Genomic DNA, 72089 nt, shown 5'->3' with positions numbered 1-72089 from the left:
GTGTGGTCCTATGTGGCGACGCAGCCCCCACCAAGTAGGACTGATGAAAAACTGCAGCCCGTTCCTGATCTATGCGATGGTACGTGACAATCCTTTAAGAGCCTTTAATTAGCCCAAAGCTAAAATCGAAGGAGTAGTTGATTTCCTTCACACTGGCAACGGGCAAAATCATTCTACCTCCAAAATCAGCAGATAGCCTGCATTTTTCTTGTTCCCTCTCCATGTCTCCTAGTGGACTGATCTGTCTCTATGGTATCTCTTCCATCCTCCTGACACTGCACTGGAAGATGTATTCAACGATCTAGGCTACAGATACCGCCTTAAGTTACCACTAGTGGTGAGAGACGTGGGAAAACTAGCCGGGAATCAAACGTAAACGACCGCCAAGGGCAAACCCATCTTTAATCAAAGTTGTTGTTCGAATTGCATCTCCTGTGTACCTGTTGTGTGTCTCTTTAATAACCATTACTTTCATTCATAAATGTTATTGGTTCCCAAACGGACAGGATATTATCCTGAAACTGTTGGAATAAGCCTGTAGTGATTCTGGGTTGCTTATATTAACAACAAAATATTCAATCCGATTCATCCTGCATGCACTTCTCAGGTCATCAGTTTGTTCCCCATCGCCTCTTGATGGAAAGCACAGTGGGAAGAAAAGACAACAACCACCTTGGGTTAATTTAGTTGGCTAGTGAATGCCCCATTGTGATGATAGAATATATGCTAATTTGTGCTATAAAAACATAAATCTGCAGAGATATTTCTGTCGCAAATGGAGACAGAGAGGTAGTTTTCTTTCCTTATGAGCTGACCAAAGCATTCTGGACCAGAAAAGCCAATTAGAATAAAGATTGAACCATAGTCAGATAACCAGTCTAGACAGCTAAAAGCACTGCAAGGCCGCAGAATTAATAGCAACGGGATTGCTTGTTTGAATACAGTGATGTAATCTTGCTTCTCAAAAGTTTAAAAAAAAATAGAATGAGGAAAGGAGAACTTTTAAGCTCAGATGAGTCAAATCTGACAAGAAAAATGTCTTCTTATGTTCCTGTTATTTAAAAAAAAAAAAAGACAGTTTTCCTACCACGTAGAGCTGGAATGGATTACGCAGTTTAAAGCCATATGCCTACCTTACGTTCATTTTGTATAACTGCTCGTTTTAGGTTTGGATATCAGATTCAGAAATTTGTTTATGACAACAATACTCAGAAAATCATACAAAATTCAAACAGGACCGTTTTCCAGTGTCATGATCATCACTGCATTGACCCCTTGATTCACCCTTTAACCTGATAACTTGATAAACTGTCCACTGTAGTAATTTCAGTCCCTGTGACTAAATCTTTTCAAGGAAGGACCGTTATAGTATGTCAGTTTTGCACTTTTGACCAAAATCATTTTGGATGCTTCTGGGAATAAGCTGAGAGACCACACTTCTCTCTTGGACATGTTTTGTGGATCAAAACAAAACGCATGTTAGTAGAGGGGAAGAAAAAGGTAGTGATTGGTGATGGGGCTTGGGTTTGTATTCACAGAGGTTTAAATTTAAGGGGAAAATGGTTTCATGTCCCAATGCGGGTTTATACATGAAAGACGTGGTACAATGCTGTCCTGCTGTTTTGAGACTCGCTTTGAACAAGCGGTTTACCATGTACAGATGTATGTCAGGTGAAATGCGGCTTGTTGAGGGTTTGGTTTGTAAGGATTCAGTGAGGATTCATTGTATCACTAGGGGATTTTTTTTTTCTCATACTCACTTAAAGCCCCTCTGGTTTTCCGTTTGTGGGTTAATCATGGATTCGTTTGCCCTGATTGTTTTTCATCTAATAATTAGATACCTCCAGCATGAACACGGATGTTTCGACATTAAAATCTGTGGGCTTAACAACAAAGGTGATGAAATTAAAGGGCAAAGGAGAGAAAGAGAGAGAGAGGGGAGAGAGAGAGAGAGAGAGAGGAGTCTACAGGGGCTGCTCTTCTGTATACAAAGTACATATATATCATGTGCATGAGTGCATGAAGGTGATCCAGTCACATTTTAATGTGCTGAAGCCTTGGACGGAATACATTTCAAGTGGACACCTGACTAACAATTTTAATTACAAACACACACACACAAACACACACACAATACTGTCATTTTGGATTACAGCAACACCAGTATGTAATGTTCACAGACGGCACTTTGGAGAAGGGAAATATAATTGTGCTTTCAAAAGATTAAATGTGTTTTTTGAGGTCGCTCCTTCCACCCCTGGTTTTTCTGATTTCTTCTTTTCCCGCATTCTCGTCTCCTCCCGCTGCCTCCTTGCATTTGTTTCAGCACTTTTCAAGAGCTTTTCGCAGCAGGACCTGCTGATCACAGACCTCCGTGTAAAATGATTTCACTTGCATCAGGAAAATGTCATGCACACTGTGTTGTGAGAATGAAAGAGCTCAATGCAGTCGTCACGCGGCATGATTGATGACAACTGCAAATAATAGTTGTGTGATACATTAATTATTACGCGAGTACGCATCCATCCATTATCCAAACTGCTTGTTCCGCATCGGAGGCCTGCAGGTGTACAGTTTGGTGTCAGTCGTTTCTGACAAACTAAGATAAGCAATTTGCAATTACAGGCATCGGAAATGGAAACAAAGAGAGGGCAACGGGTTCTTCGAGTACAAAAAGGCAAGGCTGCGGAAACGACGACCCGTGGCCCATGAAAGGCCTTGGAAAATTAATCTTACGTCAAAGGAACTGTTGTAACAAAGCCTAAAACATTCACAGATACTCATAACATACAGGGTGTCCCTACTTTTTTCCCCACATTTAATTCAATTCAAATATGAACCCTTTCAGGGGTAGCGGTTACTACAGTGGACAGTAGGCGGGGTACACCTTGAACAAGTTGCCAGCCAATCGCTGACCACACAGAGACAAACAATTGGCGCTCACTCTTACACCTTGGGGCAATTTAGAGTGTTCAATTTCCCTACAATGCATATTTTTGGAATGTGGGAGGAGACCGAAGTACCCGGAGAAAACCCACTCAGGTACGTGGAGAACATGCAAATCCCACACAGGAAGGCCGGAGCTCGGACTCAAACCGTGGACCTGTGCAATGCGAGGCAGATGTACTAACCAAGTTGATCATCGTGCCACCCACAGAAATAATAATATGATACAAATCATTGTCTTGGAACACTGTTTGAAGTCGGGGTAAATCAATGTCGCCCAGCTCTTGTGATATGCAGGTCACACAACAATGTTGGTGACCATAAAAATGCATTCCAAGACTTTTATTTGAATTATGCAAATGTTACACATATCATCATTTAACCCAACCTGTTTCGCAGGTAAGATCTCTTTATCCTCTCAGTATTTAAAAAAAAATGGCAAAAGCTGCCAAAAGGTTGGTTGTCAGCACCACCACCTCCCCCCATTTGTCCTTGTCAACTCCAAGTTAGACAGTGGGGCTTCCTCGCAGTCCCAAATGCAGCATAAAATGTCCACCTTTTAATATTGCGTTATGCACATGGTGCATCCCTATTCTAGAAAAACAGCATAATGCACCTGTGTCTTGTAATTACCACTGTGGCAGCAGATATCCTATCTTAAATATTTTTTTCTTATATTCGCGTCTATTACTGCTTCCTACACAGCCCAATGTAAGTGAATTAATTCAATCCCGTCTCCCGAAAATGATCTGCTGTTGTCAGCTTTTTGTCACATTGTTCAGGACAAAATCATAATGTGACTTTGCGAAGACAATTACGGACGCAAAAGTTTACCGCTGGCGCAAATATGGACGACAAACATTGTGTCGTTCCAATAAGCGTTCTCCTTGTGGAATGAGGGGCTTACTTTGCATAAGCCTTATTCGCCCAATGAATGATTATTCAGGTTAGAATAGCGATTGGATAGACGGGTTGCCGTCGAACACAAATAGAGCCTTGAAGATGATCCACGTGTTGCAGGCACACCAGATTGTTCTTTTCCTACTGGCTTGGTTTGACAAAGCCACCGGTGATCTTAAAAGTCCCTTCGGCAAAGCTCCTCTTATGAGGCCTGATCCCCCAACCCCTCCCGAGCCGTCTCCCTCGCCTTTTCGCCCGCTCGCTCTCCGTGTCTTGCCTGCCTCTCGCCCACCTTTAGCGAACCATCACTGTCTTTCTTCTCCGTTTCCTCTTTGCCGCCACTCCTGCTGGCTTCCTCTTCTTTCCTCCCTTTCTCACTTTGTTCTCGGGATCAAACAAGTATCTCACTTTCCCTCTTGCCCATGCTCCATCACCTGGGAGAAAACACACATTCACCTGCTGGCCTTTACTTGAGTGTGTTGCGACGTTCATGTTTTTTGCTCGGGATTCTTGAGTTGTCCCGGTCGAAGTAGGATCTAACCTTTCAACTCGCCGATGGCTTTGGATCAGAGGAAACAGGAGGCGGAGAGGAGAGGAAAGGAAACAGGAGAAGAGCAAAGTCGAATGATGTCAGACAGGATGAAATGAAAATTGAAACGACTGAAATCAATTCCAACTCTTCAAAAATAACTTATGAACACTAAAGGAAAAAAAAGTGGTGTCATTGTTCGTGTTGTAATATTCTCTCTTGTAACTAAAGGAGGCTTTCAAATATTGAGAAAAATACAATTCAGTTTGAACATCCCCATTAATAAACATCTTGTTAAAATCTATTAGCAAGATAAATAGGTAGATACTTTAATGATTATGATTACCTGACAGTGTGAATCAAAACCGAGCATTTTCTTCTAGACCAGGGGTGCCCGAACTTTTTGGATCGAAGATCTACTTTCGATCAACTAACCTCCCGGGATCTACCCTTACCGGCGCGCGCACGCACACACACACACAAATTTGAGATTTATCTGCTTTATTTTATTTTTTAAATATTTTTTTTAGTGAAAATGAGATTGATAAGATGATTAGTGTGCAGTGTATATTAACACAAAAAATATATTACTAACTTGTACAAAGACACACAAATGGTTGTTTGTTTTTTTTCTTCTCGACACTCCTCGGATCTACTTGGGACCTGTCTTAGATCTACCGGTAGATCAGGATCTACCCAATGGGCACCCCTGTTCTAGACTATGTATTGTGGATGTAACCATAACGGCGAAATCGCGATATGAAAATTGCCTGCCACGATATCATCATCATCACCCTACGATATTAAAAGTGGCACATTGGCGTAAAAAAAAAAAAAAATTGCTCGCTTGATCCGAACACAGCGTTGAGAACTACTTTGAACACAGCCCATGATACTTTGTGCCGCTGAGCCAATTGGAAAGTACGACACTAAGATGACTGGCCAAGCTTACCGGTATTTTGTTGCCAACATTCTTATTACGTACAAAAACACAATATTGTGCTTTTCTTTTCAATATCATGAGCTTTTTTTTTAAAACAATATCCAGAAACGTGAGCCTTTCTTTCGCTTCAACCTCAACACAACAGTCTGATAGGTGTCGAATTGTGAGATTCATGTTGTGATATCGTGACGACTGGTTATCGTTACGTCCATCAAACGTTAATAGCATAATAACAAAAATGTGTTTTAAAATGACTTGCATGTGATTATTATTGTTAGTATTATTATTATTAGGGTGGCACGTTGGTCCAGTGATTAGTGCGTCGACCTCACAGTGCAGAGGTCATGGGTTCGATCCCGGCTCAGGCCTTCCTGGGCTGTGGAGTTTGCATGTTCTCCCCATGTCTGCATGGGTTTTCTCCGGGTACTCCGGTTTCCTCCCACATTCCAAAAACATGCATGGCAGGCTAATTGAACTCTCTAAATTGTCCCAGGTGTGAGATGAGCGCGGATGGTTGTTCGTTTATGTGTGCCCTGTGAATGCTTGGCAACCAGTTCAGGGTGTTCCCTGCCCAAAGAGAGCTGGAATAGGCTCCAGCACCCCCGCGACCCTTGTGAGGATAAAGCGGATCGGAAAATGGATGGATGGATATTATTATTATTCGTGATATGGTCTTCTGCAAACTAAACCACCTCCCTTGATGCTACAAAAAAGTCTCAAGGTGAACCTGAAGTTACCCCTGTGACCCAAAAATCCAGTTTATCTTCACACCAGGCACCCAAATAATCACGTCAATAAAATTTTCATCATTTTTACAGGCCCGGTCCCGCTCACTTGAGCTCTGTCCCACGTCCATTGTAGCATACTTTAATCTGGCGCTGACCGGCTGGGAAAGAAACAGGTGGTACGTGACAGCAGGTATGAGCTGACTTCAAAGCAGCCAGAGTGAGATTGGGAGAGAGCAAAAAAAAAAAAATGGCAGCGACAGATCTGTAAACAAACAGACCCAAAAAAAGGAATTAGGAGGAGAGTGAAGGGAAAAGTTGGTGACTGTTGGAGAGATGGCACAACACCAACAGCTTGTATAGCAATTTATCTGCAGGGAAAGACGACAATACTGCAATAAACTGAATCACTGCACCATATGTGTGCATCGGTGTGTGTGTCTGTTGCACTCGCTTATTATTAATCTCCCAAAGCAGTGGATAGACTGAATATTCAATCTTATACGATCCACGTGCAACTATTACCTTTATTGGCTCGTCTCTGAGGATCATGTAAGGTGAATGTGGACATTGTTAAACGAGCCCTGGGACTGGGAAGGAGAGGGCGACGAGGGAGGGAGGGAGGGAGGGTGGAGAAGTGAGCTAGAGGACACGCTGGAAAAGAGGGTTCTGATTTGAGAAAGGAGCCAGAGAAGGCAAAAAGTAGCGAGTTGCATGGAGGGCAACCGGTCATATGGAGGGGCGGGGGGCGATGATGAGAGGAAGTGTGTTTAGAGGAGAAGCAGGGTAATGTATGTGATATGTAGCCTGAGGAGGAGGAAAAATAAAAAGGGGTGGGGGGCTGGAATAAAGGCGGGAGGAGAAACGAAGCAGAAAACTGAGCGTAAACGACATCTCGCCCAGAGAAACCTTGGTCCAAGGTGGGACAAACATGAGCGCAAGGTGAAGGTCAGAGCGTGATCCTCCTCCACCTCCTCGCTGCGTAACAGGAGGCTCGATAGCAGAGCAAGAGAAAAGCTCCAAGTCAGCTCTTCTCTTTGCTCTTCTTCTCTCATCTAAGGTCGTCACAGCAGCCCTCATGGGGAAGGCAGTTGCAATGTGCAACGGCGTGCTGGGAGGTCAGGACATTGTTGCACCGGGCTTTTGACAAGCTCATGTAAATGCATCCGTGAGAGCGGCAGTGAGAATCCAATTGTTTTGATGTCTGAACCTTTTCAGACCTTGGCTCTGGTGCTGATATTTTATTTTAGCAAGCCTTGTCGCTGGTGCTCATGGTCACTCGTGTTGTGATGGTGAAAAATGGGAAGTCTTCATCCATTTCCTGTTTTTTTTTTATGGTTTGGAAAAAACAAAACATGTGAGTTAGGCTTCATACCAAGAACGTACTTGACGTACTGTCCGGTTTTATTTCCAGCCTGATGAACACTTAAGTTGCCTATATGCGGATTGTCAATCGATATCAATCTGGTCGGTGGAGCAACATAAATGAGCAAAATTAGTCCGATGTATTTATTTTTTAGCATTATGCCACTCAAGGTGCTCGGCTACAGTGCCCAAGGAAGAATTTGTTCCCAAGGAAATTGGTCTCAGGGAATAGAAAGGACAAGGAGAGGGTTATATAACAATATATTTTTCGGTATATATGTTCAATCAGCAAGCAGCTCATGCGTGACAACTTTCATTTTTCCCTGAAAGTTTGATTCCGCTTGCTGGAAAAGAATACCGGTGCTTAATGAACCTAGTTAAAACTTCACTAGTCAACGACAGGGTTTACGTTTGGTTTGTTTAGTTCTGAAAAAGGCAACATGGTGGGCTATTGTGTGTCTGACACTTCTGAGATTGCGGGTTCGAATCTCGCCTCCGTCTCTTTGTTTTGCCCATTGCTTGTGGAGGTATTCAAAAGATTTAGATCGTAGGCTAATATAGCTCAAATAGATATAGATACATGTTGCGGCTCCGAAAAAGGATTGTTGTGGTGTTGGTTTTTTAAAACGTACACTCGACAAAGAGACACATCTGCGTCCGACTCCGTGCCTTCTCTGTTCTCGTTCGACTCGAGAGGCGTTCAAAGACTGCCTCAGAAAAACGCTAATCATTTCACTGACACTAAGAAAAGCGAAAATTATACAAAAAAGTCAAGCGAGGAAATATTATAATATTAAATAATATAATATAAGCGATAAAAATATTCTATGGGGGCGTTTGTGAACACACAACAAAGGAATGAATAACAAACAATCCTGAGTACAGTCCACTTTCCTACATACACGCAGCATGTGTTTGCTTCATTGTAAGTTTTATAAAAGGCTTTTATTTATTTTTTTTGCGGCTCCATAATATTTGTTTGTTTGTTTGTTTTTTGCCCTATATGGCTCTTTCAACATTTTGGGTTGCCGACCCCTGTCCTACACACTCCAAAAGCATTCCTGTTAGGTCGCTACAGAAAATCACCCATCCATGTGAATGTGTATTCTGAATGCTTGTTTTCGCCCCTATGATTGACTTGAGAAAATAGGCGGAGGTCATGTCACTACTCTGTATTGAATATAAATTACATATTGCAACAGACAACTTTCCACCACTGTACCACCTGCTGCACTAATGCAGAAAAAATGTGGCCACTTTCCGTCCACCACACTGGTCTCCTCTCCATGTGAACTATTCTATGAATCAAATGTAATTAACTCCCTCCTTCCAAACAAAGGTCCAGTGTTACTAAAGATTGGATTAAGTGGACCACCTACTGCTGCACAAGCGAATTGAAAAAGGCTTGAGAAAAAGCATCAGTGTGGGCCCGGAATAAAAAGGCAGTGAGTTTTCTTCCTCCTCGCTCATTCAAATGATAGTGCCGTGTTCTTCATGCTCACAAACTGGAACATGTTGCAAGATCCTATTGATCTTAATTAACCGCTTTTCTGCCCCTGGTGTTCCTGATTCCATTCAAATGATTTGCTTAAAAATGAAAGTCCTGATCAAAACTACATTTGTTATTTTTCCTGCAATTTTTATTTATTTAAAGAAATGACATTCCCCAATGTAAAATGAATGCTTTTTTATCTACAACAAATCAATCCAATTCCTCGCTGTATTACAGTTGCATTGTTTTCATGGCTGTTGAGAAGCTCAATGTGTCTTTAGGGTATTCCTTTTTTATGTAAGGGGTAAACATAGTTCACCTGAAATGACCACAGCAATGTTCTTATAATCTGGTTTGCGTTGTGTTGAAGAATATCGACAACGCACAGCAGGATTTCTTGAATACTCTCAATCAAAAAACCCAGACGAAAATAGCAAAAAAAAACAATGTCCTTCTTGTCAATTATATTGGTACCCCTACACCAGGGGTGCCCAAACCTTTTGGATCGAAGATCTACTTTTCCATCAACTAACCTCATGGGATCTACCCTTACCGGCGCGCGCACACACACACACAAATTTAAGATTTACCTGCTTTATTTTATTTTTTATTTTATTTTTCTTGTGAAAATGAGACTGATTAGTGTGCAGTGTATATTAACACAAAAAATATATTACTAACATTTACAAAGACACACAAATGGTTGTTTGTTTTTTTTCTTCTCGATACTCCTCGGATCTACTTGGGACCTGTCTTAGATCTACCAGTAGATCAAGATCTACCTAATGGGCACCCCTGCCCTACACAAATTATATGGCACAAAAGTGTATTAAAATACTTGAGCTTGGAAATGAAAACAAAAATGCTTCCCTCCCTTAGGACATCAACATAAAAAGGGGAGAGCCAATGCCGTGAGTTCAATTTAAAAGAGGCAGTGCAACAATCATTATTGAAGTAGGGGAAAGCACATAAAGATTTGTGTTCCACCCTTCGATAAGGGAGGAGATGGTAAAAGAACATATCAGCTATGATCATTTCACAGATTTTTGTGTCATTATAATGCAGTCCAGTTTGTCTTTCCAAGTTTTTTACTGGCCCCGTGACATCGGTATTGGATTTTTATCCTCATTTGAAGGAGGCTGATTAGTTTTTGTTGGTGATTTTGGGGGAGTTTAGAATGGATTAATGACACGTTGACTTGTTCTGAAGAGAGATGATTTGAGATAAGACATCACAGTATCTCACATTTCGCCGAATCATAAGAAGCTAAAAGGAGGCAGCGCGTAACGAATGGCACTGGAGGTAGACTTACTTATGCAAGTATTCCCATCACGTGCGCACATATTGTGAAAACGCGAGGCGTCCAAATGAATGTCTAGCCAAAACTCATGCATGAGAATGTAGTGAGTGTTGCTTTCATGATGAATCCATAGCTTAATCCGCCGCAGCCAAAGAGACGTGTGGGTAACCGCTGCACCCCCGTTACCTCCCTTTGTTCCTTTGTTTTACGCGGCTCTCTGCCGGCAGCTCAGTCGTCGAATGCAACATTGGACACAGGCCGTCTTGTGAGCATGTGTGTCTGTGTGTGTTTGTGTGTGTGTGTGTGCGCGTGTGCTCGCGTATGCTATCTAAAGTGGACTCTTCTCCATCCTCAAGCATCAAGTGCCCGGCTCGGCCTATATCTGAAAGTAAACTGTCACTCAGTCTATTAAACACTCTACTCGCATCCCGGGTACGCAGACGGCGGCTTCATATAGTATTTCTATGTGCGTCGTCGGTGTGTGTGAAGCTGTCAATTTGTCATGCCAAGCTCCATCCAAAGAGACAGACAGCCCATTGAGGCGTTTGCTGCAGAGACAAAACAATACAAAAACAACCGCAACTGACAAACACGCTTTAGTCGACGCAACCAACACGAAAACACACAAACAGAAATATACACGCACGTACACGCGCGCGTGTGTACATCCGTGGCAGACAGATGAGGTGTTGCATTTAAATTTGAATGCGCTCGTTATACGTTGTAGACTTTGTTAAAGTGTCACCGTGAGTGTGATAATTGTTTATGCACACTTTTGATTAATGATGCAATGAGAATGACATGCGCTCCCTGATGAAGTGTCTGAAAATGAACTACACTTGCGCTCGAAGGAGCTCATTCTCGCCACGAGTTCATTCGACTAAAAATGACATAAGCGACTCATTTCTTTATGTTTGTGGTCCAGTCAGGCCACTTTTTTTTTTAATTCAAAATGAGTTTGCCGCTTTACATGTTTTTTGTTTTTTTTCCCCAGGGAGAGCAGGTATGAATATTGAACTGATCAGAGGATGGCAGCGTTTGTTGATTGTAAACACATCTGTCACTACTGTTTAATTGGTAAACAAGTCTGAACGCTTTCTGTTTGTTCGTAAACAGCTATGTCCCCGGATGATATGAAAGGGCAATCGGAAAAGGTCGGCCCATCCTGTCTGAACTGTTTGCCCGTCTTGGCGGGGTTTAACAAATGGCGTTTCCATTTAAATGTGTACATCTGTGCATAATTGCAATTACATGTGTATCCTAGTATCATATACATCTCAGTTATGCCCTTGGCCTACGGTGTCACATTTTTTTCCTTTAAAGTATTGCCCAAGTATGTCTTCATTTTTGTAGACAATTCTTATTTTTTTTCTTTCTCATTTTTGTGCTTAATGCTTGTATTCAACGTGATGTGTATCCTGGTCATCTATAACAATGTTTTGTTTTGTTTTTCTTGTCACACCGCAACCCAAACAAAAAGTGGAAGTCTAGTTCCTTACCCCCGGGCCCAAGCCAATTGAAAACATATTAGCGCAGTTGTCGAGTTGAGACCCAACGTGAGAAAAGTGCCCACATCAAATATCCTGCAACAAACAGGATTAGGAAGCATCCATCAAATAGCAAAAAGCTGTTTTCTCCCTGCAGTTTTGTGCAGCCGAGTGTTACCACCCATGCACTAGATACGCTGGCGCTCCGTCATGTTATTGAAATACAGTGTCACTCGTAATCCAGCTCAGTGGATGCAAAGAAGTGCTTTAGCAGTGTTTGTATTTGTGTGTCAATGCACTGCAAAGGATCCATAATGAATAACAGCAGCGAAGCGACACGACAAGAGTGTGTCAACACTGAACTGTTTGAGAGTTTGACACTGTGTGCGCATGCAAAAACGACGGCATATTTTAGTCGCGGTGTATTGTTTTGCCATGTGTGTGTGCGTTTGTGTGTCAGTGTGGCAATGATCCACTGACCTGACAGCGCTTCCCCGGGGAGTGCACACATCTCTGTCACTCCAGCTCCTGGACTGCTCTTAACGTTGCTCAGGAGACTACAGACTAAACACTGACATGGCGCAATCACTTGGTGACGCTTAATTGCTTTTTATTTTACTTTGATCATCAATTTGTAACAACACCATGGCTTCGATGACCTATGAGCCAAATTGTACCTTACTACAATAACATGACATGAAATGCGGACTCGCATAATTTTGCCAAAACGTAGTAGGATTAACGTCCTCTTTGTCTTGAATACCATGGCTCGTTCGAAAGTCTTACATTAGATTTCCAAAAATAAAAGTCTTTTATTATATCATTGTGAAACATGACATACAATACTTTGGTGAGATATATAATACAGTGATCCCTCGCTATTTCACGGTTTGTTTTTCACGGCTTCAGTGCATCACGGATTTTTTCAAACATATTCATATTTTTTTTTCATATACATGTAGTACAGTACTGTATAGGTTGCTGTATGTGACTCACTATTGTTTTGCTCACTTTCGCAGCTTCTCGCGGACTGAGAAAAAGAAAAATCCAGTTCAACAATGTATCACGTTGTTGTGAAAATACTATCCATAATATACCAAATTGATATAATCATCACAATCCATTTTCAATCGAAACCAAATAAAATTATTTTATGGTGTACCTTTCTTAAATTTTACATGCTAACGGCACGAAAGGAGTCGTGCTTATTTCTGATCATATTTTCAACACCCCTTCGACACGATCATAAAATATACTTTAAAATGGTTTTTCCTATCAACAATTTACGGTGCATGTGAATAACACCACTGAGTCCCACGTACACACTTGGTGGTGTGTTGAAGCGCGGCCTTGTAAAGGATTGTTCTGCTCAGCACCTTCACATCTGATTAATTGACTTGTCAGCACTGTATTTTTATCCCGCTCCCCTGTGTATGAATGTACTATATGCGAGAAAATGGGTGTGTGTGCGATTGTGTTGAGTGTGTGATTGTGTGTGTGCAGACCTTCCTAGTGTCCTTTCTCTACTGGTGTAACTCCCCAGGCAATATGGCAACACAATCCATGATGTGCGTGTGCACATGTGGGCAAACCTACAGTGGTTCTGCTGTTGTAGACTGACTGGCCAACGCCTGTAGCCACATTGCGGTCTTCTTCCTGTGTTCTAAAGGTGTGTGTGTGTGTGTGTGTGTGTAAGGGGTTAGGGTGTTGTGTGTGTGTGTGTGGGGGGGGGGGGGGTCTGCTAACTATTGTTGCGAATAGGACAGAGCAAAACCTACAAACTGACCTTCCCCAAACCATATCATTTGTTTTAGAATAGAGGAATATGTTCTCATTAGACATCGAAAGGGTTGTTTGTATTCCATTTGGATTATTTGCGTTTGAAAAAAAATAGACCCGTTTTTGTGATTGTATGTTGTTTGGAGGAGGCACGGTGGTCGAGTGGTTTGTGCCTCGACCTCACAGTGCAGAGATAATGGGTTCAATTCCAGCTTTGGCCTTCCTGTGTGGAGTTTGTATGTTTATGTGCAACTATTTTTATCGTTCATTGGCAACTAAAAGCACACCTAAACAATAATAGTACAGTACTCTACTCGGGCTGGTCAGTATTGGAAAAAAACTTGCAATATGTGATTTAAGATTTGAACTGAGCAATATTGATACTGTAATATTTCACATGTATCAAAGGAAATGACTATTTTATTACTTCATGAAAGAAAAAACAATTGAATACAGCAAAACAAGCATAATCAATGTCCATAAGAAACTTATTAAATGATATCTATATTTTTCGATACAGTACATTGTGCTGTTGCCTGTTAAAAAAAAAAGAAAAACATGCAACCTTGAAAAGGGTTTTATATTGTGATAGCATCACAGTTCAAGTGGTATGACTTTGCATAAGGACATGAATTAAAGTGCTGTCAGCACAGTGGAGAGTAAAAGGCAAGGAGATGCGTCATTTGTGCAGTTGAGAGCGCAGAACACAGTAGGCAACGTGCGGCACCAGCGGAGATCTCCGCCATTAAACTATTAAAAACAATAAACATCTGCTTTCTGTCTACCAACCATCGCCACAATGTGTCACAGCATTTGCTAATTAAAAACTTCACAGAAGCTTTTGCCGCATACGCACACTCACACACTTTTAAGAGTTTTGGGACATTAACAGAAACATATAAAGAAGTTGAAAAGTGTCGTCTTCTAACCTCCCACTGGGGCAATTTCAGCTCTTTTCTTACCTCCAGAGCCAATCAGAAAAAAGCTAATTGAGCCTCGGTCGTCAGAGGACTGACTTGATTGGTTTGGGCTTTTGTGGATGTGATAGGCCCTCTCAGGAAATAGATTTCTCTTGAAAGGCAAAGCAGGACTTTTTTTCCTATCGCTCCTTTTTTACAGCAGTGCATGACTTTGTTTACACAGGCGCGTTACTTAATGCCAAGTGGTTGAATGGCAGCCGGAGAGGCAAGACAGCTACGCCGTCGCCACTGTTTCTATTAATCAAGGCACCTGTTATGATGTTTTATTAACCCGGTTATCGATAAGTGCTAATTAAAAAAACGTTTTTTTTTAAACATCGGAGTGTAAAAATAAGCAAAAACATTGCATCCAGTCAATATGATTGCGATCATTGCGTGACACATATTTTTAATATCTCGTAATTCCTTACATTTCAGTACTCGGCCATACCAAGAACCAAATCCTTACATTGCAAATATGTTTTTGTGATGTTAAAAGGGTTTTATTTAAACAAAACGTTGTTCAAAAACACAAACGTGTTGAACGTGATATAAATGTTGCTTATAAATAATGATTTTTAGCGTAAGAACCTCCAATTGCACGTTTTGTCTTAGTCAGAAGTGGGCACATCTGGTCCTCAAGGACCCAGATATTTTATGTCTCCTTGCTCCAACACATCTGATTCAAATGATCAGGGTTGTTATCCAGCTTCTGCACAGCTTGCCGATCAGTTGAATCAGGCATGTTGCAGCTGGGAGGGATGGGAATGCAGCCAGGACAAGGGCCCTTGAGGACCGGAATCGCCCACCCCTCGGTCTTGCGATTGCCAAACATTTTACTTTTTGACTTGAGTTTCCCTTTAACCCTTCCAGGGACATCGGTTACTACAGTGGACAGCTTATATCGTGATCAGGTTACGAGGTGCGTGAAAGGATGAATTGTAGGCTGTAACACAAGGCATTTCAGTGATGTGTTGTCTCAGTCCCAAAATTAGGAGGCACTATGTAAAAATAGTTCCTACATAGGTAAGTGATGAATAAGAAATAAGGGCCACACAAGAACACGGTGTGGTGGATATACACATACAGCAGGATGCATGTGACCTCTCTGTGTTGAGTATGAAATAAAGTGAATAAAAAAGAAATGGAAGACTGCTTCTTGATGAAAGCACTAGTTATAAAATGAAACTGGCACATGACAGCTGAGGTGAGACTTTATTACACTTGTTGGACGCTTGCCTGCATTGCTACCTGAGCAGAGCATAATTTGCCATAATTTTCCGCTAAAAGTTGTCCTTACATGTTCGTTTGTTTAACGTGAAGGTATGTCCGCACTGCTAACATAGCTCCAAGCTGGAAAGTACTCTTTAGTATCTTTTATGACTGTCCAGATGCCGTCATATGCACAAGTAACAAAAGATCATTAGTCATTAAAACTGCGGATTTACATGTAACTTGGATTCCGGTTGGAAACTGTGTTCATGTTTGTGTATCTCGGTCCTTGTCCCATTAGTCACGCTTGGTGCATCTCCTGCTTTGAGGTGTTAGCAGGCAGAGCTAAGAGTGGGGACTCTCGTCATATCGGCGCCGTGAAGGCGTCACCGGGCCAAGTTGGAATGGATGTTTTCCCTCCCTGGGTGCTCCTGGGAGGATAAACAGGCCATCCATAATTAAGAGCCACTCCGCCTGCATGCCGATCCGCTTCGCTTTAAAAAGAACAGCCGTCACCGCTGGTTAGGGAGGCGGAGAGCAGCAGACACGGATGGGCGAGTTGGCGGAGGGGGGGGGGGGGGGCGCGAAAGAGATCCAGAGATCACACTCGGGCTTGTTGAATGTGACAGACACCTACACATTCCCATAGTGTACAAGCGCACGTAGACAAAAGCGCAAGCACATGCAATTGTCACATCTCATGAAAGAGAAGATGTCACCTGAATGGAGCGCACGTCGCAGATGAACTTCATACTGGGCGCATTCTGTCTCAAATGTATCATTAGGAAGGGTACGCAAATGAGTCTACTTGTACTGGAACAAAAATAGATTTGAAAAAGTTCCACTGTCTGTTGTCTTATGATTGTGGCTGGCTGTCTTATGATAGTCAAAAAGGATGCATCTCCTGTAAATTGTTGGGGTTGCAATGGTAGGACCACAGAGTCTCTCCAAAATCTGTACTTTTATTTAGTTATTTATTTAGTTTGGGTTTTAAGGCAGGATTACTATGAATATTTTTTTTTTCTAATATTCATTAGCTAATGTAATATCGCCATCGCGTGTGGCCCGCTAGTCCAGTGGTTAGCACGTCGGCTTCACAGTGTGGCTGTGTTTCAAGGCTCCGGCCTTCCTGTGTAGAGTTTGCATATTCTCCCCGGGCATGCGTGGGTTTTCTCCGGGTGCTCCGGTTTCCTCCCACATTCCAAAAGCATGCATGGCAGGCTAATTGAACACTCCAAATTGTCCCTAGGTGTGAGTGTGAGCGTGGATGGTTGTACATCTGTGTGCCGTGCGATTGTCTGGCAGCCGATTCAGGGTGTCCCCCGCCTACTGCCCGGAGACAGCTGGGATAGGCTCCAGCACCCCCCGCACCCTAGTGAGGATCAAGCGGTTCGGAAGATGAATGAATGAATGAATGAATATCGCCATCGCTGGTTAGAACACACTTGATGATGTCAGTACACTAAACACTTGTTTATATTGATTTTACAAATGAGGTGAATTCCCCGATTAACCCACGGGATCATTGACAAGATAATTGATTCCAAAGAAATTAGTTTGTGACAGCCCGACTTATTGTAACATTGACTCGTGCGCCTGGTGCGGTGATGGCTCACATGTTATGACGGGGTCACAAAATGTCACACTTCAAAATTGTTGAAGCATTCCAGCATTTTTATTTTTTTTTTTAATCTGAACTCCAAATGCGCAGTACAACTTTTTGGGTTGCTCAAGTTTCAAAATGTGTGACACTCAGTTTTAATTGAGTGTCATAGTGCTATTAAGTCAGTAAAGTTTTCTTTAATTAGTGTTGTATTTTGTTATATACACCCCCAAAAAACTGCACTGTCTTGCATTATAGTGATTTGTTGAAATAATTATTTGGCTACAAGACAAGATAGAAGCAAATAACATTGCAACGTGATTTTACGGCTCTGCCAATTTCTCCTTAGTTTACTTCCTCTCTACACAACGCAAGTTTCTTCCCCTCTGAGGCTTTTTCCTGACATGGCACGAGCCATGATCGTCAGGATAAGGGTACAAAAGAATTTCCAAGACGATAACTATTCCATGCAACACCGTCAACGCAATCACCATTGAGTGGATAAAATATGGCACAAGCGTGACATTGCCAAGAACTGGACATCCCTCCGAAATTGATGAAAAGAAGCGTAGGGAACTAATAAGGGCAGCTGCCAAGAGGCCGACAGCAACATTGGAGGAGCTGCAGGAATTTTGGGCATGACAACAATTTCTCTGGTCAATCTCTGGTCTACGGCTTGGGGTGGCGGCCTTATCTCACAAATTAAAAAAAAACAGAGAAGGCTACATTTTACAAAAACACACTTGAAAATCTTCGAAATATAAAAGGTTCAACACACATGTTGAGCGTTTTTGTCCTAATTCCTAAAATTTGGAGCAAACACAACACGGCGAATCATGTATCAGTATCTTAGCGCTTTGGGCCTGTTTGTCTTCAGTTGGACCTGGGGTGGAAGCAATTATGAACCCTTCCAAATTGCAGTCAGTGCTAAAAATCCAAAACCCAAAACGTCCGTGGAAAGGAAGAAAAAAAACCACCACGACATCAGGACTGTATTCGGTTGAACTCAGGTGTATTTTCAATGGTGGCCTGCAGGTGTTGCCCAAGTTTGAATTTGTTGATTCCGAACACAGCCACTGGGACTTGTTCAAGTTAGGTCACATTCGACTTTTTTCAATCCATTTGTGTTTGTATTGGGAATTTGCGGTGGTGTAGCGATGCACTGCATTGTTTCTAATGTGTCTTTTATTCCACTTTCTATCATAGCCGGAGGCTGTCACGACTGAGACAAGACAGACCGTGGCGGCTCTGTTATTTTCTTTTGAGGATATTGCAACTATGTTGGAGACTAACGTGTTAAGTGTAAGACAGAATGAAAGTGAGGAGAACTTGGCCGAACACGTGGCGAGTCGGGTTCATCTGTTGCTTATTCTCTCTAAAAAAAAAAAAAAAAATCACTGATTTGACGCACACAATAAAAACCATGGAGTCTAAATTTTCAGCTTCAGACGCGTGGAAATGATAACTTGGCTCGCAGCGCTACGAGTGTGACACGTTTGCCCTGTTTTATGCCCCGTCTGCTTTTGAGTTGATTTAATATAGATGCGTGTTGTTAGAAGAGATGGCACGCATCGGAATCCAGGACAGTTGTCATGGGGACCGGTCCGATCGTGAAACAACACTTGATTGTGCTGAGTGTCTCTGGCAAGAAAAAAGTAGTGCTATTCCTTTGCGTCTTCTCTCTTCCATCTCTCTTCTCCTGTGCCTTCCTCCTCCGTTCCTCCTTTTCTTATCCGCCTCCCCCATCTTTCTCTCTGTAACCCCCTTCAAAATCCCCCCTCCTGATGATGCAATAAAATTGCCCCTCCGCAGAAGTCTAATTAAAATGTGGACAGACTGTGACAGACTAAAACTGGATTGAGATCCTCACCCTCTGTGCCAGAAGTGAATTATCCTGCTGACACTCACTCATTCGGAGAAACACCCTGGGAGTCGTCTTGCAAATACCTTAATAACTTTTTTTTGTTTCTGCTTCACTCCACTGTGAAGAAAAGTCCTTCCATGTTTGTCTTGAATTTACTACTCTTCCGATCCACAGACCACTTGTTGATGAGGACTTGGGACATGTCTTCGTCATTAACCCTTTCAGGGACAGCGGTTACTACAGTGGACAGCTTCAGGTTACAGGGTGCATGAAAGGGTTAGCATGGCCAAACAAGCCAATTAAATGTGGCGAGGTGTTCCTCCGTATTCGTTCTGCCTTAAAATCTCCCCAGACCCCACAGATTGGGACGTGTTCAAATTCTGGAAGGAGTAAATCACCTTTACTTCATATCGCATCATCGGAATGTGGATAGACATACTTTGTCATCCCAGGAATAGGTTGTTTTCGTGATGCGCTGCCACGTGAAATAGAGTCAGTAAAACTGATTCATTTGATGGAAAAGGTTGGGGACTGCAGACCTGCTCTAAGAAGACAAGAAAAGATTGTCGTCAACCAGCAGCATTGCTGGTGCATTTTCCCAGTTAACTCCTGGTAAAATGTCAAATCTTCCATCTTTGCTTAAAAAGAGCTGAAAATCATTCAGCATACTTTCTGCTTCATGTTTTGGGTTACCTGCCAAGGGGCTACGGATGTATATTAGCTGTATAATAACTTCTGCAGGGTGGCACGATGGTCGACCGGTTAGCACACCGGACTCACAGTGCAGGAGTGCAGGGTTCAATTCTGTGGGGAGTTTGCAGCTCTTCCGCTAGCCTGTGTGGGATTTCTACGGGTACTCCGGTTTCCTCCCACATTCCCAAAACATGCATGGCAAGCTGATTGAACACCCTAAATTGTCCCTAGGTGTGAGTGTGAGCGCAGTTGGTTGTTCGTCTGTGTGTGCCCTGCAATTGCCTGGCAACCGGTTCAGGGTGTTCCCCGCCTGCTGCCCGAAGAAAGCTGGGATAGGCTCCAGAACACACCACGACCCTTGCGAGGATAAGCGGATTAGAAAATGGATGCAAACTTTGGCACATTTACGCCGGTATTGCACCAGTGTCCATCGATGTGCATTGTCTCTTTAAAATACTGTGAACAATAAAAATGAAAATGAAATGTTAGCAATAATGAAACAGGTCTCTTTTGACAAGTCATTAGCCTATCAGACAATTTGTTGTGAATTGCAAGCCATTATTTACATTTTTTTATTTTTGGTAAATCACTGTGCATGTTCCAGATTTTACACAAACAACACATCAATGTTTAATAGTCTGCAATGAGGATGTAAGGCTTCTGATAGTCATACTCGGAGGCGGAGTATGGACTTTCTGCAGGTCAGTGAGTAAATTGAAACAGCAACATGGGGAATCGCAGAGGAAGCCGTCAGCGGCATGCATGATAAATGAATAAAAATGTTGTCCATACAAGTCCAATTGCGTTTGTGATGTTTGACTTCCAAACAAAATATCTTCCAAGTCAAGATGCTATTTCTGCTTATCCCTGAGCTGATTGCCTCTCCTGTTTCATAACAATGTGATGCATCTTGCCAACAGGGACACTGATAAGACAACCGATGTGTGCTGCCAAGTCCTCATACAGCACACAGCAAACAAACATGAAACAATCAGCACAAATTGGCAAGCAATTTTCCCCCCATTTTTCAGATTTTTTTTTTTTTTTTGAGTTTCTTAAATAAATCAATTAGATGTACGGTGCCAACGATAAAGAAATCTTCCAAGGCCGCGTGTCCATTTTCTAGTTCAAGGCAGTTGGTGCTATTACAAACACGGCTCATTTGGAAACAAACCCCAAACAAGGACACTGAATTTCCATAAAAATGAATAATGTGCATAATCGCCAGCGTTTTCAGTTCAGTCAGGTTAGGAGCAAATTGGATGTTATTTCCTGTATGTTGTGGAATCAACATTTTGACAGTGCCCTATTTAGTTTGAAAAGATAAACAACCAACTCATGGTACTCTGTTTTATTTAGAATGGAATGGTTCCCTGCACTGTGCCAAACCCGTTTCAATACGATCGGATGTATCCTGGAAAGATATACGGATCGAAGTACATCTTGGGGATGGATATTGACTAATTATTCAAAATTAACTCATACAATCCCAGCCATTTTCACTGGAGCAACCCCTCAATCCCAGCATTTTACTGGATTTTGACTGATCTTGCAAGGCCCATAGAATATTTATTGCTCTATAAACATGGAACCTACCCAAATAAAGTTTGGACTCTCTTCTTTCAGCAGAAAAAAATGTTTCCATCTTTTTCCATTCTTCATCAATCGGCATTACAAAATGGCTAAATTTTATGAAAATGGCGATTCCTGGGCAAAAAACGGAGAAAAGGAGCTATTTGTAAAAGCATGCATTTCAAGCACGTGAGGCACCGCTGCCGCCTACTGGTCACTTTTTTTTATATGATTTACAATGCAAACGGCTTATTCTCATTCACAGATTACATCAGACCCTCCTCTCTATGACGCCAAAAAAAAGACTTAAATGTTCAAGCACGTCCTTGGTAGGCAGGGCCTAATTTTAAAAAGACGTTCAAGTACGTCTTGTGGAATGAAAGAGTTAATAATCACCGCCCGGACATCCCACGCAGGAAAATAATGGCAGCCGCTTGTATTCAGAAAATCTTGTTAGTTTGGTCACAACTCACAGCGAATAATTATCGGCAATGGTAGGACCGTACTTTGCTCGCTTGCACTCTCTCGACATAATTAAAGTTGAGACAATTTGCACTTTTGTGACAAAAGTAGGCACATTTAAGGGTGTGCCGGACCGAATCTAGGCAGCAGGGGAAAAAAAGAAATACAGGGTTCGAGTGGAGTTTTATGCTGCATTATGTTGCTTCAATATTTTTACATTCAACAAGTCCGGCTCACACGTTTGCTTTGTGTTTTTTTTCTTTGTTTTGTGTGAGTGCTCTTGTCCCTCTGAAAGTTGAATTGTTATTAGGCAAAATGTCTTGGACAAAGGAGGCTCGGTATTTAGCACGTGCACCAAAATGAAGTGTCCAAATAGGCTCTTAAACATAAAATAAAATGGGCTGTTGGATATCACTTGATTAGGAAGGGCCGTCTCGCTAAATCCATGCAGGCAGTTAAGAAAGGAAAGCACTTTCCAAGCGTCCTCTCCCCCACAAGTGTCGACTCCTACTTGAGAACGAACCAGTGAGAAGCCTTCAGATGTGGTCCAGTCAAAGATCAGCATGAGCCAGCAAACCCTTGCGTGTCCTCCTCCTCTGCCCTCGACATTCTCCACCACTCCTCTCCTGGCCTCTTTTCTCATTCCTACCGCTTCCCTCCTTCGCTCTGTCTGCCTCCTTTCTTTCTTCTCACTTACAGCTACTGCCTCTTTCCTCTTCTTTCTCCTGCTTGTCTTCTAATCCCTCCTCTCCACCCTAATTTAAACTCTTTGAAGCCTTCAATAAGGCTCCATAATAAGCTTCTCCCTCTCCAGGCAAGACAAGGGAGCAGCCTCCCAGTTGCATTCGAACTGCACGTGTGTGTATTTGTTGCGCCTACGTGCGCCTGTGTGTGTTTGCGTGTACATGTGTGTGTGTTTATTAGCATCCCTGCTTGTCAGCTTTCATGCCTGTGTTTTGGATGTAGCGGGCGTGCATGCGCGTGCCCGTTCACACAAATGCCGAGCAGAAAGCCGATAGGGGAGCAGAGGAGCTTATTCGGAAACTCATCAGAATTGGAGTCCGCCGCAAATTAAACTGTCTAAGTAGGTTATAGATGCAAAGTGCTCGGCAACAGTTTGAGTGCATGCACTTATTATTGATTAGATTAGTGGAGGTGAATTACACCGAATTGAAAATTAACGATTGAGATGATGTCATACGTAGACGAGTTGGCAGAACAGAAAGATTTGGTAGTAAGATGACATCATCACATTGCTTTATCATTCCCGAAGAGTCTATCCAAACAGAAATGCAAACTGAGTAACAGTGTAACTTTCAGAATTGTCGATTCCAAAATGTGTTATTATAATAGGGATGGTACCCGAAAATTGTCCCCACAATTGAAAAAATGATGAGCAAAGCCATGACTTAGAATAAGACACCAGGCTACTTCCTGTTTTCGCTTCCAGATTGATATATTTTGGAATTTCAAGGCAACAGGCTGGAGTTTGTAACCTATCATCTCAAACTGAAACTCAAACAAGTCCACCACGACAGAAAAAAAAAAATCATCTGTCCCTTATTCAGCCTTCAGCGGAGTAAACTGAAAATGGAGCATGAGTGAGCCTGAGGATATGAAAAAAAAATCCTGTGACACAGTTTATCGTCTGATAACAGCAATAGCTCAGACGCCATTTAAAGAAGAAAAAAAAATTGGGCGAAAGAAGCGCCACATCTGTGCGGTGACATTTTGCGATCTCAAGATGGAGAGCTTGTTTACTGTCACTCTTTCATGGCGGGAATTTGTCCTGACTGCACGGTGCACACTGTCATTCTTCGATTAAAGATTGGAGACTCAAAACGCAACACGCACACACTGTAAAGATATGCATCACTGACCGCATCACACACAGCTCCATGGGTTTATTTTCATGACGATCGTAATCAGCAGAAGAAGCCCACTGGCTACAGCAGCGGGCTTCTTGCTCATCATTACCGCTTGCTTAACTGTTTAAACCCGTTAATCAAATTAGTAAGACACACGCATGCACACACACATACACACCAAATTGCTGGTAAATTATCCACACACTTGGACATAAAACACAAACAAATATAGATACACAGACCCCATACATACGCACACACACACACACACACACACACACACACACACACACACACACACACACACACAGAGGCCTTCTAAACAAGCAGACAAGCTCTCGCTCCTATCTTATGAATCATCTGTGTCACGAAGAAGAGACACAGGTGGCGGGAAAAGAGTGCGAAGAGATCCAATGTCTCTCCAGGTAGACTTATTTAAAGTAGATAAACACGGCAACCTGACAAAAATGGAAGAAGAGGAAAGAGACGAGGGACATGAGGGTGCATGGCAGACAGCAAGGCGGTAAGGAATATACATGGCAGGAGTTTGAACTTCTTCAAATATGCATCAGGCAGGTAGTAACAGTCTCGAATCTAAAAGAGATGAGCAGTGACAAGCAGAACAGGAAGCCCAGAGGCTATATGGAGAGCTTGCAGCATCGAAATGTACACACATGCATGTGTTGTCTTGAGGCCGCTTATTTGATGCGGTGGAGACAACAATTTTGTTTTCCGTTTTGTTATTTTGTTTTTCTTCATTTAGAGCTGCAGTCGATCGATATACTACCAGTGACGTGCATTCAGAGGAGGCAGGTGAGGCTGTGCCTCCACTGTCATCATGAGAGGAAAAAAAAATTACACACGTATTAATATGTATCCTCTGGACATGGATGTACGTGTATTTTGACCGTTTTATAGTAAAAAAATCACAGAAAATTCTGTATTTCCTGCTAAATTAAAAGTGAGACATGGACAGCCATTATGTCAAATCCACAGGGAAAAATGATTAACTTGAGGCAGCCAGTACCTCTGAGCGGCGACACTGAACAGTCTGATAGACCACACGGTTAACCCGTGTGCAAAATGTAAACAACCAAGTGTGCTGTGCGAGGCTACACGCTGTCATTTCTCGCCCAAAATATGGAGGATTTGATTTCCAAACTAATATTACAATATGCGGGAGTGCGGGGATCCATTTGAAATTAAAATCCAAATGTTTGGTGGTGAACCGGCAGCTATCGGGTGTTCTACCGGAAAGATGGTTTCAAAGTTAGGATTAAAGATTCATGAAAATGAATAAAGTCATTATTTCACTCAAGATGTAATGTATTTCATTTTAAATCAACAAGCTAGCAATGGCCTGCCGGGTCATGTACAATATTGCTGAATGATGCAATCTGTCTTTTTTTTTTCCTGCACTCTTATTTTTTCTATAGTGTTTACACATTTTTTTTCAATTCTCTCTGACAATGAATTTTTAATGCAGTCGGTGGTCGGATTAAAGAGATACTAAAAATAGCCGTTGTCGCGCTGACAGCAATAGCGGTGACCGTTTCACAATTTGGACAAGTGTCCAGAAACGACATTTACGACCGTCGGAAATAATGATCTATGGGCAATATTTAAGCACATTTTTTTGAAAATTAACTTTAAGTGAACAAACAAAATAAAGGACAACACTCTCCTGCTACTATTTAAATGATAGTGGAGTAAATATAACCCAAATACTGCATGTGGTCCAGGGTTATTTTGAAATACCCGTTCCTTGGAATTATCGACAGTTTTTATGCATTCTGTCCATGTACTCTGCCCGGTATCCCCTTTTTCATCAAAGACCGAAACTAAAGCCTTGGCCTTTCCTGGTGTTTTGTTACAGTCATCGAAAATATTGCCAGTCAGTGAAGTTATGACCTGTGAAAACAAAGAGGCCCCAATGGGCTCCATAAAACAACTCTGAATGTGCACATTCCCCTGCAAAAAGTGTAAGAAAGACCCATGCGCAAATTGGCACTTTCCATGCAATCGTATTGTGTGTCTGTTTACCTATTGCCAGAGTTTGTGTTCAGCAATCGGCGCATTATACTTTCCAGAGAATCTGCACGTCAGCACAATAGGAGGAGGAATAAAAGCATCCGTCACAGCTTGTCAGCATCTTATCAGGAGCTTTGTACATCTTGCAAAGGGGAAACAATCAGTTTGGCGAGCGACTCAATCCAATAACAAAAATGGAATTGAAGCATTCTATATTTTCTTCGGCGGTGCCTAAGTGAAGGAGTGAAAAACAGATTTTAATTGTTTTGCGGTAAAAAAAAGGGGGGGGGGGGAACTGACACAAAAAAAGAGACAGAGGAGATGGAGAAATAATTAGGCCCATCTCCGATGTCATGTTGTCCAAGATGGTGACGCATCACTTTTCCTGCCAATTTTGGAAACTGTTCAAAAGGGGAACTCTGGCTGACTTCGACATGTTTCCTCTTTACATTGTAGATATTGACTGCACGAGGTGGCACTTCGTGGGCGTTTGCGATTGTATATAAACGTGCCGATAGGCTGGCCAAACGAAAGCTGCTCAAAACTCAAGATTAGCAGGCGGCGCTCTTCTCGGCGACTAAGAACTTGATCGGCACGTATTAGGAACACACACAAACTCACACGCAGACATTCATTTGTGATCCAATCTGTTTATCCATTACTCCCCGCATTGATTTTCAATGACGCTCTGCCAGACTGCAAAATCGAGCACCTAAAATAACAGCGCTGACTTGAAAGTACACATGAAGAGACCGAAACTGCATCATATTCACATTGTGTTTCATATTGATGCCGTTATGATTATGCCCCCGTCAGCGTCATAAAACCATTCACCGTACCGATAATAATTTCGGTAACATTTTAACGTCCACTGCCAAAACCTAATCACGGGGCTGTCTTAAATGGGATTGACTCAAAATCTGGGTATTAGCATATTTTGCAATAAACATGAGAAAACAAACCTCAACGCGCAATCCGTTATCGGGGTCCAAGAGTCGGGAGAAACGTGGCGAGTAGTTTTGTTTCCGAAGTGCGCGGCAAAGTGCTTCCTGTGGTTACAGACGGTCACCGCCATTGTTCAAAACGGACGGCGGTGGCGGTCACATAGACAGAGACGTTTTGCTAATTACGCTCCTCCCCTGCTGTGGCTGGAAATGAGATCCCGAAATAATGACTTCCCGGTTCTATTTTCAGCCGAGGTCAGCGGCGGAGGAGTACGCCACACTGAAAAGGTGTGACATGGCGCACTGGGTTTGACCCTCCACCCGCTGCGCTCAAACGTTGGCGTGTGGATATCCAGGTACTGAGAACTGTTACAATGCAGCCGCGAGGTGTGTGTGTGTGTCTGCGTTTGTTGGTGACCTTGAGGAGAGGAGCACAAATGCACGGTGTTGAATTTACACTTCTGCAACATGTACTTAATTTGCAGTCATACTATTTTGGGGGGAAAGTTAGAAAGTTGCCATTTTTCTCCATAGCTACTGTAAAACTGAACCATTGCGGTACTTAAAGCTCGTCCTTTAATAATTTATGCTATTTCCTGCTGTGTCTGTACTCCTGCTAGTGAAGCTGACACCCATGGACACAATGACATAAATATGCAGTAGTGCATATACACGCAGCGGAAAGAAAGAATATGCACAGATGTTCTCACAGTACTTCATTGTGGATGTAGATGACAATAAGGCATTATGTTTTTGCAACGTTTATCTGACTGACACCATATCTTCCTAAAGTGTGTGTGTGTGTGTGTGTGTGTGTGTGTGTGTGTGTGTGTGTGTGTGTGTGTGTGTGTGTGTGTGTGTGTGTTGCTGTTAGGGGCCTGCTTTCTCCCCTGCAGGCTGGTTCGAATCAATAGAGCTGGAAAGTGCTGAAATAGCAGCCGCACAGACATGCACGCATGCAGAGGGGTGACTCATTGGAGCTGAAAACACGAACAAGTGCTGACTTCTGAAATGAGGCTAAAAGAAGGCAGGAGAATCACAATAGTCCTTAATGTCCAGTAACGCAGAAGGAATATAGTTTTCACTTCAGATTTGTAGATGGTATATTGTATATTCTGCTGTAATACAGCCACTAAGTTTGACGATCCAATCCAGGATAGTGGTTGAGCTCCAATAGAATGAATCTCTTTTGTGGTTAAATGCACATTCTTGTTTCGATTTAAGAGGACTTAAGATGAAAATGTAAAACTAAGTAAAAAACGGTTTTTATTAAGATGTAAGAAAAATGACAAATACTGTAATTAACTATCAACAGGTGACAACGTGGTAATAACAATGTTACTAACCGTTTCAAGGACAGCGGTCACTCCAGTGGACAGCTTGTCATGTTATCAGGTTACGGGGTGCACAAAAGGGATAACGTCGTCTTTCATGACATTCAAGGTTTATTTTTAGAAGAAGTTGGTCAGTATAAAACGACCTGTGTAAGGCATCGACTGTATTTTTAAAAATCTACTTGTTATTATTATTATTATTATTCTCATGTATGTATTTATTTCTTTATTTTAGCAAATTGTCCAGTTCAGTTACGATGGGCCACGTCACACACATGGTGTGTGGAGGGACCAAGACTTCAGTAAGTCTTACATGTGGAGGTGTGTAACTCACAAATAGCATGATAAAGGGAAAAAAACCCACAAGTGGAATCTTGAACATGTGTTTTTTTTTTTTTTTTTTTGGGGGGGGGTGGTTATTTTGCATCTACTGGGTGTTTTTACCTTCCTATAGGTGACATTCCGCAGTTTAGGTAGCAGGAAATTAATGCCGTTTTTAATTGTATGGATTTGGGTCAAAGCCTGTATGCCAGAAAAATATGATTACCGTATTTTCACGACTATTCGACGCATCGTACTAATAGCCGCAGTCTCAGTAATGCGTGACATTTCTGTATTTTACACATACACAGGACGCATCGTACGAATGGGCGCAGTTTTACAGTGGTAAAACATACGCCAGCTTAAACATACGGCATGCATGCGCGCACTCTAACACGTTAGCTTGAAGCATACGGTAGCATGCCAAGACATACAGATAAGATAAAAACACGTTTTTAAAAAGGCAACGAAAGCAGAACTGAGTTTGGGTGTATTTTATTTAGCCATCGTACAATGTTCTCATGTTTTTCGATCAATCATCACCCAGAAATCCATCAAAGTCCTCATCCTCTGTATCAGAAGCAGAGGACTGCACATCTCAGTTGTCATTGAATGCATGCTAGTGTGAGTTGCTACGCATTGCCGAGAGGAAAGAAGGAGTACCAACAGCAAAGTCAACATTTCTCTCGTGTGAAGCTTTCCCACATTTGAAAGTAAAGAACAGAGCGAAACATGGTGGCAGCGCGTGTGTGTGTAGAAAGAATTGAACAATTGTGCAAGTACCGTAATCCATCAAAAACGCCGCCTCCCCCCTCGTTGTTGCGTATTGTGGCGTAACTCGCCAAGCGCTGCCTCTCACTCTTTGTAAAGTTGTGTTTGCCACCGATCATCCATTGTTCCCATGCCGTTTGTAACTTTACTTTGAACGCCCGGTTGATGCCAATGTCCAGCGGTTGGAGTTCTTTAGTCAACCCTCCGGGAATAACGGCAAGCTCAGAGTTCATTTGCTTGACTTGTTTTTTCACCGCTGCTGTGAGATGGGCACGCATGCCAAAAGCATAACCGGTGGCTTTAAGTTTGAACTGAGCTTCGTAGGCGTGTCTTTTTGTCGAATTTATTTTCAGGGGTTCTTAGAAACCAAAACCGGAGTTGTTTTGCAACAAAGCACATTGCCACACTCTATACAAGTGTTGGTACTGGCTTGAGGCGTCCACTTACACGCCCACCCTTCACCATTGGCGGACTAGCTTGTCTGTCCTCTCTCTCCCTCTCTCTCTCTCTCTCCCTCTCCATATATGTATATATACACGCCCGCCCTTCCCTGATTGGCCGACTTCTCTCCCGCATGCCTGGCCACAGTCACTTCCGCCTTTTCTCTATATAAACAGCGTGTCGGCTGTCAAGTCAGATTTTGGAACTCAGCGCATATAAAGGACGCTCCGCACCATAAGGCGTCCTGTCCATTTTGGAGACAATTTAAGACTTTTAATGGCGCCTTATAGTCGTGAAAATACGGTAAACGCCTGAAGAAGAAAAACAAATCTGCCTACTTTAATCTAGCTGGCCAATTACATTGCTTTTGTGTATGGTTTATGCATATTTCTATGGCAAAATATATGACTAGTATTAAAATTATCCCTGGGAACCACATAATAAAAAAAAATACATAAAACGAGCATTTGCGCTGTTTTTTTCTACCATGCTATACAATAAGACAGCATTACTTAACTATAAGAAGATAGCATCTCTCATAATGCACGAGCTTAACAATTACAACTCTTCTGAAACAGATCCCATAAAGAAAAATAAATCTGTCCCAAATTTTCCCTTGCAACAGAGCTTCTGTATTCTATTCACATTTGAATTATATTGCATCTCATTATAGTGTCTCGTTCAGCCGCTGCATGTTCTTTTATTGCCAATATAATGATAATCGCATCACCATTACTGCAATTCAACAGGTCGGAACTGAACTCCAGCAACAAGAGTCCCAGTCAACAGTGTGTATGCGTGTGTGTGTGTGTGCGCGTGTGTGTGTGCGCGTGTGTGCGTGTGAGTGAAAGCTATTAAACATTCACCGGCTCACTCGGCTGCTGCTGCTGCTGTTGCTGTTAGGCTTCCAATCTGGGTCAAGTCTCCTTCCTCTCCCCCCTGAGCTACCTCCATCCCTCTTTCCTCCTCCTCTTTCCCTCGCTTGCCCATTTCTGTCGTTCTCTTTCGGCTCAACTCCCCAAGTGTTTTCTCTCTCACTCTCACTCACTTTCTATGTTGTTTGCCTTTTAATCTAATTTCCTATTCTCCTCCCACATTCTCTCTTTTCTTCCATTCTCTCTCTCTCTCTCTCTCTCTCTTTCTCGCTCTCTCTGAGGGAGTATTTACTTAGCTACACAGCTTGCAGGCAGACCCATGCTCCCATCCATTCTCCAAGTCAAATAAAGAGGCCTATAAATTTTTGAGTGATGATGAATAATTACTGTTATTTTTAAATGTGTATGTGTGCATGCGTGCATGACCCCAATAACTGGTAATCGTTCATATTATGTTGTTTTCATCTCTCATCCAGCAAAGAATCAAATTCCCTTATAGCACAAGGGAATTATAATATTGGCATCATGGCTCAGGCTTCCAGGTTCATCCATCACCTGCTTGGCCACCCATACAGGTGTGCAAGGCAGTCATGCAGTCACGCGCTATTACTCATGATGACAACACCCACCTCTTTGTTTTATTTCTAAATGCACATATACAAACACAAATTCTCTTGAACATATGTGGGAAAATGTTTGATGAAAGCGATGTTAGATTTTTTTTTTTGACGGGGGGGGTCCATAATTCCAAAGGTTCTATTTGGCGCAAACATAACACCACTCGATACCAAGGAAAATAACAGACCTACAGGGAAGCATGATGCATAGGGGCTGCTTTTTTTCAGCTGGGACTGGGACAGTTCAAAAGTTAACAAGAATGTTGGAAAAAAAAAGTCAGGAAAAGCCCACTAGAACAGCTGAAATTGATTTGGGGGTGAATGAGAGGCAATCAAAATGCAGCTAAATTGGTGACCTGTGTGCTGACTCATGAAAGTCAATTTAAATGGCATTGGTTCATTTTATTTTTGCACTTGAGTTGTACAGGTCATTTTATCGGTGGAAAAGTTGTGAAAAAATTTATCTTGGTCTATTATGAAAACCTGGCATTAGAACAGGGGTGTGTAGACTTCCATCCACTGTATTTTAAGCAAGTGAATGGAAATTGAATACTAGTTGTATAGAAAAAAAAAAACTATTTCAGTCAGAAACTTGGTTTTCATTCGACAAATCGAATCCCATTGTTACATTTTGAAATCGCCCTTGCATCACACCTATATATTGAGAATCGTCTGTTCTGAGTGGTGTACACCAACTATAAATCGGTTTGATGATTTGTTGTTTCTTTTCATTTAATTAACTTGGATAGTTTGGCCGATAGAGAACTTTTACATGCTGTTGCATATTAATAAACATAACAAAAGCGACAATTGTGCCGTATTGAATAAAATGTTGAGCAAATCATGTTCAACAACGATTTCATTGAATGCACTGTAAAGACAGGCTAAATTTCAAACAAAAAAAAAATATTGCCTTGAGCAAATCATCACTCATGCAGAACAATGTACAAATATGAAAAAATGATGCAGCGCACACACAAAGCTTTAGCAGCGGAGAGCTCCCCATGTGCCCTGTCTTGTTAGCACTACTGAAGAGGAAATCATTGTCGTGAAACCAGTTCTCCAATATATCAGGCCTGTTATCACCCAAACTAGAAGTGGCTGCTATTTTTAAAGTGCGACGTAGCTCTTTGCAGCTTTGACGTCCTTTTCAACCAATGTCTCACAGAAGAAGCAATGCAGTTGGGCTTTTGTTCAGCATCTATGCCCGTTGCTCTTGGAAATATTCTCCTGTAAACTCCTTTTCCCAGGGGACAAGGCTGACAAGTAGAGCTGGAATGAGCATATCCCAGCCGATGGTGGCCATCGGCGGTCGGGGGGGGGGGGGGGGGGTGTAAAAGCGGCATGTGCAATCTACAATAACGTTAAAGAAACGCTTATTCTGATATGATTAAATAACCAGACTGGCAGAACGGTCCACACCTCCGCCAGAGCTGTGAACAGCACTCGTTGATGCTTGTGATGACAGCAGCCGTCTCTACAAATAGCCTGCAATGTGGTGAAAATGTTCACAGCCTTGTCCTTTATCCCTCATTGCTGCCAACATCCTGCACAGGAGTGGGAGCTGAAGAAGGAGGAATAATGCTAATGTTCTAATGCAAAATGACCCCGGTGAGTCATATACTGTAGTACACTCTTTGACTGAGATGGATTCATTGATATACCAATCTGTACCAGTGGCCAAGCTGTATGGTACGGTTCAGAATCATAAACTACAGAAGCAAATTTCCATTAGTCAGTGTTGATGTCGTTACAATTAACATACAGATGAGCTAAAATGGCAGCCTGGAGGTCGACTGGTTAGTGTGTCGGGTCAGCCTCACAGTGCAGATGTGCAGGCTTCCATTTCGGCTCGGGCCTTCCTGTGTGGAGTTTGCATGTTCTCCCCGTGCCTGGGTGGGTTTTCTCCGGGTAATCCGGTTTCCTCCCACATTCCAAAAATTGTCCTTAGGTGTGGGTGTGAGCGCGGATGGTTGTTTGTCTATGTATGCCCTGCGATCGGCTGGCGACCGTTTCAGGGGTGTTGCCGGAAAACAGCTGGGATAGGCTTGTCAGGATAAAGCGGATCAGAAAATGGATGGATGGATGGATTAACCAAAATGAATATGTTGTCGAAATGAGCATCCATCATCCTTTTTTTATGGATCACTGCCAAAGTCAAAACTAAACTTTTGATGACCTTGATGACTCCAGGTTAGCCTCTTCAAACCGACTGCTGTCTCAAAAATGACACACGTATGATCCAATATAACTCATGAGCAACAGCAGACGTTTCACTCAAGTAAGTGTAAATCAAAGTCCTCAAAACCGAGGGTTTGTTCTGTCTCGGATAAAGAATGAAAAGTGAGCTTGAGTGGATCCCCCCCTCAAAAAAAGGGGGGGAGAAGAGATGGGTGGGAAAAGGTCACGTCGTCATGAGATTGCTGTTCCCTCATCCTGCACTGATCGCTTACAAGTGGAGGTCATCACCATGACATCACATTATTACGCGTCTTTGCCCTTCCGTGCCCGACGTGACCCCGATTTAATATCATTTTCACTTGAGTAGCCACTTTTCGCCTCTGTGTCCTCTTATTCATTAGTGATACTGCTGCATAAGTATTTGCTAAATTTGAGCCTTTGGAAGATTCTCGAGGCGAGTGACTGCTGATGAGGCATAGAAGCATAGACGGCCATTTACATTCACCACAAAGTCACTGTTTAATGAGACACCTGTGGAGCTGTGAAATGGTACAGGTGTCCTCGCTATCGTTACTTAACCGTTACTTGTTGGATTTTATTTTGCACCCTTGGCGCTCACACACACGCACACACACACACACACGGAGGGTGTTAATTTGACTTGCCAGGAAAGGAAATGGTGTGATTCGCTTGACTTGGTCCCCGGACAGGAATCTAAAGACAGTGGGGAGAGTGCAGAGCAATCAAGCGATAAAGCTTATTATCTGAGGGGGAGCTATATTCTAAGACTTAAATTATCTAGCAGGAGTTAAATGACTTGCAGGTCCTCAAAGGCCCGATGGCCTGGTTCAACTTGGCAGCAGAGAGAGAGAGAGAGAGAGGAGAGGTGCGTGGCAGAAGGGTAAAGAAAGTAGTGATCATGATGATGATCATTATGATGATGATGATGATGATGGCGGGGCGGAGGGAGGGAGAGAAAAAGAGAGCAAGGGATGAAAAGAAGCTCATGCTTGGTGGCGGAGGGTGCTGAAGCTGATTCATAGGTGTGCACCGGCGTTGCTGTGAAACCAATTTTCTCGTTGAAGTTGCGAGATGCACTCGACTTGATAAAGCTGCAAAGTGCTGCTGCGTTGTGTCTTTTTGAAGCAGCTCAGCTCCGATAGATAGCACCGATTGTCTTTAGCATCACATGCGACACGGGTTGTTTGTTTTTTGGGTTTTTTTTTTTTAGGAAGACAAAAAAAAACAGCCACATTGGATCATTATGTCAGAATAAAAAAGGCTTCCAGGGTTTGGTAAATAATAAGGATCATGTAAAACCGCCGAGAATCAGCAGAGCTGAAAACAGCAAGATTACTTGATTTCCTGCAACAAAAAGAAAGTAGTGTGGTGGAAAGACTGCGGCCTTCATCAACACAAAGGATAACAAAAAGACCTTTTTGGGGCTCTTTGTACCATCAATTTGAAAATACATCAATGCGAAGCCATTAAAAATCAATACACAGTGACAAGGGGCAAATAACATAATGGGACGGCTCTTTAAGCGTTCACTATTAACACCAAAAGCGAAGGTACCTCAAGTGTAAAATCCCCGCAACAGATGTTGACAGACCCTCATGTCAACTCCTTTTCATAAAGCCGCACTTGACTGTGTGTTCAATGTCGAGTCTTTGAATCACTGGACTGTGCAAACCACGAGGTGAAGTGAATTTGCAAACAGTGAAAAAATAACTAAAATAAAAACGCTACCTGAAGTTGATATGTGCTTGATGGAGTGGGAATGAGACGGAACCTTTTGCATTCTGGGGAGATTGCGTGCTGAGGTTTTAATTCCGACCTTATCGCAAGGTGAGAAAATAATTTCTGATTTGCGCCAAAATGTAATGGGAAGAGAACTGTAAAACTACCCAACATACACACAAAACGACAGCGGTGCACTTTCATGCTTGGTTAAGGTCACATTAAAACAGTCCCCTTTGCAATGCGGACCACATTTAAACATCGCTAGCCCAAGATGAGCACTAAAAAGTCATCGAAAATACCTGGGGGGAAAAAAACGGATATTTTCAGAGGGAACTGAGTACTCATCTTAACAGTGTCAAAGATTGGGATCAAGAGAGACCGGAAGATTCACAGAAAAGCACATAAGTGGAGCTCTTTGGAAAGTTTTCGACATCAAATATATCGGCAGAAAATAGTGACGTTGAACACAAACAGCTTAAGAAAGTCCGAGATATTCATTTCCAAGTCGTCTCTCTTTTTAGCAGACGAACGGGTGAAGGTCAAGCGAGCGAACTGAAAAAGAAAATCGACTTGAAAGTGAAAAGGTGGACTCTGCGTCACTCCCAACTAACCGCCTCTAAATTGTCCACATATTGATGTAGGAAACGGCAGCGTTTGTTTAAGCAAAGAAAAGCAGCCCATTACCGGCGGGCAGCTTGCAGCCTTAAGAATGCTAATGAGCCCACTGTGCCCTCTCAATATCTCTCGGTATCTCTTTAAACATACAATATTAGCTCTCCTAATATTGCTGTATAATAGATGTGGCCAGAAAGAAGGATCATCTCTGTAAACAGAAGCAGGCACTCAAACATGAATTCATTTCAATGTACTTAATGCCGTTTAAAGTGAATAAAAAGCTATTTTTTAAAAAAAAGGATATTCGCCCACTCAATTTTCTGTCGAAAGGAAAAATAAGACAACAAAGCATCTTTATTGGTTAAGATAGTTCTTTATTATGAAGTGCCACAAAATGCTTTGTGTTCATTGTGCTTACATTGTCTAAATACTGGCTCAAAAGACTCAGGAGATCCTGCCTCTGCACCCGAGAGCCAAGAATCTCCTGAGATTAATCGTGTCAGATATCACTGTACAGCGGTTAAAAACGCCTCACAAAGCCTTACGGACCCATCGTCCAAGAAGTGATTAGTTCGGTCAACGTAGCGCCCTTCAGCTCGAAAATACAAAAAAAAAAAAAGAAGGAAAGAAAGAAAAAAGAAGAGAGGTCAAGCTAGTACAAGTTTTCAATTCTTCTCTACCTGAATTCTAGTTAGTTTCATTGTGCTACTTTCTTTGAAGGTGGACATGATTGGAATGGAAGTGCTTGGAGAGCAAAAGATCTCACAAGGAGACGCACAACTGCAACCAAACCTGAACCTTGTGATCAAACACCGTATTTTCAGGTGATTATTGCTCTTAAAGAACCTGGCGGGAGAATTCGGAGATTTGTTAAGAAATACATTACACGTGCTTGGAAGGAATTTGCCGGATATTATTGACGATTGAGTGGGCCGCGGTTTCTGCGCATTCGGGGGAAGCAGGTTTGATTTTTTTTTTTTCATCGTTTTGAAACCTCGTTTTATGTCCTTGTCGGTTTGGGAGGGTTGTGAGCAAGTCATCAACAATCATCGTTATTTTGTTCAGTCTTGTAATACTCTTGACCGCCACCTACAGGACAGGAGTGGAACATAATCACGCTCATTATTCTGCCAATCAAACGAGACAGAATGAGGATTGTATCGCCTTAGCGGAGGTCTGCGTTCTGCTGACTTCCATTTGAATTATTCCTGTGCATGTTCTTCACATAATTCTCTTATTTCTTATCTGCTATTAAGCTCCTTTATGGTATTGTATCGATTTCACAGTCAACAAATTTTCCCACTTTATCTTCATCTCCGTGGATTTTGTTCTTCTATTCTTTTTATGTTTTGCTTTGCTTTTTTTTTTTTAATTCCCGGCTAAAAATATTTCGGCTATTGAGACTCATTTTTCAAAGAGCTCAAGATGAGATCGACGGCTGCAACATAACACCCTTTTGACAAAATTGCCGCCTTCACAACATTCTCAGAAGCGTTTGTCTTCATACAAGAGCTGTTAGTTTCGATCAGAGATGAAGGTAAAAGTAGGGCATAAGTGCATGTTCAGTGCAAACTCTTTTTTTTTTTTATCCTTGTCACCTTAAAATAATGCGCAGTGGAAGGCAAATCACTAATTGAATAATCTCCCGATTAAACTCAGCATCTTCATCTCAAAGTGAGATTAACTAAAGGTTACACACGCCCGAGGAACTGACGCAATTATCCCAAGTTCTTTTTTAGAAGAATCACTTGTTCATATTAAACCTCTTATCTCCAATTGTAGGGAGCTTGACTGGGGTGCCGAGTTCAGACAACGCAGATGTTCTCTCCGGGTCGCTCCGAGTGTGTGCTCGCGTGAGAGTCTTTTCCACATTACGTAACGCCAACTCGTCATTACCCAGCACAAATGTTTTGGCACAGTTGTGTGTGTCCTGTGAGCGTCTCCAGGGAAGCTCCAGGAATCTACAGCGGATGTTTTTTTTTTTTTTGGGTGGGGGGGCGGCTTAGAGAGCTGGGTTCAGCCACACTGTTATCAGCCGTATTGCTCAACACTCTCGCCGTGTATTGTTCAGGGACCTTATATGACTTGCGTGTTAATCCTGTTGGTTGGCTCAATAGAAATGAATGGTGCCTGCTGCAGAATAATGTACAGTATGCGGGGGGTGGAGTTGTAACTGTGAAGGTGCCAGGCCATCCAGCCATAAGTGCGCGCTTTTTCCGCGGTCTAAGAAAGCACACTTGATGTGCGGTTGAATAATGCATTGCATTCAAGTTGAACACTTGGCAACTTGGATGCCCCTTCACGTCACAGCCTCCACTGCAGTCTTATACCTGTTTGAATTTTTGATGATCGGTGTTACACGTGTTTATTTATCCAGGACTGAAATGAACAACAGGCACCAAATCCAGCAAGTCGCTGATCCCAGCTCCTCGCCTCCCTCCCCCCTCTCCAAATCCTACGTTAGTTCTACTCACTAAGAGGCAGGCAGTGCATAACGAGAGGAAAGACATTTTGTTTCTTTTTGTTTTGCTAACACTACATTGGCATGTTCCCTGATGTCTGCAATGTTTGTCTTTTTCTGTGTATAACTATCGATGAAGTAAAACATACCTGATTTTTAAAACTGCTATACAGTAGTAGGTAATACTTCGTAAATTCATCATAAAATACCATGCATTAGTGTGATTATTGCTTTGAAAAAAATCTGCGGAGGCTCCAAGAGAAAAATATTGCCCTCATCTATTACATTTCTGCCCCCCCAAAAAAGACACAAAAATTAAAAATTTAAAAAGAACAAAAATAAAGCTTCATATGATGTTGGCATAGATTCAATTTTTTTGCATGCAAATAACCATTATATTAAAAAAATAAAAACCCTACAACAAAACGAAAAAAAACTGTGGCATATGCTTTGGCCTGTTGTGGTAGAAATAGGAAGTAAATAAAAAGTAAAGTGCAACATAAAAAACTTACTTGACAAATAAGTAACTAATAAATAGCAAAATGAAGGAATAAATAAATAAATATATAAATAGGGGGAGGTTTGTTTTTTTCTACCTCGGTAGTGGAGAGAATATGGTCACTTGGTGCAGAAGAACATAAGCGTTATTATCATTGTTATTACTATAATTATTACGATTATTCTTCCAAAAGCCATAGGGAAAGAAAAAAACCCTCTTTCTACGCGTAGAAGTGCAGAGAGGAAGCCAACAACCGTTAGCTTGCTGTCGCTATTGTCATCCTCCTGAAAGTCTGACCCGCGCCTCCATGCCAGATAAAAGCCGTGTTTGTGTCGTTATTGTCTCTATCCGGAACAGGGAGGAAAAAGTCAAGAGTTTTTGCATGCGTAAAACGGTTCCATCCTTCATCGCGAGGAGAGAAATTGTGCTATCATCATCACCATTAACTGGCCGCGGGGGCAAGCGAGTTGCAGAATGTGAGCAAGGAAGCAAAAGCCAGATCGGAACACAAAATAGATGGTTTGTGTCCATTTGTAGGGAAAATGGCGAGTTTGTGGTCTTTTTTGCAAGTGGTACGGGGGGGTCATGCATCCAGGGGCCCGAGAGGAGAGAAGGGGCCTTTGAAGCAGGCCGACTCGTAGTGCTTGTTCAGGTAACTCTTGAGCGCGAAGGTCTTGTTGCAGCGTTTGCACTTGAAGTGCTTGAAGGCCGAGTGCGTCTGCATGTGAGCGCGCAGGTTCGAGCGGTCCGCGAAGGCTTTCCCGCAGTGGGCGCAGCCGAAGGGCTTCTCGCCCGTGTGCGAGCGCATGTGGCCCTGCAAGAGCCACGGCCGACTGAAGGCTTTGCCGCACACGTCGCACTTGTGTTTGAGGTCGTGCGTCAGCAGGTGCATGGCCATGGCGGGCATGGACACGTACACCTTGCCGCAGGTGGGACATTTTTTGGCCAGCTTGCTGTCCAGCGAGCGGTGCGTCTGTTTGTGTCGGCTCAGGTTGGACGAGGTGGCGTAGGTCTTGCCGCATTCGTTGCACGTGTGCCTCTGGATGCTGCGAGGGCTCCCCATGGCTTTCCTCCTCGAGCGGCCATCCGTGATGTAAAAGGCGTCCACCGAGTAGCCGTCGCTGACCGCCGCGTCGCCGTTGATGTAGCCGTCGGTGAGCTCGGAGCCCGGGCTGTCGGGAGACTCCGAGTCCGGGGCTCCATAGTCACTGTGGATGCCGTCGTAGAGGGGGTCCGGCGAGGGCACCTTGATCCCGCCGTCGCTCTCGCCGTCGTACACCGACGGGCTGATGTAGTCGCTGATGTAGCCAGCTGTCAAGCGACAAGAAAACAATGCGCTTTAGACTTTGTACTTTGATTTGTCTCATGCCTGTGATGACAGCCTTCTGAGTCCACTTGATGACGATTTGGACTTTTGATATGATGACATTGTGATTTTATGGAAAAGTGAAGAGGAAAACAACACGCAGACAAGTATTGTGTGTTTTTTAGACCATGCCACGGCGCTTTGTTGGCGCTTTTCCAGTCGCACAATCTGTAGTAGCCGGTCAGCCAGGTTTCCATGCAGGCCAAGTTAATAATTTGTCGTCACTTCTGAGATGATGAATTATTAACCCCCAAATTGTCTTGACAGTAATATGTTCTATGCGCCTCCACTACTCTAAATGTGGCATCCTGGTTAATATTCCGTTTGTGGAATACTAGTGAAGTATCAAAATCTTCCCCTTTTTAGCCATCTCACGAGGCAGCCATTTTGCCAGGTGTGGTCAACAGAAAAAAGATTATGTAAAGAATTTTTGGGGGTTTGACTTCACCTTTAAAATCACAATAGTGGAAGCATACCAGAGCTCGGGATTGCAAAAGCAGAAAATGGCTCATTGCGGTCTGAGAGATTGAATTGGCCCACGCAAGTATGTTTGTAGACTATAAACTGCAAGATCTCCCTTGCGGATGATGTAGTTGGCCACAGTCATGACGTGTGGTCAGGATATTGCTTTTAAAATATTTTTGTTCAATTCATTGATTTTTACCATGATTCAGAGGTATTGTCGAATGCTGTTCTTATTTGAGAATGGAATACTATGACATCCAGCACACGTATCCGCAGAGCGCCGAATCTATCTGCCAGTGGCTCCGTCAAATACGCCACCTGCGCATGCACTTACACGTGGTTTTAGGTCGTCAAAAATGTAGTCTAGATTTGGTAACCAAATTGGTAGATGTGCCGCGGAGTTGGCGGGGGTAGCAGGAGCGCCCAGTGAGGCGTAGCAAATTCACAAACACACTGAAGTAGACCATTGACATGAAACTGTAGATGCCCTCATTTTTAAGCCAAGTCTTTTGTCTGATATGCCGGTACATACATTTTCTTTTTTTTATTTTGTTTTTATACATTTTATACATTTTCTGGTGAGAGGGGGGCGAAGCAGCTACGTGCGCCACAACAGGTGCACCGTGACCCCAAACATGGTCGACTCGACTTGCTCTGGCATGAAGTTACGCCCGTTTTTACGGCAAGCACGTGGGCACCAGTCTACCAAAATAGGTTCACTCCTGTTTTGTAACTCTGCATGAGAGTAAGGTGCTTTTGAGGTTACCGAGGTAACGGGTCGGCTGTGTGCCCTCGGTGAGTCTACCCGTAAGTACAGTCCAAATGACTGACATCTCGTGAATCACAATTTCTCTCTGATTGGTCGCTTTATTATGAGAAAGGAAGTAAATACATGGAGATAAATTCATCACCAATTCAGTATTGATACATTCTGTGTCGTTTTTGTTAGTTGGGGTTTTTCTAATGTAATATGTCTGCCTTGGTTCATTCAAGGTTGGGAAATTTATGTTCTCTACTTTTGGATACTAATTTGTCTAGCAGATGAGTAATTGGAGAATGCTGTACTGAGTAGTCTAAATTTTGTTACGTTAGTCCGTTTTTGTTGTTGTTGTTTTTCTATTTTGGTTGTTGTTTTTTTTCCTGTTGACAGTCACACAGTGAATAGAATCAATTTACTGAGGAAAACGCTGACATGCCAAATCCAGTTTGGTTTAGTTTTGTTTAGTATCGTTCAGGCTACTGCGTTTAATGCAACATGCTTTTCTTCCATACTTTATTGAAGTTGGAAACTGATTTCCCAAAACTGAAATCAAAAGAGCTGAGATGCAACTGAGCAGTGGATAAAGAGTTGTCAAACCTCGCACTGTCAACCTTAGCTAGTGACTCTATGGCTTTAAACAGATCATGATTCACACAGAATTGAGTCAGATTAATAACAGGCAGTTCCCAATCTGGATCCGTTGAACTCGGAATGATTCTCAATATTTTGAGAATCTTGTCTGCTTTGTGGCAATATTGTTGATGTAGAAGAGCGCGCGCAGATTTGTTTGCCATAACTACCTGGGAGCCATTATTCAAATAACACTTCATGTTCTTAGTGAGAAATTCGGGTCTAATTGAATATACAGTGTGAAACATGAAACGTACAGCATGGACTGATGACTGTGCACTTAACCTGCGTGGTTGTCATAGGCACTCTCAACTTTCTGGACACAAATAGAGCATTGCATATTTTAAGTCCTCGTGGATGTAATTCTTGAGGGTGAAAGTGGTGGTGTGAGTATGTATATACTGTGTGTGTGTGCCAAATAGTCCATGGATCATCAACTATTGGACAACAATGTTAGCATAGTTGGGCACCAGCGATGTGGATTACTTTCTTCTATATTGTGTGACAGCTAATCATCCAGCCACCGTCAGCACTGTCGCAAGACGTTCTGATGACTTTTACAACATCCTAAACTGAAAACCCTCCAGGAAATGGCGTGTGAAAACAAAAGCCGACTGTGTCCTCAGATATCATTTAACGCCTGAATATGCCTCCTCTGGGTCTTGAAACTTGTCTCTCCTAATGTCTTTTTAAAGCCACAAATTTTCCTGCCATGTTTTCGGGCTTGACTTTCGACATATAAAAGCAAAATGAAACAACTAATAGCCAAGATCGCGGCAAGATTGCAACCACTTGCACAACTCAGTGAGATCCAGGAGCTGTTTCAAACTTTATGATTATTTTTATTTTTTTTTTTAAAAGGTGGCAATGTTCACTTTTGATTGACGTGGTCTGAGAGATGTAAATAGAAGTGTGTTTCTCATTGCAGTTGAGTAGCATTCCACTGCCTAATAAGAGAGTTGTTCCTAAATTTTTGAATTGCTCGTATGACTAATTGAGGTCACGAAAATATTAGACACGGCTCAGGAGGGTTCTACTTAATAACGTGACTGTGGGTTTAGATCCAACATGTCATTGGTTCTTTAAGCGATGATATGTGAGTATACGTCATGAACTAATTTCATGTGCATGCTTTTGGACAGCAGGAGGTAAGCCTGAGTGCCTGCGGAAAACAAACAGGCCGGCGTGAGCACCAGATTTGAACCCTCCTCCTTTGCAAAAAACATGTGTCTCGTTCTCCATTGAGCAGCCAATGGTGTATCCGGCATAATATAATTTTCCAATTTACGATGAATTCAACTTCCTTGTAGCGACTTCACAAATTCCACACCAAATGCTGCAAAGGGCTACGATTTCGTTTTAATTTTAGTGTTTATACTCGGCTTGAAATTGTTTTGGTTTTGTTTCGCTGTTACTCGGCTGAGGCTGCAGCTTCTTCAGCCTTCTAGTGTCTATCAGCAGAGTGTCCCTCCTATCCGAGCGTTCCCATTGCGCAGAAAGCAACACAAGTGGGATATCAATTATTCCCAACTCTGCTTCATCCGAGCAGAAAGTTGCTGCTAACGCACGGCAGGCCGGGGCGAGCTAAATCCTGCATTGCAGTGAGCGGTACGGCCACATCGAGCTTTTGAATGATGGAGAGAGAGTGGGGGGGAACTAGAAAAAAGGAAGCGGAGGACTGCGGGTCGCGTGTGAAGCCACACAGGGCTTGTTAGCCTCGACGTGATGAATACGCCACTGACAGATTTTTTTTTCTTTCTTTCTATCTTCTCCAACGCACAAACACAAGTGAGGGTCAGGAGCGGGAAGCACACGCTGATGCAACAGCGTGTCAGTGGCGCCTCGGTGGAGGCAGGGAGAGGAAGCACGGAGACGTCTGTTCAAGGGTGTATTGAAGTTCACAGTGCACAACAATGAGTCACGCTGTTGCCGGAGGATGTACGGCAATGAGGCGGACTAAAGACTACAAGCACAATAAAATAACACTATCTGCATTTAACTGTGACTCAAACATAAATCACAAGTGAAACTTGTTGAGTCAATTGATCCTTCTGTGTGAGAATCCTACAGAGCTTATTTTTAGGAAGCATAGTGCATTCATCGTAAATTACGAAAGACGAACAATTGCTTGGAGGGAAGTTAAAGGGTGTGTGCCTGACAGTGCGCAAAAAAATGGTTGACGCATTGAAAGTAGCGCTTTTTTTTTTTTTTTCCCATTGGATGTTTTTCCTCAGGCGTGGTGGTTTGTTGAATATCAAAGGTACGAAATGAGGCCAGGGAATTGGGTTGACTTTTTCAACATTATCATATCATATCGTATTTAAAATGGAAGATTGCCATGTCATAATGACTGTTTTAACAAAGATGGCAAAAATATATATACACAATATAGTTTTACTTTTTTAAATGACAACCTCAGCCATTAATGCAAACATACAGTGTCAGCCATTTCAGTGATTTTTCGCATGGGTGAGGAAAAAAAATACATTTGTTCCTGCGTCCAGCTAATTGCATCATAAAACCTTTCTTAAGTGAACTTTTAACCGTATTAATGACACGGCAAGTGTAAAATGAGTCCACAGTCTTCTATCCTGGTTCCAAGCAGGATACTTGTACTATTTGACCCTTTTACTTGTTGCTATTATTGGAAACAGCTTTAATCCCACACGTTCAGGTTGCAGACACATGTACTTTGAAAGAACGTGAATATATTAGAAGATTAAAAAGAGCCCCATCCGTCCATTTTCAGGGAGTCGAAGCCGATGCCAAGTCACTCTGGCTTAAAAGGCGGACTGCACCCTGGAGTCAGGGGCACGCACAGAATGGGAACCGAGCCCTCAATGTCTGCACCCAAGTCAGGAACGATGTATCACTTCATCATCAACTCGACTAAAATATTTCCAATTGTATTATTAGTGAGCTTTTATGGTGATCTGTATACTTCTTGAGTGTTGCGCAACACGTATTGTGGATATACGGGGGTGGGGGGGGGGGTCAATGGTTGGGAGTTGGTTGATTTAAAGGGTATTTACCTAATCACCACACAAAGAAAGTACCTGACACAGAAACACTTAAGGAAGTTGAAATTTCCCAAGGGCAAAATTAGCAGGGGCTTTACCATTGTTTAAAAAAACACACACAAAATGACGAAACACTCCACCTCATCTTTGATACCAATCAAAGCTGTATTCTATTTTCCATCACTTTTTTCCCATTCTTCTTCTTCTCCCAACCACCCTTGAGACAAATCTTCCTTTCAGAATAAGGACATTTAATCCTATGATGCTCACTAAAATGAGCTCCTGCGCGATATGCAGGGCTCTCGTGTGACGTCATGCATGACAATGTTTTCGAAAGCATTAAGTCGCACAACATTGTTCCCCAAAATGTTCAATTCCGACTCGTACATGCTCAGAGGTATTTGACTTTATAAGTGTCTATTGCATAACTCGCGTTGATCGCTCTCTAGTTACACGCATCATAACTATCACCGATGGAAGCCTGTTGAGTATCTTTTTTTTTTTAAGAATTTGGACTCGAAATGACCCAAGCAGTCCGAAGTTGAAGGGTTTGTTGCGATAAACGACCACCTGTCCCCTGTTCATCCCCTTTACCCTTACTTAGCCCGTGTCGGAGGAAGTGCGTTGGGGAAGTGGGCAGTTGACTAGAAGCTAAAAATCAATAAAACATGGGATGGATTGAGTTCATGCGACCTTCCTGCTAACATCCACTTTAGAATAGCTCAGCAGGGCGAGTGTGTGTGTGTGTCTGTTGAGAAGGTTAGATTCCCCAGTTTGGCCCATGAGCAAGGCAGCTGAGCGCTCCAGTATGTTGTCTACTGGTTTAAATGCAAAAATGAGGTTTTGGGCAAAGCATGGAAAACAACAACAGTCGAGTTGCTTGTAAAACTGCAATTGCATCCTCAGCACATTCCAGTTTGTGCTGTGGTTGCAGTGCATGTTTAGTGAAGCAACGGCAGCCGCACACCTGTTCAAGATGAGCCCGACCTACCCTTGTCATGTAGCCGCAGGCTGAGCTCCGTCCTGGGCCGGTAGGCGCTCTCCAAATCATCCGCGGTGGAGAAATCATCCAGTTTCACCTTTTTCACCAGGAAAGACCTCGGCATGGTGGTGCGACACACACACGCACACACACACTCAGCCACACGAGTCCACACACACGCAACCGCAGCAGACCGGTGTGGCCAGCGTGCCCACCAGGAGCACGCTCGTGAAGCTGTTGAGCAGGTCTTTTGATTTTGAAAGATTTTTTTTTTTTTTTAAGTGTGCGAGAAATTCCACCACTGGCTCCTCCTCGGGTGAGCGGGAGCAAGTTCAGCACCGGACAGCTCCCCTCGCTCAGCTTCCTGTGCAGCAGGCAAGCGGAAGTCCACTCTAAGCAAGCCTCACGTGCAGTGAAGAATAAATAGATCAGTTATTGTCTTGAAAGAAGAGGAGAGGAGAAAGAGGGAGGGGAGAGTGGAATTTGGAAGCTTTGCCGAAGAAATCTCCAGTCCCGGTCTCCGTGGAAGTAGTCCTCAAGTCCGCCCGGCGACTCGTCGGCTCATTGCATCCTCCCCCCCTCCCTGCAGCTCCTCTTCGCTTTCTGCTGCTTCCCTCTCTCTTCTCTCCTCTCCCGCTTTGTGAGGCGAGCTGTTCCGTGCCTCTGTCGTCTGACGATCAGCTGACTGCATTTATAAGCGAGGGGGGAGCGAGAGGGATGTACAGAGAGAGAGAAAGAGAGAGAGAGAGAGAATGAGAGAGAGAGAGAAGGAGAGAGAGAGAGAGAGAGAGTCCAAGGAGTGCTTAATTTAATCCATCCCTCCTCTCAAGGGAGTGTTGACTGGCCCGGATGATTTATTGAAGCTGTTAAACCCCCCACCCGTCCCACCCACCCCTTTTTTTGGGTCTTTTTTCCCTGTTTCTTTCCATCGTTTTCTTTCTTTATTTATTTCTGGAAGTAGTCGGCATACTTGGAAGTGATGGGAAAAAATACAACTTCATCACCATTGCATTCGTCAGCTAAGAGCTACGTACAATCCGGATTTCCTGCGCCTTTGTCAAGGTCAATTACAAACACGTTCAAGTTCATATATTCCAGCTTTTACAGCAGCCATCCATTTTCCATAAGGCGTAGAGCGAGTAGCCTATCAGAGCTGATATTGGTCAATTACCCCGCAAGGTTATTAAAGCTAATGCACACTAACGAAATAACTAAAACTAAAACTAAGAGGAAAACAAAAATTCCATTAATGTAATGAAATGACAATGGTTCTTTTTTAAATGAAACCTAAATGAAATGCCATCTACTGTTTATAAAACTAACGATAAGTAGAATGAAAATGTCCTTCATTCTGTCCTCGATTAGTACCATTCATGAGCTTTTGGGGTTCATTTGAAATGCATGTTTGAGAATTGTATTTTACTTTACTTTATTCCACAATACTTTGAGTTTTTTTTAGCTTGCTCTTGACCAATACTCCATATATATACAGGTATATATATTCAAAAAATGAAAACTAAAATGGAGACTTTTCAATCAACTTAAAACTAATACATACATACCGTATATTTATTTTACATACAAATAAATAATCTCGCTCTAAAAGAATTAAGTTTCAAAAACAAAAACCAGAACCAAATCAAATCAAACTACAATGCAGACTGTTCTAAGCTCCAACCAAAACAATAACAATCATCGACATTTACAGTGGACAAGTTCCAATCTTCAGTTCCTATAGGATGGGTTTTTTTGGAATGTCGGAAGGCATGTGCATTCCATAAATTAAATCCTGAGATGAGATTCAAACCCAGAACCTTCTAGCTGTGAAGCAGACCTTTCAACCACTATATCAGTTGAAGAAACATATCTGCTCAAAAGGATTTCTTTACTTACAAACAACTTTGTTGTGAAAGGCGCACAAGATTAGATTCAAATTCAATTTCATTCAATTTCATAGATTCAATTTTTTGTTTGGGATTTTTTACCACTGGAAATAAGGCAGCCTGGTGGACGAGTGGTGAGCACGTCGACCTCACAGTGCAGAGGTACCAGGTTCAATTCCAGCTTCGGCCTCATTGTGTGGAGTTTGCATGTCCTCCCCGTGCTTGCGTGGGTTTTCTCAGGGTACTCCGGTTTCTTCTCACATTCCAAAAACATGCATGGCAGGTTAATGGAACACTCCAAATTGTCCCTAGGTGTGAGTGTGAGTGTGGATGGTTGTTCGTCTCTGTGTGCCCTGCGATTGGCTGGCAACTGGTTCAGGGTGTTCCCCGCCTAATGCCCCATGACGGCTGGGATAGGATCCAGCACCCCCCTCAACCCTAGTGAGGATTTTGGAAAATGAATGGATAATATGTTCCAGTGATGTTAGACTGGAACATGTTATTTCATTATGTCAGTATTACATTGTTTTGACTCATTAATTCACTGTTGAAGTGAGTTCATGTAGCCCATTATTGTGATCTTGAAACAATCAACCGCTCTTGTGTCCTTTCCTTGCTTACATCCACGGTGACACCAATTTTTGAGGCAAATATGAGCAATCATGCTGGAGCACCTGGTAATTATCATTATTATGCATGAATGTGGCCCCTCTAGGCAAATGGATGTGGACCAAATGGAATGTTGCTCAGTGTCGAGTGTGTAAACTGTGAGAACGATCCGGGGTCAGTTCTGCAAAAAAAAAAAAAAAGAACGAGGACTGTCTCGCCTCTGTTTCCCTGTTATATAACAACAGCAACATAATAAAAGAAAGCAAGGAATCATTGACGAGAACAAAAGAAGAACTACTCTCTCTTCTTCGTTTTCCATTTCATTTCACTACTATCACTCAATTTCATCCTAATCATACGAGGATGATTGAGGACTTTTTTTTTAATCTTCAAGGTCTGCTGAGCTTGTGTGTCTTACTCAATAATAGCCTCCAAAAAAAAGCATGCATACAATTTTTTAAAAATGCCTGTTTTACGTGATATCCATCTAACAAAGGCTAGTATAAATGAATCTTGCTGTAGCTTTAACAAGGCAGCACTCTGGCTCATAATTGCAGGCCGGGAAAGTTGGTGGTCATCTGTTAAGGCTTCGATTAATTTCAGTGCACGTCTTTGATCTGCGAGGAAACCACTTAAAAGATGAAGAATTTGCAGTAATGTGAAAGTTGGTGCTTACAGCACCAACTTTAGCAAAAAAGTTCCAGTTGTCACGTCCCTCACCTCACTGAGTTTTCACTATCAAATATGACCCATTTTTGTGAACTTCAGCTCAGCCGTTTACCTTGAGGCGAATGCTTTTAAGGCACGCGGCAGGTCTTCCTGTTGAAATGGATGACCTTACGTTCAATTTTATTTCTGAAAATGAAATGAACGTTTACGTCTCTAAAACCACACGAGAAAAAAACGTGACACTTAAATTATTATGAAGAATGCATGGTTTTTATTCATACTAACATTTACCTGTTAAAAAGTAATGAAAAAGCCAAAGAAAATCAGTCGTCAGAGTTAATAATTTAAATCAATGGACTTTGCACTGCGGCAGCCCAGTGGTCGACTGATGAGCGTGTCTGCCTCACAATGCAGAGATGCATGGTTCGATTCCGGCTCCGGCCTTCCTGTATGGAGTTTGCATGTTCTACCTGGGCCCGCGTGGGTTTTCTCTGGGTACTGTACTCCCTTTTCATAACACATTCCAAAAACATGCATAGCAGGTTAATGGAAGACTCTAAATTGTCTCTAAGTGTGAGTGTGAGCTCGGATGGTTGTTCGTCTCTGTGTGCCCTGCAATTGCCTGGTAACCGGTTCAGGGTGTCCCCCACCTACAGCCCGAAGACGGCTGGGATAGGCTCCAACATGCTCAATCCAATAGATGGGATGGATGGGCTTTGCAAAAACACACGTAAAACCACACACAAGTACTGGCACAAATTGCAAACTCCACAATAGAGGGCTATGGCCAAGATTTGAACCTGAACCTCAGAACTGTAAGACAGTTGTGCGAACCATTTAACCAGGCTGTCAAAACACAAAGAAATCAAACTAATTTTTCTTCATTGAATTTAAACACCTTTAGCTTGTGTGTGTGTGTGTGTGTGTGTGTGTGTGTGTGTGTGTGCTTATGCTTGCGTGTGCCTGTTTGTGTTTTGCTAGCAATCCATCTGTTGTCCTTAATCAGGAAAAGAGCAGATGAGGTTCATCACCTGGAGAGAAGCTCAGGGAGGTCCAATTAAACAAACACACACACACACACACACACACACACACGTACACACCCCACTAAATCACCTGTCGTATATGAATGCTGTCAAACAATTGCAATTGCAATCGTGGCATAAATTTCAGTTTGCGCACAACAGGGCAAGAGCAATCGTTTGACATTTCCAAGAATATTTAATTTATCCTGAGAAGAGCGAGGAGGGACAGCCGATAAATAGTTCATGTTGAGTTGCGTGAATAATTAGAAATACGTGGGAGAGGAGGATGTTCTGCGCGTTCTTTGGAGGTTACCCATGATGTATCCGCGCACACGCGTTGTATGCCGCGCAGCCGCTGTCCAGCTGGTCGGTGTGTGTGTGCGTGAGTGTGCGTGTAGGTGGCTAAGGGTTTGAATGCAGCGTATGGCGTATATGACAGCACAACAGCTGCCGCGGGCCAGCTTTGACACAACCTAACGACGCCCGTTGTATTTATCAGCTTATGTCGTATTGTCATGCAAACGCATACGTGCATGGACACAACAGAAAGTAAATCACAGTTCCTAAATGTCATTAAAATGCTCATTGAATGAATAATTTACGTTTCATTCGCCTCTGGCTTTGAGGTTTGTTATTTTCTTCTTGATCCATTTCCCCAAGATTGTTCTTATGGATTGTGTTTATCAATAAAGACCCAAATATGTGATTCTGTTCTCCCTGCATCAGACACTTTCTTGTGCTTTTGGCTCTTTTGAGGAGGTGTTCTGTGCTAAAGCTGCAGCAATGCTAAATATTGCTGAGTATCTCTTCTCATCAGGCACAACGACACACAAAGGTAGATGCACACACACACACACACACACACACACACACACGCACACACACACACACACACACACACATGCAGACACACACAATACAAAAATGCTGGTCTAGGGGAGAAATGTGGCCTGTTTCTTTGCCGTTTTGATGACTCGTGCTGGACTGGTGAACTCGAATGCAGTGTACGTTAGCACAGCAAAAGTGATGATGATTCGATAAAAGACCTGGAGCTAAAATATTTGAGTGTGCAGCTGCTGTGACATCAAGGTGAGCATTTCAATTGAGGGCGGTGCCCTAACACCTCCTGTTGACCAGGCACCACTGAGCAGATGCAATCAATTCTCAAATGGAAAAAAATGGTTATTTAATACTTCAGTCATTTGACTTCAGGGATATCATTTGCAAGACCACTATGGAAATTAAGTCAACTTTTGAGGTCTTGTCTACATGGTTTGTGGGGACTTTCTTTTTTCTTGGTTAAGAGCGTAATGTGCAAGTGTACAGTCAGTAAGTCCGTTTCAATCTCTGTACAATTGCATTATGGCGGAGCTCGAGTTAAAAACGGTGCAGAGGAAAAACCTCAGACAGGACTGGACTGGCCATCTGGCAGAGGGGGCAGATGCCATTTGGGCCAGCGTCTTTTGGTGCAGATGTGGTGCTATTTATTATTTTCCCCCATTTTTCCCATTTTGAGGAGGTAGCCCATTAATCCGCTTCGAATATAGACAGCAAAATGAACCAATGAACATCAGGGGCAGAGCCGCACTGTAGCCGCGTGTGGTCAGAAGTCATGTCTAAATACAAATTTGATTCGAATCTGTCTTCTGAATAGAATGTTATTCATATATCCATTATTTTTACTTCATAGCAAGCAAGCAACATGGTTGAGAAGTGCATCATACCATCCACAGTCACGGCTGTACGCACACACATGTACACATACACGTGCGCTGGTCAATGTAACAATGCCAGGCCCATGTTTTTGTCTCAGCCCTTCCCTGACCCCAGGTGAAAGGTTAAAAGTTCCAAACACTGCCTCTGATTTTGCCTGTGCTTTTGCTGGCACGGCTTTACGTAGTGGTTTGCACCTGCCTTTGGAAAGCGCCATCAAAGACGCATCATTAGCCAGCACAATTCAACAGGTTTAATAAATCGCAATGCCTGTGCAAAATTTAGCACCCCTTCCTGCACGTGCAAACCTTCAGTAAATCAGGCCCTATGATATGTCTCTGGATTAAGCCCACCTGATCGGCCTTCAAACAAATGAACATGTTCATTTTCCACATGGTGGAAGTTGTAATCGCTGTCACTATCCGACCCAGTGGACACGCCGCATTATTCACCATGTGATGATGAATCAGAAGATTTATTGGTCATTTCAGAGGGGATCCGCTCCGGTTAAGAGTGGATAATCTTAATGTATCATCTTTGTGATAAATCCTTTGCGGTGGAATTCATTAGCTATCTTTTCACCAAATAGACCCGGTTTGGTTGACATTTGATCAAACAATACCGTCTTTGATCAAATGTCAGCCTTTCCCTAATAGTTACCTAGTGATTAGACGTAAGAGGTGAAGATTAGACGTAATAGAAGACACTAGCTCTTCCGACCCAGCGATCCGGCCGAACACGACTGAACTGGACAGTTGGGAACAAATTACAGTCAGCAACTCACACCTGGCATTTAACCCAAGCAAAAGTACCAACGCGATGCAAAAAAACAAAACAAAAAAAAAAACAACCCATAAATAAATAATAAACTGCGATCCCTTGTGTTCTTATCAGGCAGCGACATTTTGAGGCACCACATTTTATTGAACCACAAACAATGCAGTGTCATTGTCATGGAAAAATCTGATTTCCCCGTGAGCTGCAGCTGAATAAAAAAAATGAAACTAACAAATATATAAATAAATAATAAAAGCATATAATTATTTAATAATATTTTTTAAAATGCTGTGAAACTTTCTGAAATTTAATTTTTATTATTATTATTGCTCCATGTAATGTAGTCATATACTTCCTAATATTTATCAATTACGGGGAAGGTCAGCAACAGGTGGATTTTTTTTTCCAAAAGGTTTTGTAATCCGTGTTAAAAATACATTTCAGGACAAATGAAGCTATTGTTGATAAAAATTGTTGTTAACCAGTGGTGGTAAGCGTGATTATTTCAGTTCATAGAGAGCATTGTTCAAACATACACGAGAGTGTGAACTGACCTAAGTTGAAATCTGTTGCTAACCAAAACAGGAGCGCCTAACAATGTGTCATAACCAGTATCTCAAATTTATTTTAAACACAATGCGGTAAGATTCATCTTTATTTCTATAAGCGCTTCCACAACATGTTCAAATGCAACAAAGCACTTTAAAAAAACTTTTCACATCAAATAGCATATGTTGAGATGACGTCTTTCGTGGGCTGATGTGGCTGATACTGTGTGACCCCCCCGTGTTGTGTGAATCCACGCTCCCAACTCGCATTGTGATCCTTTACCATTCTGACTGTTCCATAGCAACTTAAACTGAACTCTACTCCTTTGTGGAAATAAACAGCCTGCCGACGCAAGCCTCTAACTGCTACATCTATGACAAACATCTATTCCTTTACGCTCATACACTTAAAGGAAGGGCCTGCCTGATTTGGCAAAGCACAGAGGTGTCTGTGTATTTCCTTAAACTCCCAGTGACCCAAAGTGAGAGGGTTATTCCTCTTCCTCTCGCCGTCTTGGGGTAATTGTGTGAATCAGGGCAGATTGCATTTAGTCAGACAGCTGCCTGGTGAGGTGGCAGTGTAATAAATGGCCTGATAACCAGCACCACGCGGATCCCTCTCAGCGCTGGAATAAGAACAAAAAAAATCATTACCTGGCCCGGACAGGCCTATCCCGCCATGTCACGCACGATAAAGAGAGACATATTTCGGGGTAAAACGCAGAGAGGAGGGGGCACGCTTGCAAGTGAAGGGAGGCGGAGAAAAATGAAGGAAGGGATAAGAGAGTGATGGAGTAAGTAAGAGACTTCTGGAAACATTCCAGGTGACATTTTTATTTGTCTTGGAGATTGATCCATTTATTTGCTCTTCCTGGAGGATGGAGCAGAAATGAGGCATGTTAGCGAGCTAAAGATTCCAACGGAATTCTATCAGAAACGTGAAGAAGGAAACACTTTTTCTTTATTTTTCTTACATTAGCTGCTCTCCCTCCTTACAATGTGTTCATATGAAGCAATAAGCGTAGCATATTGTATATCCCAGGGGGATCAGATTTTTCAGTACAAGATATTATAGATGTATATGGGTGGGTGGGTGCGCATATCAGTGTACATATTTTTCATTTTTTTGTTAAATATTTGATACTTTGTCATATCCAAACATATATTATAAAAAGCTTTTCACACTAATTACTACATTTTCTGATCTCCTTTTTTTAATGTGTGAATACAATTTTTTGGTAAACTTTGAACCAAAAATAGTTTTTTGACATTCAAATTAAGCAAGGTTTTATGACTTTATTCTTTATCCTAGAGTCCAGCTTCATTTTGGTAATCTTATGTGACATTAATTGCATTATTTTTAGAATAATTACCACTATTTAATCACCTCTGTTCTTGTATGTTTTTTTTCAGTGTGGCCCTTGTATTATGTTTTGACAATAAGGGTGAATGAGCTGCACAGATTCCAAACAGGTCAAAGGAAAAAAAAAAGAATACAGTGCTCTTCCTCCTCTCCGTCCTCTTCATCAGGTCTGGGTGTATCCATTATTATCTGAGATTTCATTCTTTGATTTTCATCCACGTGTATTGCTTTGTTTCATTTCGCACACTGGCAATCTGTCTTACACACTCTTCTCGGTCTCTCTATCTCTCACACACACACACACACACACACACACACACACACACACACATTAGTTTTTCCATCACTTCAGAGGACATTTCATTTATTTATACTCCTGCCAAACCCCTACACACTAAAGCTTTAAGTCTTCACCATAAAAATGAATAAACCGCCTTTATGAAAGTGTTTTTGTCTCCCAAAGTGGGACAAACTGCAACAATACAACCTCTACTGATTTATGTCCTCACAATACGAGCTAATACACACACACACACACACACACACTCAAAGTGTGGATATATGCAACCCTGAGGAAGCCCTTTCGCACCAGTCGTGATGTTCCATCAGCTGGACGAAGCATAACTGTTGCAACACACCACTAAATCAGCTTTATTAACCCCCCAGAGGACAAAGAGCTTCTAAACACACTTCTGTTATGAAGTCATGACATGAACCCCCAATGAACCCATTACTTGATCCGATATTTTTTTTTTGTTGTTCGTCAAATGTGCTTTTAAACTAAAGCTATAAGCGCTTTCAGTTTCCGTGTTTTTTACATTGCCTCTGATCTACACAACACCGAAGACGTCGAAAGAGTTTGTGTCCTCGGGTCCCCTGAGGCATCATACAACCGTTGTTATTATTTTTTTTTTTAGGATTATTTATCTATGAAGAAAAAACACGGGGTATAGTTCTAGAAAATATCTTCAGTCGTGCGGCTTTTATACTGGACAAAAAAAAGAAATGGTGGGGCACCAATGGCTAAGGTCTTGCAAAAGTTAAGCTTGATCTCTTTGGTCCAACGATTTTGATTTACTTAAGAAATTTCAAGTCACCCCAGTGGATGGACTGAGTTCAACACCCTCTCAAACTACAAAGGCATCATTTTAGAAAATGGTCTAAAGGTTTTTTTTTTTTTTTTCGTAAAGCACATTGAGTTGGACTTTGGGGCTGAGCAACAGCATCACCGTCTGACAAACCTTTATGGTCCGAAAGTGGGGTTTTGTTGTTCTTGTAGTTATTGTTGTCGAAGAGATTGAGTTACACCTCTGCAAGAATTCACAAGTTAATCACCTGTATGGATTGAAGAGCCAACTTTGTAACACAGCAACCCCAACGACCAAATAGGACTTTGAGTTGGACTGGTCAAAACAATTTCAAGTCAGTCACACTTGAGATTGATAGCCGCAGCCTCTCAAACATTTGAATTTTCAGTCAAGACACCATTAGATTTGGGTAATTTAGTGCTTCAACGGCCGCACCGCACATCGTCGATATTTTTAATACTTCCTCTTGGTCATGTCTTATGGACACTTGTTGCCAGGCGGGGCTCATTCATAACTGCACCGTTGACCAAAAAAAAAAAATTGGACCGTGTAAGCCGCACCCACTTAGCTGTTTGAATTGAACAACAGCGGACCTTGCCAGAAAGCTAACTGGAAGAAAAAGGCAGACAAGCACACACTGAAGAAAAGTACTCCAATTAAATCACCGCCCCTTTTTTTCTTTATTCAATATAAAATAGATGCTGGAAAGCTGTATTTGGTCGGATGCCGCTGCGTAAATGAGGATGACGATGAAGTTGAGTGGGGCTTTCTAATGCAGCGAGGTTGTCTCCAGGGATTCTGTTCATGTTTGTTATGTGAAAACATTGCTGCCGTATGTTTCGCTTCGGCTGTGACCTTTTATAGATGCCGGGCATGTGGGAGTTGCGAAGGCACACGGGCATATCTCTGTTGCAACGAAATCATCTTTAGGTTTAAGCCACGAGAAAAACGAGCAAACCTACCGGTATTCAAAGGTCATTCCATCTGTTTATGAGTAAAGAAAAAAAATTGTAGTTTCACAGATTGTCATGCAACCACGGAGGACAAATAAAATCACAAAGTATTACATTTTGATGCGTATGACCATTCGGTCGAACATCTGAATGCATTGCATTGCCAACACATCGCACGGAGTTTGACAGTGGCTGAAGATTGCTTACCTTAGTAGTTAGGAAAAAAAATCATTTTCACTGTTCTCAAACTGCTTTGGCTTCACTCAAGTACATTGGTAGTATCAATGTGTAAGACTGAAATTGAAATAGCCAGGTGTGATCCATTTTCTGATGCGCTTTATCCTCACAAGGGTCGCGGGGTGTGCTGGAGCCTGTCGCAGCCGTCTTCGGGCAGTAGGCGGGGGACACCGTGAACTAGTTGCCAGCCAATCACATGGCACACACAGACAAACAACCATCCACGCTCACATTCACACCTTGGGACAATTTAGAGTGTTCCATTAACTTGCCATGCATGTTTTTTGGAATGCAGGAAGAAACCAGAGTACCCGGAAGATACCCACGCAGGCACGGGGAAAACATGCAAACTCCACACAGGAAGGCCGCAAATGTTTCAACCATAAAGATTTTCACTTGTTATTTTATAAAAAGCAGGCACACATCCAATTTTGAGGTGACATAATACCACTCAGCTGCCGTACCATGAGGACGAGATTGAGTTAGGTGGCACTTGTCATATACAGTACATATTTGGACATGAGCAATTTCCACCTGACAATGACGATATAAAACATCTCTCATGCCAGTCACCACAATAAAAATTGAAAGAAGATGAGTTTGCAAGCATATTTGCCAAATAATTCTTTTTGCACGACTACTGTTTCTTCATCTTCAGATTTTGAGCAATCCGGGCAGTCTGCTGCACCACGCTGTCCCTTACAGATAATATTTGGTATGAGACAAATGTGTGGTTTATGGAAGGAAACTCATGATTGTTAGTGGAGAGACCGTTGTGTGGTTGGCTTTATTGGTGACCTTGAGTACATAACAGACACGATACAAGCAGTAAAAATATGCATGCACATATTTTTCTAATAGTCTATGGGGTCACTCACAAAAATAAGATAACGTGATAAAAATTGCAATGTGTGGACCCCACTGACAATAAATAAATAAATAAAATACAAAAGGACTGCGCCATGCGGGACCCCCGAAAGGTTGTTTTCACTGTTACTGAATTTGAGCAGTCAACCATCGATTCCTGCATTTGAAAACTGCATAGGAAACAAATATAATATTTAAAAGGCAAAAAACAAAATGATGCATATCTTCCATGTGTTTGATGGATAGCAATGTCCTGAAGGCACTCCAGTGAATTATTCATCATAATGCAATCATTGTTTACCTTAACAAGAGCTGATTGCATCTACTCCCTTATTTCAGTTTTCTTGTTTATCTCTGATTCAGTGACTTTGATCAATAGATGAGAGGAATGGCAAAGAAGAATAAAATGCTTCCAAACAACAGGGATCATAATTGAAGTCACACTGCATATTCTATAACTTGCTCACATAAAATGTGTTAATTACCTTTTTATTGCTACCTAAACAAACGAGCAGTTTTTCATCTCAGTGGTGTGGGAATGAGTTTATTTTATTCCGACGTTAACACAACAGTAGGTAAGACAAATTGAGAGCTATACAGAAAAGAAATATCTTGTTTGTGTTGTTTGTATCCTGGAGAAATAATCCTTTTGAGTATGTGACATGCCATATGAACTTGAGATAAGCCAACAATTAGCTTCGACAGTAATTGGATGAAGGTAGTGAAGTGAAAGCCGCATAGAAAATTGTAATCTGCTTTGTATTATCAGTGAAGCGATTATACAAATTACTCTTTAAAAAGCCATTTGTGAATCAACTAAAATTTTGTTTACATTTATTCTCTTTTTTTATGTAAGTGTTCTATTTTAAAACGGTGCTAATTATGACATTACCATATGATCATCCATATGGCTTGTTCTAATTGCTTCTCATCTGTCATTGCACACTGATAACAAGCTGTTTTTAGACTTTTCTGCTTTTTTTTTTTCATTTGTTTGGTCTCCACAGTCCTGCATGCTCAAACCTGAATGGACAAACACAATTAAACAGGTAAAAATATCACTTGGACTCTTTCCATCATCACACTGTCTCTTCCCGCGTCACAGTTGCCAACTTAATCACTGTGTTTCCTTTCAAACATGTTTATTGACTTAGTTTGCCCAAGGTTTTGTAGTTAATCTGCCACTGCAACATTATTATTATATCAAATGGATGCCAGGAACCTGTAGAGATCAATTGTTGTGTTAATATTGAAAATAACTCACTTTAAGAGTGTGTGGCATAACTTAACAGCTTTGGACTAGCATGAAGCTAAGCTAAAAGCTGCACTAGATTGATTAAAAACCGTAGACAATGCTTCGTACATAAATAGTGTACATATTCTTGTAACCTTGATTCATGCCAAGTCAAACATTTGAAAATGCATTATAAGTGTGCCTTTTTGATATGCTAAGTTAGGTGCTACTTGAATTTGAAAAAACACAAGAAAATAGTCACTTAAGCTAATTACTGTTAGCAGACTACTAAGGCTTTACTTGCGTTCACTCATTTAATCCTTACAAGAACATTGTAACTGCATTTAATTGATAACAAACACAAATAATCGATTAAATGCAGTGGAAGGGAAATATCTTTGAGTCTAAATCTAACACCTTTTTACCATTTGCTATTTTTTTCAGATGTTTTCGTTGAAACTGAAAACTTGATATTTTATTGTCATAAATGTGTAATTAAAAATGACGTTTAACAAAATATTTGAAATTGTCAGTATGAGGCTGTCCATTGCAACACGGCCGTAAACTGCAACTATAATAATAAATAAACACTTGACACTTTTTTTTTTTTTTACTCAGCTTGTATTGTTCTTTTATTGTACTTTGTGTTGGTCTACCAAAAATTGTTTCTGGTGAGTGTGTGCCACATAGTCAGTTTATAGGAAGCACGTTTGCTGATCGATATCGGTTACGACATCCCAAAAGCTTGGTGAGCTGTGCGATGAGCAATATAATATTACAAGCTGGTAATAAAGCTACAGTCTCCTAATGTATTTACTTCGGTGAAGCTTGAGGCAACACTAAACTGACGTCCAATTCTCCATTTTATGTGAAGTGCAGTACTTACAAACATGCCTGTTTGTAGGTGCAAAAGGATCATCCCTGTTCATGCCTCTTTGGATCCACTCTAACTTTGTCCTCCTGTGTTGCCCTTCCCCGCTCACTGTGTGCGCACCTCGCTCGTTTCCCATCTGTCACCCCCTTGAAGATGGATGGCTGTGTGTCCGTCACCAGTAGTATCGCACAATGAGAATGCATCGTCTGCTGTCGCCCATAATAAATGCCGCTATCTGCGCAACTCTTCCCACTCATAATAGATGGCCTGTATCTCCACAGCTTCTGTTTATGAGATTATCGCAGCCCTCAGTCGTTTCCTAACCCCCCGACAGGAGATGGAGAAATTACTTTATCGCTGGGGGGCCTGAAAGTTATCATTTGTGGGGGAATTTGAGGAGTGGAAGCTTTGTGATTTGGCAGCTACGCCGCCACTTGTGTAGTTATGTGAGCGTGTGAGGAGAGGTTAAATTGGTGGCTGATTGCTCCGTTATGCTCTTTGAATGGCTGATGTGTTATTGAGAGAGGCCACCTGAAGGAAGGAGAACAAGATAAGCATCAAACACTTCTCCCTCGTCCTCACGCTGCATCTCCATTCATCACCTTTTATCGTCTTCTGATTTATGTCCACATGCACAAGTCATCACGTGGACCTTTGTTTTCACATTGTGGGGTTTTAGTCTGGATCATTTTGATTGTTGCAAGTTCAGAAAGTGTTTATGAAAATAATCAATATTAATTCATTACGCCAAGTTGCATTATTGTACAAAATAGTGTGAGGGCAGCGATGAAAATTAATGACCCTATTTTCTGCCCTATAAGGCACTTTGGAGTATAAAGCATCCACTAGATAGAGCTACGCTAAAGAGAATATAATACAATATAATGCTGTATATTTGCTTTCAAATCCAGTGCATGAGTTCGGTGGACCAGAAGATACAAAGACAAAGCAAGGCTCAGAGGGGATTGAGCCTTTTCTGTTGCTAATCACTCCATTCCGTTAAACGTTTGGCAAGCCTCCTCTTTGTCTATCTTTAAAACTCGTCTTAGAACACATTTTTATTTCCTGGCTTTTGACTCAGCATGAGACGTGGCATTGTTTTTGTGTGTGTGTTTACTGTTTTTACAGTACTGTGTTTACTGTTTTTATGTTATTCATTTATGTATTTTAACTTATGTACAGCACTGTCTATGCAATAATTTTATTGTCAGTGGAAATGTTTGAACTCAGAGAAATATTAACGTAGTCAAATTAACCATGTTAATAATCTTTCCAAGACATGTCCAAAATTCTACCATGAAAACTTTTTTTGTGTAAAGATCTAAAAGCCATGATTTGTGCATGTGCATTTTTGGCCACAAAGGTGTCAGCGGAGTATAAAGCATAGAATAGTCACAGACAATGGTCTTGAAATCCCCCCGCCCACACACTTGTAATTGGAGTTAAATCCAAAATTCCATGCCACTCTGTCAATCCTCACAATCCTCACTCTATCTCATTGGATTGGAAGAATAATCAGCGTGATTATGTTCCACTCCGGTCCTGTAGGTGACAGTCAAGAGTATTACAAGACTAAACAAAATAACGATGATTGTTGATGACTTGCTCACAACCCTCCCAAACCGACAAGGACATAAAACAAGGTTTCAAAATGATGAAAAAAAATCAAACCTGCTTCCAATGCTGCGGGCGCGTCCACCGAATGCGCAGAAACCGCGGCCCACTCAATCGTTGAATATATCTGGCAAATTCTTTCCAAGCACGTGTAATGTATTTCTTAACAAATCTCTAAATTCTCCTGCCAGGGTCTATAAGAGCAATAATCGTCTGAAAATGCGCTGTTTGATCACAAGGTTCAGGTTTGGTTGCAGTTGCGCGTTTCCTTGTGAGCTTCAGATCTTTTGCTCTCCAAAGTCGTAAAGGAGACACATTTCTGGAAAAAAATGCCTGAGTTGCATGAGAGTCAAGGGAATACAATGACCCTACATGTTGCAATGGAAACATTTTTATCAAACTGCAATAAATCCATCACTGTAGTAAACAGAGCAAACACACTATGAGTGACACATAGGAGCAAAGTTAGATAGGTGACTTGCTCATGTATTATCGGTCCTTTTAGTCACAAAGTAGAGTAAGAGCTGCTCTTGCTATTGAACAAGAAAAGAGCTTGCCATGTGATAAATGAAGGTCTGGCCCAACAGAGAGAATCAGTCAAAGTCACTGCTCACCGTTGGACAGCCATGCCAGTCATTACGGGGTGTGTGTGCCTCGATGACATTTATTACTGCTGGTCACTGAGAGAGTCTGTTGACATTTGACCTCGGGCTTGCCCACCTGACCTTAGCCTGACCTCCCTGTCTGGCTCGGGTGGCAGAGCAGAGGGTCTTATTGGCTCGTACCAATGACTGATGGCCCTCTTCTGCTGGCTTGGCTAAAAGCCTCGACCCATTCGCTCCAAACAGGATGAGGCTGAACGAGAGGCACCACATGAATGCGATGGGAAACAGGCATTTACAACATATTTCCAGGCTTTTGCAAGCTACCGTTAATTTATGAAAGTTACCAGGCGTATATTATTCAGTATAAGCCCAGCAAATGCAAAAACAGATACATGTTGCTACAAAACACAGTCATCTGTTTTGAGAGCAGAAAGCCAGCTGCTGACCAACCATGCGTTCTCCTTCGTGTAGTTTTGGAAGGGAAAAAAAATGACCAATATCTCATACTTGTTCAGCATTCTGCCCAATGGCTCTAATTGGCCCACAACCTGAACATGGCTTAAATTGGCTGTTGGCCGCGGCTGTATGAGCAGAAGGGACACTTGGCTCTAGGCCATACCGCCTGCTCTGCTGCACTTGTCTATTAATGTCAACCACCGTAGAGGTTTACAGGAAATTCATGTAGAGCATTCAATGTTGAGACCTATTCCATGAGTTATTAATGACATCATGTTGTTCAATAAGATGATGCAGTTATTGTGTTCTACCACAGTTAAATAAACCTGCAAAGATAAAGCCACCCCATGGCCAAACATCAGGTACATATGAAAGTAATACACATGTTAAGCCTATGATGGTGATGCGTGCCTGTGAAAGAGAAGAGAAACACATAAACATACCAAAGGTAAACTAACCTTAGCATTGAGATAAATATTTTGCTTCTGTCCGAACCAACCAGTCATACAGCTTACATCGTTTCACTACATATCACGCCACTTTCTGTCTTTGTATGTCCTTGACCTGTCTGATGGTACCCTCTTTTCCACTTGCTGGAATGGAGTAAAGCTGCCAGCTTGTCTTATAAATCCTACAAGGTGTCACCATGTTCTTTTTCTGTCTCAAAGTCTTTGCTAGCCTCAGGCCAGACAAGCAATACTAACATTGTGGGCAGCCAGGCTCTTCTCTTTTCCCACACACATCTCAAAATGTTGTTTAACTTCTATGTATTGTATTGTATTGTGACGACACCAGTTTGATCCATATATTCTTGTTTATCTGTGTAAGTGTATTTACTGTGTGTTCATTCACAAAATTATGTCAAAAATCTAGGCTGGTTTCAATAATCTTTAAAAAAAAATGCATTAGTCAGAGAAAAGAAAACAAAGATTCATTTAACAAAGCAAAGTACTGCATTTTCTTACAATGGCCTTGATGGAGTCTTGTACTGTTTAGTGAATATATTCAGTTTAAGCACAGTAAGTATATAGAGGATCTAATCATTTTTGTACGATGTGAAGAAACTATACTGTAACATGGGGCAGAGTGTAGACTCCTGTGGAACTCCACATTTTTCTTCCTCAAAATCTATAACAAGACAGTACCTTAATAAACAAAGGGCTGTGTTAGAGGCGAAAAACAATGCAAACATTTGAACCAAAATAGAGACATGCCCTTGGTACCAGTCATGTTTGATTTGACATTGCCTGGCAAGAAATAAGTGCCGAAACTTTAAATGATACTTTCATTTTATGGTCATTTTACTTTCATTTAAATGAGTGGATAATTCGGACACTCACTGAGGGTCTTCCATGCAAGCTTTAACACTAGATTTGGGTAGTTTACAGATTGAACAAGTCACACAGGCATAATCATATAAAATGCCTAGAGTAAAATGAACTAAACAATGACTTCCAGGGACATGAGCTATTTGTGCATGTGAAACCAACATTGTTGGTCCTTTGAAATGCGCTATATAAAATAAGATACAATTTATTCCAAGTACTAGTAGTAGCAGTAGTATTGTCACACCCCAAAATCCTTTCAAACTATTCATAACTACTGTTTTCAAGGAGAGGTAGAGTAAATAAAGTGTGTGGCTGGCATACAGATTCAAAAAACACATATCCTAGAAAACCTTAAGACTATCTTGATACATAAATTCAAAGCATCTCCTGCACAGTCATTGTAATGTGCAAATTAAAGTAAGGTTTGAAATCATCCACAACTCCAGTACATCCATGCTTCAGTGTGATATGTGCAGATGTCACTTTGATTCACATTTTTATCTTGACTGGGCACGTGTCAAGCCCTTCATACATTTTTGTTTACACCAGTGCAGTAAACAAATGGATTTCCATTCCGGTGTGCTCAACTGGTGGCAGGTTGGGTCTTCTGACAACACTACAGCTGCAGCTCTTTTCTCTCTAAAGACGCTAGCAAAGCAGTGTAATGAAACGTCCGGGTTAAGCGTTCCAGGGAAGCCCTGCCTCCTGCCATCCTCGCATTCCCCCCTGTGAATGACGCTCTTTCAGGCAGAAATCGCTCTTGCAAGCGGCCATGCATTCTCAAGTGTTTCCCTGATCAAGGTCATTGTGTTGCGGTTGTGAAGGCCGCTTCCCCTCCACGAGATGAGCGCTCTGCTCACCCGCCTGGAGACGGCGGTAAATTGTTGGCGCTGCTTTCCAAGCAAAGCAAACTTTTAGTGTCTGTTAACCACTCATATTGAGTGTTATGCTTTTAATGCTCTGCCAGACTGCCACTAGCGTCTCATTTCATCCTGAGGTAATGCTGCCAGGGGACCCTCCTCTGCCAGATGCACTTAAAAAAAACAACTGGTATGATATCTCTTGATCCGTAGGAACTTCAATGACTTTAAGCTTTCGTGAGGGGTGCTGGAGCCTATTCCAGCCGTCTTTGGGCAATAGGCAGGGGACACCCTGAACCGGTTGCCAGCCAATTGCAGGGCACACAGAGATGAACAACCATGCGTGCTCACACTCACACCTAGAGACAATTTAGTGTGTTCAATCAGCCTGCCATGCATGTTTTTGGAAAGTGGGAGGAAACCGGAGCACCCGGAGAAAACCCACGCAGGCCCGGGGAGAACATGCAAACTCCACACAGGGAGGCCGGAGCAGGAATTGAACGCAGTACCTCTTCACTGTGAAGGTGACGTGCTAACCACTGGACTACCAGGCTGCCGGAACCATAATCACTGGCCAACAAAAAAATTATCCATGGTTCTGTTCGGTCCACACTTGTCATTTAATTGGGCTCAGCTGCAAACTCCAATGAGATGTATGTATACAAACAAACATTATCGTCTTTGTAAAGAGAAATTGTGATGAATTTCTTCTGGGGTCTCCCTAAATTCTATTTTGTGTACTACTGTATTGTGGACAACACAGTGGTGACATTAACCATTTCATATCCAATCCCTTCTTGCTCCATTTGCAAATTGTACCTTTTCCACAAATTCTGTTTGGCTAAATTGGCCTTCTTGTTCAGAGTTCAAGTTCCCCAGTGCTTTGGTATGCACCTAACTGGCTCCAATTATGTTTTTCAGCCCTTTTCTAAAACTGTATCTTTTTTTTCCCCTGCAGTGTGGAAAATGACTTTAACATAGCATCGTAGATGTGCTCTCAGATTTTATGTCAAGTCAAGTCAAGTCATCAGTATTTATAGAGCACTTTCAAACAGCCATCGCTGCATACAAAGTGCTGTACATGGAGCGATTTAACATGCACAATAAACAGTAAGACAAAACGGTAATAAAGGCGGTAGAAAGCACCAAACAGTAAAACCAAGAACAAATCATCTGACAAGTCATGCTGAGTCGAACGCCAAAGAATACAAGTGAGTTTTGAGGAGGGCTTTGAAGATGGGCAACGAGGAGGCTTGCCGAATGTTCAGTGGGAGGTCATTCCAGAGAGAGGGACCAGCAACAGAAAAGGCTCGATCCCCTCTGAGCCTCAGTTTAGTTCTTGGTACTTCTAATAATGTCTGGTCCACAGACCTGAGGCACCGGGCAGGTGTGTAGGGGCGGATGAGCTCAGAGAGGTAAGGTGGCGCAAGATTATTCAGAGATTTGAAAACAAAAAGGAGGATCTTGAAAATAACTCTAAAATGAATGGGGAGCCAGTGAAGGGATGCCAGAGTAGGAGTTATGTGCTCCCTCTTACGAGTACCAGTCAAGAGGGGAGCAGCGGCATTCTGAACCAGCTGAAGGCGCTTAATGGAGGACTGGCTGACTCCAAAGTAAAGGGCGTGGCAGTAATCGAGCCGGGATGTGACAAAGGCATGAATTACTGTCTCAAAGTGTTCATGTGAGAGGAGAGGTTTTATTTTATGTTGTGAATCCCATGAATAATAATTGAATTCGTAATTTATATTTAATAGATTAATGTCTGGTAAAGTGGGGCATGTGGTGAGGACGTCTGCCACACAGGCAAGAGGATCTGTTTATTGTTGTTGCTGTTCTCATATGTGAATAACCTGGCTGATCCATCTTTTTTTTAATCTACCGTGGTCTTTAAGCACAAAAGTTTGTCGACATGCTCTAAACTGTTCAGGTATACATGTGAGTGTGAATGGGAGCTTGTCTGTACACATACCAAAATGGCAGTTGACTTGTCCAGGATGTATCTGAGCTGAGATTGACTCCAGCCCACCCGTAACTATGGATTATATGCTTTTCATTCAAAAGATGGATGTTTGTAACAAAATGTTTGAGAAATTGCACCTGTTTCTTTTTTTCATACATCAAAGAATGACTCACAAACAATTGGAGGACCCCCAATGTGGTACACTGTGGTGAGCTACATCCATGCAGTTCTCGTACCTTCAAGTTTTCACAATATTATAGAATGAAATGAAATCGCATGTCAGCCGTGTATTGGGTCGAAAGCCTTATTTATTTACATCTATATTTGCGTTTGTGGCTTTCCCTGAATTGATAGATTACCTTCATCGTCCTCAATATGTTCACACAAACGCACCTCCAAGCATGTAACCGAGACAGGAACACAGGTGTGAGAGGTAGGCCGTGATTATGTTCATAATGAACACATAAACCCGTGTGTGTGTGTGTGTGTGTTGAAGCATGCGGGGGAGGTAGTTGTGTGTGTGTTTTGAGAGAACCCCCTTTGCGTCTCAACATGCTCCTGCACTCTCTCTCCTATATACCCCAGATGGTGTCAGTGACTCACTGAAACACACACACGAAACACTCAAACTACCAGACAAACATATAGTCAGCAATACGATGTATTGATGTAAATGCTTACAGATTGATGATGGAATTTGATGCATTATACCTGATGATTGGGGAGGAGTCAATTTTGCATTGGTGTTGAACAAAGTGCATGATGAACCAGCCTGAACGGAAGTTATTTTTGTATTTGTCTGGTCGACTCAACATTGACTCAACAGTGATCGTGAGGGGAGATATGACCATCTTTACTACCCCATTGAATTCATGATGGTGTGGACTACTGGTGCACAATTACAATTTAAATTAGGGGAAGCACAGAGGAAGTGTGAGAAAAGTGAACCAAGTGTATTTACCTGACAACTCTGTGATTAGAATTAGTTACTGCCCCCAGCAGTGTGCACACTTACAAGAATGAGGCAGTACAAGGCAATGAAAAGCAGAACAGATATGGCTTGAGCATCAGTGTAGTTACAACCCTATAAGAAGCAGAACACAAACAGTGTTGCAACACATGTAGATGCACGATATCACAATAGTCCCAGGTATGTATTATTTATCCTATGCAAAAATGCTGAAACTAAATTAACTAATGTTTGTCCTGTCCCCTGGTGGCCAAAGCAAACACCCCAGAAGGAGCATACTGTCAATGGGCATTGAAGCATGAAATCACCTTGCAGAAATTGTTTAATTCTTTACATCAATTTTGGTGTTTTTACCACGTTTGCACTACAAAACAGGTAACTCACTATGTCGGCCATGAGTGGATGTCATGGATCGGGAGGATTTTGAAATCTTTACAAGAGGACATGATATTGAATGAACTTCTGTTTTACTTCTAAAGCATATTTTTCCAGTACATCTTGGTTGCATGGCAGATTTGACCATTTTCGTGACGTTCCACTTGGGAGGTTCCACTCTAATTGACTTATAATTTTGAACCTAGAGGCCTCAGCTGATTAAATTTTTTAAGGCTGAGCTTTTAAAAAGCCGTCATATATTGTGTTGTTTATTTGATCAGCGCAGATAGTGTGAAACTGCAACAGCAAAAATCCCCAATCTAAAGGTATGCTTTTAACAAGGCAGAAGCAATCGTCTGTAACACTTCCTGTTCAACAGACCTAGCTTTTGAGATTCCTGGGGTATTACAGAAAGCAGCAACTCTGACGGTGGGACCCTCAAAAGTTCCTTCTTCCAACTCCCTCTGATAGATTACCCTGAAAATCCAAGAATTGTGCTCAAAGTAAGAATTACTCTGGCCTCTATTTGTTGGACCGAGTGAGTTAATGGCTCCCTAAAGGCCGAGCGATGCGACTGCAGAGACAAAGGAGTATTTTACAACTCCTTCCAACCATCCGCAGGGCTATTTCTAAAGCAGTGGCAGCCACTTTAACCCACCGTCTCCCACATGGCTCTGTGGGCGGATATGGATGGACAAGGCAATTACAGTGTAATACCATCACCCCGCCCCCACTCCTCAGCCCCCGGTTTCTTTATACACACATGCTAACATGCATTCTAATAGCTCGGCTCTCGTAACGCAAACACATATGCTGCCCTTTGTCCCGCCTTAATCTGTCGTGTCATTAACCGCAAGTAATTAACACGTTTTTAACTAAAGACCTTATTTACTGTTGGATCATTTAAATCTTTGGATTGATCAGCCCACTTTCTTAGTATTAAACACCTACAGTGGAATAAGGACTTGGATGTCAAAACGTGATTGTCATGGGGGGGGGGAGGGGGTTTAGATTTCAAAATGGTGAGTAAGGATGACATTGTGGCTGTCAGGGGCTTTCTGGGTGAGTATCTGTGGGTGGTTTAGATCATCCCCGGACCCCTGCTGTTGCAGACTGCAGCCCGATAATGATTGTGTTGAATAGCTGCATGATTATACCTCTTTCTGGGATATGTGGGCCCCTCGCCCTCCTCTCTGCTTTTTGTCTCTGTAGAGCTCTTTCTTCCATTTGTTCTGATGTTTTTTTTGAGGGGGGGGGTATGTTTGTTCTCTCAGTTGGAGCATCAATCATCAGCATATTCAGACTTTAACTGCACTTTAAGGCTGGATTTACACTGCAGGTCTTTGAATGCCGTTAAGTCTCGATCCAATTGATGTGGTCTGTTTGCTTCTGATATCACTGTGTTTATGTTTTAGGGTCACCTAAAAATATAAACCAAGAAATTCACGATTAAAAGAATGTCGAATTGCAGACTCATGTAACGGAATTGTGGGAAAAAAAATAGGTTAATTCCCATTATTTCCCACGGAAACAAAGCTTCACTTCAGTTGACACTTAATTAGATACAACCGCCCAATTTCATTGTTGTGGCTGATTTCACATCTTTAAATAACCGTGTTTAAAAGGCAGTATGCAAACTGTGGTTATTAAGGCAAGGAGGAGGTGTAGGCAAAATGGCAGTGGATCTTTTCCAAGTGTGTTCCAGCTATTTTTCAAAATGCCATATGCAAAAATTACAAAGACGTGTCATCTATTCAGCAATGACATTTTTTGGCATCTGATTAATCTCTCTGACTTGGAGCCATAAGGAGTCACCTGTGGCAAAACGCCTTTCAATTTAGTTGTATTTTGTTGGCGCTGGCCTCTCTCAGCAGTTTTTCTGGTGTGTCTTAAACAAGTCTGAACATTGTTCCACAGGATGGGCAGATATGTCCAATCCCCAGACACTCGGATGAGTTAACTCAAACACACTGCTTTCATGCAGTTGCATAAAAATGATCAGAGTCGCAGGTTTATTTTCTGTTGGTACAGTAACGTGCTTGTGTTCATCTTTCACTTACATTTTCCTTTCCATTGCTTTAAACTTCATTTTGTGCACCACAATATGTTCGAGTGAGTGAACTGTAGCACTTGCCTTTATGTTTACCCAAAAGCTGTGCAACGTTACATTCCACAGCATTTCTCTTCATTCAAAATAAAAGTAATTCCTATTTTGTTTCATGCGATACAACTTGTAAAATAAAGGTCACGTTGTTGAATACTAATCTACACCAAAAAAAAATAAAAATATTCAAATAAAGCCCGTCCACCTCCAATTGATCGAGTGTTTTGAATTGATTCTTTATTTCTCTTAAATTGACCTTGTAATGGCTTAATAAGACAATGATAGATCCTGTTTGGTGAGCTCTGCTTTAACAAATGTATGCTGCACGTTGCGGTAAAGCCCTCACCTGATAGAACCTTCATTGTCCTTTGTCTCATGTCTGCTGTAACCTTCTATTGTCGCTGTATGATCTAATGCATGGTGCCCACACCCCTCCCCACGCACGCACGCACACGCACTCACACACAGAGGTTAGCGATCACATATTTTACACCATTGATAGACCATTTCTGCATTGTACTCACAGTCCTGCATAATGCATGCTACGATATTGAAATAAGGTAACGCTAATCTTACAGCATCGCATTATTAGCTGTTAATGTATTCGGGGACACTATGAGCTGCTAACACTAATGCCCGGCCACTATTAATGCTTAATGCTAATGCAGTAACAGTGAGAATCCTGAGCCAGCCCGCCCATTCAGGATTACGTGAAGCTTTATAATCCCTTGTTAGCAAGCGGCGGAGGCATACATCACACCTCCAAGATAATCTGTGTGACAGCTACACACCTTGATGTGTCCTCATCTACTCCTCTAATCTACTCCTTCGGGTTGGGTTGATGCTCTGTCAGCTGCTTTGTCCATGAAATGTGCACACCAGGTTTCGTGGAAGCTTGTGCACTTCCAATGTATGCTATTTTCGCCAGAAGGCTACAGCTATTACAGAGGCAACACGTACTTGATGTTTGCGTGGTGATTACTGTAAATTCCCTGATAGGTTTTAGTGTGGTCAAGACAAATTGACCCTTTCATTCTGGGTTTTATAGAACAGGGCTCACTTATGTAGTTACACTATGTTCTTGTGTAGTTTATCGGCCAGTGCCTGAAGACATATAAATCTTAGTTCACTCTGAGGAGAGTCCAACGCGAGAGCTGTATCAAAACTAGACTTGAAAGGAGAGAGGGAACTGTAAATGATAATCAGAGTAAAATGTTTAGCACAATCATCATGTTGGCTTATCTGTTCATTTGTTAGCAGTGTAATCAAAGGGCCAAACCATCTTGGACTGTTGCATTGTGACTTCACAGACAAAAAGATTAAATTGAGTAATGAATATAATGTGTCCTCAAATTCTTTCACAAAAAAAAATCTCAAAACAGTGTTTTGTCTGAGCTATCCAGCAAGCCACTTTCTGGTTCATGGCGGATCTTTTAAGACATGATCATACCTTTCTTTTTTCTTTTTTTAAATTTTGCCATACAGAGAATGTACTATTCTGACTCAAACGTCAAAGACAATGCTATTCGCTAAAACAGTGTTTTTTTTTTCATCCGCCCATTCATTTCTTCACAAGCGGGCCACTTGCTGGTAGATGGAGGACAGTGCAAGATGACAGGAACATCCCATTTTTTATTCAAGGGGAGTTCCATCATTACCTTAATCAATGGTGAATAGATGCTAATAATTAAACAACAACAAAAAAAGAGTGGGGCATTTGAATCTGTTTGTTTGCCAATTTGTTATTTGGTTGGCTACTTCTGATTCACACAGGATGACAGACGATAGCACCGTACCATTTTTTTAGGTGAATGGAGCACTTCCGTTGAAATTGAAAACGTGAAACATCAGCTACTTGTAATGTTGTGTAGTTGTCATTATATCTCAGTCAGTTTGTTCGTTTCCAGGCTATTTTTACGGTTTATTGACGGATTACGCAAAATTACAAGGTGGTAACCTTTTTTATTGCAAGGCCAATACAACAATTCCATTGTTATTGTAATGGCAAGAAGACAAATTTAGTGCTTTAAACTTAAATAATTGTGGAGTAGTGTCTTTGCGTTAGTATATTTGTCCATTAGTTGGACATCCCTTCACTGGCTCCCCATTCATTTTAGAGTTATTTTCAAGATCCTCCTCTTTGTTTTCAAATCTCTGAATAATCTTGCGCCACCTTACCTCTCTGAGCTCATCCGCCCCTACACACCTGCCCGGCGCCTCAG

At 42.0% G+C, this 72089-nt stretch overlaps 1 protein-coding gene and 1 long non-coding RNA gene across 2 annotated transcripts; both read right to left on the bottom strand.

Annotated features, from left to right (window-relative positions):
• Positions 1–35925: 35925 nt before the first annotated feature.
• On the bottom strand, positions 35926–45908 carry LOC127601108 (transcriptional repressor scratch 1-like). Its single transcript, XM_052066123.1, has 2 exons — positions 45765–45908; positions 35926–39843 (listed from the first exon to the last, which is right to left on the bottom strand). Exons 1-2 carry the CDS (start codon positions 45877–45879, stop codon positions 39116–39118), a joined length of 843 nt encoding a protein of 280 aa, XP_051922083.1. The 5' UTR covers positions 45880–45908; the 3' UTR covers positions 35926–39115.
• LOC127601127 (uncharacterized) lies at positions 40556–44898 on the bottom strand. The gene is made up of 2 exons (XR_007962493.1): positions 43054–44898; positions 40556–42907 (listed from the first exon to the last, which is right to left on the bottom strand). It is a non-coding gene; the product is annotated as an uncharacterized LOC127601127 (long non-coding RNA).
• Positions 45909–72089: the final 26181 nt, after the last annotated feature.

This window comes from Hippocampus zosterae, chromosome 5 (genome assembly GCF_025434085.1).
Source record: "Hippocampus zosterae strain Florida chromosome 5, ASM2543408v3, whole genome shotgun sequence".
NCBI classification, from domain to species: domain Eukaryota; kingdom Metazoa; phylum Chordata; class Actinopteri; order Syngnathiformes; family Syngnathidae; genus Hippocampus; species Hippocampus zosterae.
Note: the sequence above shows the minus strand (reverse complement) of the source record. Positions and strands in the feature narration are given on the sequence as shown.

Excerpts from the sequence above, each read along its gene's own strand:
- LOC127601108 (XM_052066123.1), bottom strand. The coding sequence starts at position 45,879 with ATGCCGAGGTCTTTCCTGGTGAAAAAGGTGAAACTGGATGATTTCTCC. Across the intron at positions 39,844-45,764 it reads CCTGCGGCTACATGACAAGG|CTGGCTACATCAGCGACTAC; the intron begins GTAGGTCGGGCT and ends GTCGCTTGACAG.